General features: G+C 58.6%; 1 protein-coding gene across 1 annotated transcript; it reads left to right on the top strand.

Moving 5' to 3' along the window:
• Positions 1 to 10,875: 10,875 nt before the first annotated feature.
• Positions 10,876 to 61,723, top strand: CADM1 (cell adhesion molecule 1). The gene is made up of 19 exons (XM_086476764.1): positions 10,876 to 10,974; positions 11,645 to 11,722; positions 11,902 to 12,198; positions 12,305 to 12,446; positions 13,082 to 13,191; positions 13,334 to 13,467; positions 13,877 to 13,979; positions 14,213 to 14,525; positions 15,669 to 15,821; positions 19,420 to 19,557; positions 21,385 to 21,540; positions 29,312 to 29,411; positions 31,899 to 32,071; positions 36,092 to 36,163; positions 46,509 to 46,541; positions 52,148 to 52,201; positions 54,113 to 54,193; positions 60,608 to 60,739; positions 61,605 to 61,723. Exons 1-19 carry the CDS (start codon positions 10,876 to 10,878, stop codon positions 61,721 to 61,723), a joined length of 2,487 nt encoding a protein of 828 aa, XP_086332890.1.
• Positions 61,724 to 67,823: the final 6,100 nt, after the last annotated feature.

The following is a 67,823-nucleotide window of genomic DNA, read 5'->3' as shown; positions in this document are numbered from 1 at the left end:
AGCCTGCCTTCCTGGAAAACATTGCAGCCATCCGCAGCCCTGGCAGGCTTAAAAAAAAAAAAACCAAAAAACCACCAAACCCAAAACAAAAGCACCTTCAGCGCGGAAGCTGCCCAAGTGGCATTTCAGCAAAAAACCGTTTTGAGGTGTAAAAGCTGCTTTTAAAAGCCGGATCGAGCCAGGCTGTAATTTCAGCGACTTGCTAGAAAAACAGCCGCGACGGGTTGCGCTTAATGCCTGTAGCTCCAAAATACGGTGCAGCAGACAATGTGGTGACAGCAGCCTTGCTGAAAGGTCGGGGTTTCTGGATTTGAGGGAAGGACGTTCTTGACAGACCTCATTACAAGTTAGAGAGGTTTTAGAAAGTGTTTCTAAATGCAAGGGATTAAGGGGGGGGAATTGCTCTTGCTCCAGGGTGCAAGTGCAGCTCCTGAATAAAGCAGCCAAGTGCTGAAAGCTTAAACTGTCAGGACCGTGCCGCTGAGTTATTTATTGCAGAGTCCTTCCTCTGGAAAGGAGCCTTGGTTTTCAGTATTCTGCCCCCGTGGTGCCCGGTACGAGACGGCCAGCCTTGCAGTTCGGTGAAGGCTGGCCAAAGTAAGCAGACCTCTTCAAACTGCTAAGCCAACGTCCGGTAGGCTTTCGGCCGCTGTTGGCAGCGTCTGTAAAAGCTCCGGTGTCTCCTGGTGAGGCGTCGGCAGGATGGTTTGAGCGTGCTTAGCTTGGGCGATGGGAGCACGAGGACGAGCTGCGAGGCGAGGGGAAGGCGGGACACGGGCACGACCAGCAGGGTTGAAAAGCCCCTGGCTGGGGAGCAGCGACTCCCTCCAGCGGAGCGTCCCTCCCGTGCGCCCACGCTGGGCTCCCCGAGAGCGGATCCGCAGCACCGGGTGTCTCTGGGTGGGTGGCCCTGAGCGCGTCTCTGCATCCCGTCGCATCGAGGCGCTTTGTCGCTAATCGTCGCGGTCGCCTAGTCCTGGCCGAGGGGGGTGAACCCTACCGCGAAGCCAGGCGAGAAGCCGCGGGGTTTTTGAGGTTGCTTTGTAATCCTGGCCGCGCTGGCGCGGGGCAGGAGAGGCCGTGTCCTTCCAAGGACAGCGGAGGTGACGTTGGCCTTGTGCTAGTCCTGCGCACAGCTGGTCCGGCGACATCCGCGGCGGCGCACCGCGTGCGAGGCTAGCGAGGCGCCGGGCCTCTGGGAAGTTTTCTTTGCTTTCCAGTGCTTGGGTGGATTGCATTGGTTTAGTGGAATAGCCCTGACTTTGCGCTTGCAGTAATTAATTCCCTTTTCCGGGCTGGGGGGAAGGTTGGTTATAATTTCCTGCGTTCTTTTGTCAGAAGGCCAAAGGAGAAGCTCAGAATAGCCAACAGAGAGGAGCGCTGCCTACGTGCGTTGTAAATCCAGTCTCAAGCGGTTAGGAGGACAGATTTTTTTCAGCGGAGCGGTCTCTTCTGTATTTGCACGCAATTTTAAAACAAGGTGACCCGGAGGATTGGTGCTGGGATGCCGCTCCCGTTTCCGAGATCCCTGGCTGTAAATCTGTACCCCCCGCTCCTGTCTAAGGGCGATTTTGTGGGCTGGAAGACAGGGGTTTATCTGCCAGTCGTTCTCGTGCTGCAGGGCGGGCAGGGGGGGGCTTGTTGGGAAGGGGGTACAGATTATATACCGACCAAACGCCTTTCATCTCAGCAGCCTCGTCTCTGAGCTTAGCAACGTGGCACAGGAGCAGCGCAGAGAGCGCCTCGTCCTGCCGTGCTCCCTGCCCGCTCTGGGCTCGAGGACAGCCCTAGCCGGGCCTGCCGGCCCCGGGGCTTCCGCGAGCGCGGGAAACGCTGCGACCAGAAGCGGGGAAACGCGCTGGAGAAGGGCGAAAAAACGGGGGCAAGAATCGGTTTCTTGGAGGATGTTTTAACTGATTTTGGGTGGGGTTTTTTTTCCCCAAGATGGGCAGTGGCTCTCGCCGCTCTCGAGCCCTGTCCGATACCACGTTTGCTTCGTGGCCGTTGCTACCCGCAGCACGTGTGTTCCCATCAGGAGCGGTCGCCCAAGGACAGGCAGCGTGGCCGATGCGTAGGCAAAACGGCTGGGGGCCGTAATGGCTCGAGTCCTGGCACGCGGCCGGTTGTAACCCTGGCGGCTGTGATCTCCAGCGAGGGCTGCAGACCGCTTCCCGTAGCTGCCCTGAGCGGTCACCGGCGGACGGGCTTGTTCCTCGCAAGCGTCGCGGCAGCCCCGTGCCGGGAGCGGCTTCAGATCCTGCGGAAAAGGGACAGCCGCCGAGCGAGGGCGTTTAGAGCATCGCCGGATCGCTGCGGTCCTTCCCTTCTCCCCGCTGCGGGCGCAGCGGCGGGGCGAGTTGCCGAAGCCCCGCGCTGCCTGTTGCCTTGCCAACACCGTGCGAAGGAGAGGAGACGTCGGAGCGCGGAGACGGTTGCTGCTGCGGCAGAGCCGTAGAGCCAGGCAGAGCAGGGCAGCGGGGGGAGAGGAGGAGGAGGAGGAGGAGGAGGAGGAGCGGGAGAACCTCAGCCGCTTCGAAACGCTCCTTGACACCTCTGCAGAAGGGGAGCGTTGATAAATGCTTGCAGGAGCATTCAACATTCGCTCCTTGCTGCTTCTGAAATGGCACAACAGCATAATTTTTTAATGATGGGTAATGATGAAACGTCAGTTTCAAATCCCCTTTTTTTTTTTTTTTTTGCCTTTTCTTCTGTCTGGAGCTGCAAAGGCAGGCAGCTCGGCATAGTTTGCAGTCAGCTGGGTGCCCGCGATCCTTATTGATGGAGCCGGTACCTGCTGGTGTTTACCGTGTGAATATCAAGGAGGAGCAGTAAATTGGAAATTGCTTCTAATGGGCTCGGTTTGCACGTTCCAATGCTTCTCGGGAGAAAACAAGAAAAGTTGAGATTCTGGAACAGAACAGGCGCGGCAGCGTCCGGTCGCGGGCGTTGCTTGCGCTTGTCTGTCTTCGCAGTTCGCGTCCCTTTTGCGGCAGCTCCGTCGCCCCCTCGCCCAGGGAGCAGGCGCAGCAGCGTCGCTTCGTCTCGGGCTCCCTGCCCGCTGCAGCGGGAGCGCCGTGGGCGCCCGCCCGCCGCGTCGCTCCTCTCGCCCCAGCCGGGCGGCCCGGCGCGCGGCAGAGCCGTGGCGGTCGCGCCGTCCCGCCCGAGCAAAGGCCCTCGGCTGCGGGCTTGGGTCTTGCGTCGCGCTCCGCGTCGGCAGCCGTGTGGCTCGAGGGGACGGGGAGGCTGGAAGGTGCCGGAACAGAACGGGGCCCTGGTGAGCGAAAGCCTAACGTGCCGGTCGCTGCTGGCGCGCGCCGCGGCCCGGTCGGTGATTCCCGCCTGTTTTCATGCGCTTGCGGAGCCGTGCTGGCCGTGCGGGTGTAAATCCGGGCGGAAGGCTGTCGACGGGGCCGTCGGCTGGGGCCGTCTCGCGGTTTTGTAGGAGGTTGCCCGTCCTGCCCCCGCCTTTGGGGCTTCCCCGGGAGTCCCTTTCCCTGGCGCTGGTGCGCAGCAGCTGCACATCGCCCGTCCCGCCCGGCACGGGAACGTAGCAGAAAATTAACATTTCAGTCAAAAGATGGAAATATGAAATGTGAGGGCTTTTCTTGCTGCAGTTTTGCCTCGGAGCGTGCTGCTTCAAAGACAGCGGCGAATTGAAGTCACTAGCTGTAGCTGTCTCGTTCTTTCTTGAGGCAGTGTTTTGATAAATGTTGATGAGTTTAACTGTAAAACTAAATGACATTTATAGCACGATGTATGCTTTACCCATTGCTTAATTATATCTAATGGTGCTGCATGTAAAAGGCAGTTACCGTTTTACTTCTGTTTAAAACGACAATCTAAAACCTCAAGGCCTATGGGTTTTTGTACAAAGGTGGCGACTTAATTAAAAGCTAAATACGATCTGGTTTTAAAAGGCAGCGGCAACTTTAAGAAGCGTGTGGTAACATTCACGAGGTGCCTGGTAAGAGAGGAGCGCTTGGAGCCCGGAGGCGCTGGCCCCTGTGCCCGGGGGCGGATGGAGCCTCGGGGGCGGCGCGGGGCGCAGGCCTCCCCGGCTAACCCAGGGGAAGGCGGGCGAGGAACCGCGTCCAAAGGGGTTTCCTCGCTCATCGTTTTGCTGCGACTCCAGAGGCACGAGGGCGGTCAGCCAGCGCGGTTCCTCAAACCGTGGGTTTGTTTCCCGGTGCAGTACGCGGCGGCTTTTCCCTTCCTTCCCGCTTTGCCCGGCCGGCCGGCAGCCAGGCAGGGTCTCTGTTGGGAGCAAGGCTTGAAGACTGAGCGTGCGTCAAGCGAGCTGCCTCTCTGAACATCGACGCGGGACCAGAGCTGCGAGCCTTCCCCTCGGCTGGCAGAGCGCCGACAGCAGGCAGCAGCGCGCCCAGGAGCGTCTGCCCTTTCTCCTCTTCCTCGGGGCTTTAGTCAGAGCAAATCCCGTAGGCGAAGGGGAAAACAACACAACCCCCACAAAAAATGCTTTTTCTTTCCCTTAGCCTGGAAGAACTACCGGGCGGAGGCTGAAGGGGGGGGGACGGGGACGTGCAGCATCTGCAGCGAGCAGGTGAATGTTTAAAGACGTTAGCACTGGTCTTCTGCTAACATTTGTAAATCCGATGGGTGGCAGATTGAGGGCTGGTTCCGCATTTTTTTCTTCCTCTCCTTCCTGTAAAATAATAAAAATGGTAAAATAGCTCTCGGAACTGCCTTTATCGTGGGGATGAATCAGGACCGTTGGTGTTGCCAGAGACGTAAAACTTACAAATATGTTGCCCTTTAGGCTAGCATTCATCACCGCGTCTGAGCCGGGATCTAGGCTAAAGGCTGCTGTTGTAACGTACCTTGTTATCCTTTCTTGGAAGTACAGATTGGAAGGAGTTCTCGCTTGGATCGTAACGCTCCTGCTGCTGAGATTGTTTCCCCCCCCCGTTTTTTCTTTTTTTTGGGGGGGGGGAAGGTGTGTAACCCTCGCCGATGGCGTCTCTCCTTCTTGGACTAAAGTGGAAACTTTCTCGGCTCTTTTAAGGGAACACAGGGATATCGAGAACAGGCAAACGAAACCGGCGCCGCTCGCGCATCCTGCTGCTGGGGCCGGGGCTCTGCCCGTCGTTCCCCGCCGGTAGCGGCGGGCTGCGCAGCAGAAGCGCGAGAGCCGCGAGGGCCCGGGGGCGCCTGGTGTGCGGGAGAGCTCGGGCTGGTAGAAACGGCTGGGTGGAAGCGTAGACCTCGCTGCGCCCGCGAGCCGCTCGGCGAGCTGGCGGCGCCTGCGCATCCCGGTGCTCCTTGGACAGGCCCGTCGGAGAGCGGGTTAGGTTTCCAGAACTGCCCGTTTGGGAAGACGGAGCGTTTCGCCGTTACGTTTGGCTCTTGGCGCTGGCGCCGTTTCTGTCTTGGGCTGGGGGGTTTGGGGTTGTTGGGGCGCGGCGGCGTGTCGGCGAAGCCCCCAGGCAGCCGGAATCAGTCGCTTCCCTTGGAAACCCAGCTCTTGCTGTGAAGGATAGCAGCAGCGGCTTTTGCCTTACCACGGGGGGAAAAAATCCATTCCCCGCGTGAATTCCAGAGGCTGGCCGAGCAGGAGGCGCGTGGCTGCTGAACCGGCAGCGTTGCGCTGAGCCCCCTCAAAGGTCTGCTTTCCGTGCGGCGGGGGCATCTCCCCGCTGGGGACGTCAAGCCGGGCGCAGGGACCGCGAGGGCAGGGACGGGACGTCTCCAGGTTTGGGGGCAGCCAGGCAGAGGTTCTCGGAAGGGCCGGTCCCCCGGAGCCGTGCGGGGTCGGTGGGTTTCTGCCTGGGATCTGGCCCGAGAGCGAGGCGGCACCGTGCGCGTCCTCGGGTGTGACAGGGGACCCGACCCCCGGGGCCGTGACGTTTCTGCGTGCGCTCCCGTCCAAAAAGGTGAAGAGGGGGCGGCCGGCGCCTGTGAGCAAGGGGACTCGAAAAGCCGCCGTTTCGGTGGGAGTCGGGATCGGCTTTTCTCCCTCGCCTGCGAGCTGGGAATTAACTTCAAAGGGCGGAAGATAAACTCAGCTTAATCCCTGGCGGAGAGCTCATCCTTGCGCGGCCGGTGCTCGGCGGGTCTGTGCAGGGGAGGGCGGCTGGGACGTGGCAGCTCTCGGTTCTTCGGGCTGCTGAACGTTTCGCCCTCTCGCTTTGCGTAGCGGTAAACGCGTTGGATAAAAGTTCTGCGGGGGTTTTATTGAAGGCTTACAAAACGACTTCCGTGTGCAACGCAGGCAAGGAAATTTGTGGCAATTTCAAGCTGACTGCGTGCTGCCTCAGCCAAAGAATAGGAATTGGCCACCGTACCCCGGGAAAAATCCTGTATTCCAATTTATTATCTGTTATCCCGTTGTGCGTCCGGACTTCTTCTACAGCTTTGCACATTTGTTATTAATTTTGTCGGTTTTGCCTGTTGCAGTGGCGGAAGCAAAGATTTGGGAACGGCTTTAACTTACCTGTGCCGCGGTTAAGGGAGATCCTTTCTTTAGGAAAGAGATCGGGCTGATGTTGATCAAAACTCGTCTTGGGTGCTTTGTGGAAATAAAGATTTCTTGGGGTTCAAAGAGATTATTAAACTGCGCGCTGTGACAGATGCTGCTGACAGTTAAAAAAAAAAAAAAAAAAGGATGTTAAAAAATCTGCAAGAAATGGGTTACAGGGAGGGATATAAGACATATCTGCTCATTAGAGTAAAACGAAACCCATCATCTGACTTGAAAGAGTTTTCCTTGTTATCGGAAGATCCCAGCATTCTGACTAATCCGGATTGGCGTGTCTGGGGGCCGTGGGCGCTGCGCCTCGAGCTGGGGCTGCGGGAGCTGAGAACGGAGCGCGGCCCGAAACGGGCTTTCGTAGCATCTTCAGCGAACGCTCGGAGACCCCAGGGAGCGTCTCGGAGAGGAAGGACGGGGTGGTCCCTATCCCTGGCGACGCTCCCCGCGGGCGGCCGTGTGCCGAGGAAAGGGCCCCGCCGCCCCGGGTGGATGCCCCCGGCAGCGCAGGGAGAGGTGGAGAGGAGGGAGCGTATGGGTGGGCTTCCTCCGAAGGTGGGCTTGCCAGTTTGGAGTGTGACCGGTGCCGGGCTGCGTCCGAAGCACGCGGCTGCTGCCGGCCCCCCGCGGGACCAAAGCAGGGGTGACGGTGCGGGCGGCGAAGCTGCGAACACGTAAAGTCTCCCCGTCCGTGCCCGGGGTGCCAGCAGGGGCTGCCACGGTGGCAGCCCCGTGGCAGAGAGGGAAACGGCTGCAAGGCAGCAGGTGCCGTTAGGTGACGTTGTTCTGATAGCGCGGACGTGCCGAAGGCACCCGCGGTCTGTGGAAACTGCGGATTTCGTCGATGCTCCCTCCTCTCGCCTCCAGCAGCCCGCTGTACGTCGTCAGGCTGGGGCTCCCGGCGGAACAGGTCGTGACAGGGAGGGGAAATTCCACGTGTGTTTTAAGCTCCGAATTAATCAAGGTCTCCTTCCTCAGATCTAGGCTCTGCGTGTCCTTGGCGGCGATGTCGCTGGGAGATAAAAGGCAGATAAGGGATTCTGTATTAGGGCAACGTTAATAATAAATGAGTGTTGATCCTCGTTGAGTATTATTTAAACATACTGAGTGGAGGCAGCAGCCTGCTGGGACCGTCTCACGTTGTCAAACTGCTGCTCCCTCGGCTGGCGCCGCTTCCGAGCAGCGGTGGGGAGGCCGGCGCGTTGGGCTCGAGGTGGCGTCCTTGGCGGGCGAGGGCTGTGCAGCAGCGGCGGAGCCTGAGGAGGAGCACGGGCGAAAGGCGCCCGCCTCGCCTTTCTCCTGGGGCTGCGCGCCGCGTTGCCCTTCACCGCGCTTCGCTCGCTCCTCCACGCTCCTCCTCGCTTCTCCCTTTTCGTGCCCCCCTGGCGGCCCCCGTCAGAGTCTCTCGGGGGTGACTCGCTCAGCCCCTTCTGCGGAAAGATCCCCTGTGCGCAGCAGCCACGGAGCGCTGCTCGCACGGCTTGCCCTTTGGGTGAGGCTCTGATCGGCCTCTGACCTTAGGAGAGCAGGACAGTCTTTTAAGAAGTGGCCTTTTATTGCCTTGGCAGTGGGCCACCCGCTTCCAGGGTAGAAGCAAGAGGTCAGCTGCTGCTGCGTCTTGAAAGCTCTTCTTCTGGAAAGTCAGTTAAACCCTTTGAGCAGCCCTACGCAGGGAGAGAGGGAGAGAGAGAGAGAGATAAATAAAAGAAAAAGCTGCAGTAGCGACATCTTTTATTTAAGAGCTGTCCAATGGGTTAGGAAGGAGTTAGCTCTGAAGCAGGCGTGCAGCTTTCCCGCTTAGCCGTGGCAGCGAAACCTGTAAATTGGGCTTTCGGGCAACAGGAGCTCCGTTGCGGGGAGCGTTGACTGTAGGGCTCTTCCTTCAAAAGGGCCCAAACCCATTCACTTGAAATGCGGTCGCGTACAGGCGTGGAGCGGGACGCGGAGGCTTGCAGAGGAGCGGGCTTTGTTGCAGAGCGCAGCGCTAGCGCTGCAAGCCCTGCCAGCTGCTTCCCGGGAGCCGCGTTTGCCGTGTCCTCCCCCCACCACCACCCCCGGTCAGCGGCAGATAAGATCGGTATTGATCCTCTCGGCATCCGCCAGCGGCAGCCTTTGCCGGGGCAGGCGGTGTCTGGCCGAGGAGTTTTGTCTGTCAATATCTGGGTAATAGAAAGACAAGCGTGACATCTAATCCCAACGCAGGCGACAGATCATAAATCTGCGCCGGTGCGGTTACTGGCAACGGCGGGAGCGCGAGGGCAGGGGGGCGAAGCGGCCGCGCTGGGCGCTGGGCGCTGCTCTAGGCTGAGAAGCCTTTAGGCCAGAAGTGCCTCGGTTTTCCCCGTAGGAAAGAGGCTTTTATTCTCCAGATCAGAAGGAATACCGTGGTTCGGTCACTACACGGGGCGCGGGCTGCAGGGGAGCGTGATTCAGCAGAGGAGCTCCTTTCTGATGGGCTGGCAGTACCGGCGGCGCAGCAACATTTCGCTTCAGTTTTCCAGCTCCGTACCCGTTCGGTTACAGACCAGCGGAAAGAATTCCCCGGTGCCGTTTCATCACGCAGAAATTCGCAGATGTTTACGTACAGCCTCTGCTGTCAGTTTGGAGCTGTTGTCATCTTTGATTCTTGCTCTTTCAGGAAGAAAAGCCGTAAAGGTGGCTGTAGCCGGTTTTTTTTCCTCCACAGATTTAATAGCTGTGCACAACTCGCTTGAATCTGCAGTATATTTTTCTGAAGCGTGCGTTTCCCCGACGTAGACGTGCTCCCCGCAGTGAGTAATTTCCAGCACAATCTCGCACGTTCCCCCTGCGAGGCGGTGAGCGGTTCAGCAGGGCGGCGCGAGCGGCGGCTCGGCGAGAGCCGGGGAAAGGAGGCGCCTGCCTCGCCGGGCGCGTCGCCGCTGAAAGGTGCCGAAAGCGTTCACGCGTGCGTGCGCCTGCTAAAATATGTACCCCGAGACCGAGGGGAAGGCGGGTCGCCGCGCTCGCAGCCGTTGGGTAAAGGCTGCGACGGGAAGGCGAGGCGGCGGGCGCTGAGGGTGCTGAGCGGCGGCAGCGCTTTTGTCCCTGCGGGCAGGTCGGGGAGACTCGCAGGAGCCTCGGGGCCACCCGGTCCCGCTTACGGGAACCTGCTTTTAAGCTGGCACCTCCGTCTCTTTCTCCGTCTCCTCTTCTGAGCAGCGACAAGCCTAGTGTTCTAGGGTGCGTTCGGCGGTGCTGAGCCCGGCGTGCGGCGCCTTCCCGGGAGGGAGCCGTCGCTCTCGGCGCTCGGTAAACAGGGCTTTTCGCAGGCAAAACCCAGCGGCGGCGTCTGGAAGGTGGCAGGCCTGCGCAGCGGAACGAACTTGAAAATGAGACTTTTTTCCTCGGACTCTCTTTGTTGGCCACCGTTCCTTTTTCTGAAGGGCTTTTGCTGTGGTGGAAAGCAGAGTTGCGTCTTGGCCACGCCAGGTCCGTTGCTGGCCACAGGGAGGATGCTGAAGAGGGGACAAGAGCTACTTGAGTGCGGGAAAATCTCGGAGATGCTTGACTCAGGGTCGCAAAACCGGTAATTAAATCTTACTGGAAGAGAAAGTTGCCGTTGCAAACCGTTAGTTGCGAATCTTGGTGGAAAACGGAATTTTCCTCGGAGGGCGAGGCTCAAACTGAAGCAGTCGTTCAGCGGTGCCCGCGCGTGGCTCCAGCCTCCGTGGCCTCGGAGGGTTTCCGCCAGGGCTTGCGCCCAGGCTGCCTTTTCTCCTGCCTCCCCTTCGCCCTCAGGTTTCCACGAGTAAGCGTGGTTTTGCCGGTGGATGCCAACATTCCTATCTCCGTGTGCTGCGAACGCACGTCGAGGAACGCGGGCTGGGCTGTATTGCACGTTGCTTGAGCATTGCTGTCCAGAGCCGCTCCTTTCCCTCGCTGGCGCGGGGCCCGTGCGGCCGCGGCCGCCCGTGCTGCACGCCGTGCCGCGCGCCTGCCCGCGTCCCTCTGCGTTGCGGGCAGCCTGATTCTGAGATCGTTACCGTTCTTTCGCCCCTGGAAAGATGTCACGGAATTAACTCCGCAAAAAGCAATTGCCTTTTCTTGCCAGCACGATTAGCGTGGATTGTCCTTTCTTCTCCGAAGTTCAAGTGTGACGACTGTAGCTTTTTAAACCAGTCACTCAAGGCTTCGAGGCCAGATGCGCTGAGCTCCAGCAACGTCTTCCAGCGCTGCCTCATCACGTCTCCGCTCCCTCCTCAGAGGCGATCTGCAGCAAAATTATAGGGCGATTGGCTTTCCTCCTCCTTCCTGCTCCGAAAGGCCGGGGCAGCTGGTCGCGACAGCAGGTCTCCGTGGTTCCTGCCGTGCCCCCCCGGCAGGCGGGTCGTAGTGTTCGTTTTACGGGGCCGCTCTCGCCGTGATGGATGGGGCGGGCAGAGGAGCTGCTCAGCGCGGGGTTGGGGGGGGTGGGGGGGGCTGGCGGCAAGGAGACGGGGCTGCCGGAGCGGGGGGCGCTGCTCCGTGTTTGTAAAACCTGCTCGGCGCTTACCTCGACTGCGGCTGGTGTGGAACCAGCGCGTTCCTTTCAGATAGCTGGAGCTGATGGATGAGTTTTGACGTTCATATTAGGTTAATTCCGCGGTTTGGTCGTCGCGTCGTTTTTTCCTCGAGCCCACGAAGGAATGGTCTGTGTATCTCTCTGGGTTGTTTCCTTTGACTCCATTTATTTTAAGAGGATTTTTGTTTAAGTTTGTGGGCTCACGGAGTTCGGGTATCACGAAAACTGCTCTCGCTTGGAAAGCGTTGGCGCCGGTAGCCTGGCTCGGCGGTGCCGCTGCTCCCGACAGGGCACCCGCGGCTCGTGTTGGATGAGGAGCTGAAGAATCGTGCTCCCGAGCACGTGTTTTTAATCTTTCCCTCGTTTCTCCCCGACGCTCCGCTCTGTCCCGGTGTGCTCCAAGTGGAGAAAGAATTGATTTTAAATGCGACCGCTGCATATGAGCCAAGGTCCCTGGGCTGCGTCCAGCCGGGAGGAACTGGTTTGAAACACAATTTGCTCGCCTGCGTCTGTCTTTGCAGCCTTAAAAGCGCAGACTGCAGCGGTCCAAGGCGGAAAGACGCGTGCAGAAGTTGATTGTGTGGGTTCCAGCCAAAGCCGCTCCCCAAGCGCCTTGCCCTTGCTCCCCCTTGCAGTACGTGTGGCGTCCGACGTCGGTTTTTGCGTGGGACAGCGAGGGTCGGTCAGTCAGCGAGGCCAGAGAGTCGCTTCGGGTAACAAAGGAAAAAACCCGCGCGGCGGTTTTTTCCTTCCCCTGGTGTTGCAGGGATCTGGTTCAGCTGCTACGTTGCCCGTTAATACCGTGTCTTGGGTGGGTACGGCAGTTGCCCCTGAAGCCCACCCTCGGAGGCCGCCGTCTTTCGTGTTCCTCCTCATATTCCCTCCTCGACAGCGGTGCCTTACGCTCGAGGTCAAGGTGCTCAAGACTCCGAGTCGGGCCGCGGAGTCCGTCCGTTCTGTGCGTCGAACGCTGGCGGCAGGGTTTGTGCTCGGAGTCGGACTCGCCCAGAGGACGCCGTTGTCCAAGAGGAGGACGACGTGCGGCGGCTTTTATAGTCCGTTCTCGTGTAATAGACGAAAATCGATCCCGTTTAATTCCCTCGGGGCTTTTCCCCACTCGTGGCCTGGCCCCCGCAAGCGTCGCCGGGTGGCGATGCTGGTTTTCAGTGGTTTGCTTCTCTCCGCTCCGGTGACTCTGCGTTGATGCTGCCCGGTCTCGTCTTGCGAAGCGGGAGCAGATACGAACGCAGATACCCAGAAGCGGGAACGTGTACGGTCTGGTGCTTTCCGTTCAGCAAGCACATTTAGGGCAGCAGAGCAAGAGGAGCTTTGCAGACAACGGCCGGATTAGACGCCCTTTGATTCTGAATAAATACACAAGGTCCGTGGGGCTGGAGATGCTGGCTGCTTCAGAGCACGGATTCGGCGTGTCCTTGCGTGCACCCTGCCTGTCGTTAGCCCGGGGCCCTCGGGGCTGGGAAGAAAAGGCTTCTTGAGAGGGATCTTGGTGCCAGCCTGGCCCGAGACGCTGGACTTCTAAAGCCATCAGTCAGCGGGCTTAATGTAGCAGCATCCCGGCACGAGAAGCTTCAGTGGCTTGAACTTCAAATAATTTATTTCTAAATTACTTCTACTGTAGTTCTTATTAATTCAAATAGGCTTCTAAGCTGATGTAAAATTCAGTAAACGCAAGGAACAGTTTAATGAATTGAAAATAGGATTGAGTCTTTTAAAGTAAATGTAAAAAAATATGCTAGCAATAATTGCTTAGATGGAAATCGAATCTTAATAGCTTTGTTAATGATTTGTAGTGAATATTGCGTTCATGAGAACATATCAAGCTGATCCTTGTGCAAGAACCTTGTTTTGAATGGGTTTGATAAGATTATTCCCCAGGAGCAGTTAGCAACGTTCAGGACTTTCGCTCGCGCTGCTTTCGAGCTGCCTGAACGCCGTTTGCGCCGGAGCCTGGCCGCGGCCGCTAGGCACGTCGGCGAGGCCTGAGGCAGCGGGTCCCGTGCTCGGGGACGGCTGCAGGTTGTGGTCCTCTGGGGGGCCCTCCTGCCCGCCAGCACCTTTCGTCAGCTTTGGACCCGCCGGCCTGGGCCTGGAGTCTCACGCCGCGCGGACAGCGAGGCGACACGGCTGCACAGCCCCCCCACCCCCACCCCACTTTGCTCCGGTAGCTTAAATTACGCGGCGAACGAGCGTGTTGCAGCGGAGAGGCAAAATTTATACCACGAGGGCAGAGAGAAGTGCCCAGACTTCAGCTCGGTGCCATCAGGCGTGGAACGGCGTCAATTTATCAACCTCTTTCTTTCCAGGTGATGCAAACTTTGCGTCAAGCGTTTACTTCCAAGGCACGTCAAATAGTAAATGCAAGTGAGGAAGAAAGAAAGAAAAACGGGGGGAATGCAGGACGGGAGGAAAAGCTGGAGTGGGAAAAACATCCCCAAGGGTGACTGTTTGCAAACCTTATCAAAATCTTGCATTCTTGCCTTTTTTGTGGGTAGCTGGGGAGCGGGACTGTCCCCTGGCGGTCTCTGGGCAAAGGCGGCTGTTAACGAGCAGGGGACTTCCCCGGGCCACCAGCCCTCGGCCGGGCGCCCGCCTCCCCGCGCTTCGTTTGGCAAATTGGCCACCAACGGCTGGAAGTCCCTCCCGCGTTGCTCTGCCGCCCGCGCCGCAGCGCCTGGGCGGTTTGCAAGCAGGCCCGGGTCGTCACCGAAAGGGACGCCGATGAGTGCTCCCCTGGCTGGCGTCCCTCGGGTGGCGTGCCCCGGTCCTGCCTGGGCTCCGCGCCCCTCCGGCGCGCTTCCCGGGCCTGGTGCTTGTGGAAAACGGGAAGCGCAAAGCCCTTTCTTCAGATTCCCGTCCTCCGCGTTCTGCGACGGGCGGAGCAACTTCCCTGGCGTGCGCGTGATGCAGCGGTTCGATTCATTAGGAGGAGAGTTTTCGGGGTGGTGGCCTGTAAATGATTACAAGGCTCCCAAGCATAATTGCATCGAATTCTTTTTTTTCCCTGCCTCTGGGCATTAGTAGCGCCCACTGATTACACAGGGTGAGTAAAAACCGGTTCCCTGAAGCCTGTCTGTGCGGCCGCGCGGGGGTGCGTTCGCTGCGGTACTGGGGCGGGGGAGAGGGGTAAAAGGGCCCGTGTTCCCCGTAACCCCGTAACCGATGGCCCTCCGTTGCCGGCCCAGGCTTCCCCCTGCAGAAGGTACACGTTCTTCCTCGCTTCGGCCGCTCAGGTGAAGGTCCTGGGCGCCTTTTGCTGGGCGTGCAGCGGCGCTGGAGCTTTCCGTTCCCGGGTGAAACTTGCCGGCGCCGTTGCTGACGTTGCTGTTTCATCTCTGTGCTCTCTCGAAGGTGATGGTCAGAATTTGGTGACCGAAGACGTGACGGTGGTGGAGGGCGACGTCGCCACCATCAGCTGCCGCGTCAAGAACAGCGACGACTCGGTGATTCAGCTCCTGAATCCCAACAGGCAGACGATTTATTTCAGAGATTTCAGACGTAAGTTCCATCTTTCCTTGCTTGGTTACAGCCTTCCCGCTTGCGCCTCGCTTGCCCCCGGGAGGAGGCGTTTGCGGAGGTCTCTTCTTTTAACGTGATGCCAGACACTGGAAGTTTAGTCAATTCTTTAGAGGGTAGATGAGACAGGCAATCATAATCTTTCTCCTTAATGGAAACCGTGATGGTCCCCTTTAAAAGTCAGGCCGTCTTACTTTGCAATAGGAATTGATTGTAGTAATTCAGGGTGAATTGCAATCGAGTGCCAAATATTTAGCTGACACAAACAAATTGAACGGGGCAACGCCGAGGCAGCGCAGCGTTCTCCGAGGTGATCTGTTTGGTTCGCAGACTGAGGGTTTCAAGGCGGTCTGTGCTGCTTTCTCACCGAAACGAACGCTCCCGTCGCTGCCGTGTCCAGCGAGTGAGTCTGGCTGCGTCTGCTGTTGTGGCGATGCCCCGGAGCGCGGTCGCTGCAGCGGAACCCTTTAAATCGCCCGCCCTGGCGTCACTGCGGGGACGGGACGCAGCAGGCGCCGGCCTCGTGCTGACACAGCAGAACGCTGCGCCCGGCGCTGGGGAGGCGCCCGGCAAACCACGTTCTCCTCCGAGGCGTGGCGTGACCTGTACTGCACGTGCCGAGGCTGGCTCTTGCGCCGCTGTTTGAGGCCCTTCTGCTGGGCCGGTAGGATTTGAAAGGCTCGGTTTCCAAGTTCTTAAAAGAATTTGGGCGGCCGCTACTGGTCGGGAAACAAATTCTAAACGATGCTTTTCCCAACCCTTGTGTCTTTGACGCTGTCCCTGGCCCGCTGACTGCGTGTGGTCGGCAACAGGTCCGCGTAGAAGTGTATTTTCACAGTAAGCATCTTCCCTACGCGCCCGTGGTAATAAAACCACGTCCAAAGATTGGATGCTGTGCCCGGCGCTTGGCGCATGTTCGTTCTTCGTACTGACCCCAGAACAGAAACATTTTATAGGTCCGGACTTACGGGTAAGGGGGCAGGGCGGAAGCTGCAGTCGGGAACAACCCGTGGGGTGCTCGTGTAGATGCTGCTGCTCGTGTTAGAGACCTTTGACTTTGTTGTGTTGCGAGAGGGGGACGCTGCATCTCGCGAGGCGGTCACCGAGGGTGTGCTTGCTCCGCAGCGCTGAAGGACAGCAGGTTCCAGCTGGTGAACTTCTCCAACAGCGAGCTCCGCGTGTCCTTGACGAATGTCTCCGTTTCTGATGAAGGGAGGTACTTCTGCCAGCTCTACACGGATCCTCCCCAGGAGATTTATACCACGATCACGGTGCTCGGTAAGGACCGAACCGGCGCTTGCGGTGAGCTTGGTCGTCCCTGGGCGCGCAGGGTCAGCGGGCTGGTGCTCCGCGCGGCGTTCGGAGGGGTCCGGCCGCCCGGAGGGAGCCGCAGCTCTCCGGCGATAAACACGGCGAGGATTTGAGCGCTGGGCGCTCTCCCGCGGGAGACCAGCTCAGCTCCTCGGTGCGGCTCAGGGCTTGGACCCGCAGGCGCGAGGTGCTGAAGCGTTGCCAGCACAGACCGAGCTGCGGTCCCCTGTCACGCCCTTGCGTTGCCTTCCTGTCCTGTCCCCGCTTGCACCCCGAGCCTCCCTTTGTAGGTCACGCCGTATTTAGTGCTGGTTCGGGTCTCCCCCCTTTTGTTCGCAGGCAATTTTTGGCTTCAGAGAGCAAGCGAGGCGTAAGCGTGAGGCGGTCTCTGCTTCCAGGCCCCTCTTTTTCTCGGGCAGGTCGCTTGGAAAGGCCGCAAGCTTTCCCTGCCCCTCACGGAGTGGGGTTTAGTACCAGCCTTCATCGGCCCGACAGCCTGCGGGGAGGACTTGTTTGTGCTGTCACCGCTCTGTCAAGAGTAACCGCGTGAATCGTTTGGCTTTTCGGGCGAGCCGGGACCTGCGCAGGTCCCGGAAGGAACGTCTGTCCAGCCCGAGGCCTGGCAGAACGGCGGGAGCTGCGCGAGACGAGCCCTCCTCCGTCTCGCGTCTGTTCCCGTTAGGGCGCGAGAAGGCACGTTTCTGGGGGAGGGAGATAAGCTGCAGCGGTTGCGTCTCGTTGGGTGACGCGAGAAAGAAGTCAGCCAGGAAGCAGGAGCTGTAGAAAGCGTCTCAGTAACGGTCTGATACGCAGAGGGAAAATAAAGGAGCGCGAGGGCTTCGTAGCCGGGTTGAGGTTACGAGGTTTGTGTTCTCAGTACTCGGGCTACCCTGCGTCTTTCCTTCCAGAACTTGGGGCTTTGAGAGGTCACGTTTATAACGACCAACGACGGCATCTTCGCCCGTCCGTGACGCTCCTTGAGGGCAAGTATGGCGGGCAGCACCGCTGCTGAGCCGCCTGCCGCTGCGGAGGCCCCGAAGCTTCTGCACGTTCGTCGGTCGGCTCACGCGTCGCGAGTGAAATCTCGCGCTCAGCCCGTGGAAGGCGATAGCTCCCTCGTGGCGTTAGCGGGAGCTCGTTTCACGGGCGCGAGGGCGCGAGGCCTCCCCTTGGACGCCCGAAGCCGCCCTCCCCGGCGCGCCCGCGCGCGGCCCCTGCCTGGCGCCCGGCGGGGCTGCCGGGGCGCGCGCGGCCGCAGGACGGACGCCGCCCCCGATAACAGCCCCTCGGGCTCTTAGAGCTGCGCCTGCGGATCAGCGGCGGCTTTTAAGACTCTTAATAGGAGAAGCTGAATCACGGAGGGTGACTTAATGTAAGATCTCGCTCGCTGATTAGTTTAAGTCTTCCTTCTTTTATTTAATGAGATTTGGTTCTTAGGTCTTCATGCGTTGTTTAAATGATGTTTATAAGCAGTTCTACTGTAGCTGTTATGTTTATCAGCATCTTCAAAGTTTCAGCGCGCTTTCGGGATTCCTAGCTCTCTTCCAGCTCTTCTCCCTAATCGCACGCACGCAAACGCGGTCTGTTGGATTTCGTTTCACTGCTCACAATGCTAAGAAGGTGTTAGAAATAATAGCGCTTGCTTCATTCACCTGTAAGCCAGCACTGCGTGTCTTTCAAGGGGGAGACAAAATGCAGTTTTCGCTTGTTTTGGTTTGCTGTTGGGTTTTTTCCAAGCGTGAATCAGGCCTCAGAATTCAGGGGAAAAATCTGTTTTCCTGCCTCGTGCCTCAGTCCTTTTTGAGGCGGGATTGCAGCACGGGCGGTGCGTGCCCGCCTTGCCCCGGCGTCCGTAAAGCAGCGGCTCTTTTCGCTTCACCTCCTTCGCAGGCTCGGGCCACGCCGTCGTTCGCGGAGCAGGCGAGGGCGGTGGGCGTTTATGGTTCGAAGGCAAAGGAGGGGACCGTTTATCTTGGCTGGCCTTTGCACAGGGAGCCTCAGGTGCCCTGACGCCAAGCGTGGCATGCCCTTCGTGTCTTCCCGATTATTGACTCCCTAACTGGGAGGAAAGAAGAGCCGGGGCGGAGGAGCGGTTCTCCATGCTGGCACGTGGCCCGGCCTCCTAGGAACGCGCTCCCCACCGAAGACCTCGCGGTCGTCGCTCAGACCTCGATACCTGCCTCTCAAGTTCTGTCCCGAGAGCCGCCCCGCTGAGCTGCCGCTCGCGGTGCGCGCGCCCGAGAGCGGAGCAGGGTTTGGGGGCGCCCTCTGCGCAGCCGGAGCGGGGAGAGCGCCGCGCGCTCGCTGCGGCGGCATGCGCCCCCCCGCGCTCCCGTGTGCTTCGGTGCCTGCCGTGACGCGGCGCCTGGATCGATTCCTGCCTGATTGGCACGTGCGAAGATCTCAAGTGCGTAGCCCGTTCTGCTCTTCTTAGAGAAAAGCCACGAGTGACTAACGAGTCCATTTGATTCATCTGGATGGTATTTATACGTATTTGTTCCCCCTTAGCTCCAAAACACGTTAGTCACGTTTGAACTACGCGGTTGCTTAATCCTACCGATCAGAGCAAGGTTGCGTTGCCGTTGGAGGTTCTGGGGTTTCTCTGAAAGCGCGGCTCTGCGCTGCGCGGACTCTCTGCTCCTCCTTTTCTTTCCGGCGTTTGCCTCGCTGCCTACGGGCGCTGGCGTGGGGAAGAGATCCCTCCTTCCTGTGTCACGGTTCCTGAGGTAGTTGGTCGCGTCCCTGGGTTGCGCCGCGGTGGCGGTGATCCCCCTGAAGCTGGGGCCTGTTTCTCGGCATCACTGGGTTCTTTGGCGTTGAGCGTAGCAGCCTTCTGGCTTTGAGCTTTCTAAGAGCCGCGATCCGCGGAAGACACGCGCCCGGGCAGGAGGGCAAACTGCCCTCCGGAAGGAATCGCCGCTTGCTGCCGGCGCCGGCCCCGGGACGCAGAGCTGGCGCTCTCCCCTCGGGGTGGTCTCGGGTCTGGGTGGCGGGGCTGTGACGGGGAGGCCGTGCTGTTCCAAGGGTGACGGCATTCCGCCCCGGGCTTCTGCTCGGTGGCGTCTTAAACGAGCTTGATGTTCGCTGGCCTCCTTCCACTCCTGGCGGCTGAGGCTTGAAGCTGAACAGCAGGAGAGAAAAATTGCCTCGCGAGGTTCGAGGCCCGGTAAGTAATGCACTTCCAAATGTCAGCTTTCGTGTTTCCTCTCCTTGTCAGAAGGAGTCGGGAAACGTGCGCGGAGTCAAGCTGCAGTTTTAAATAGCAACGCGCACGGCCGAGTCGCGCGGGAGACGAAAGCTCTTCCCTGGAACGGTGCCCGCCTGGGAGGGAGGACAGAAAGTTACACATTTGATAAGCAGAGAGTTGCAAAACGACGCTGGTTATTAGTGGAAAGCGCTTGCGCTGCTTACCGTGACAGCGCCCCTCAAAGGGTCTGCTCAGTCGAGAGATCAAGTAAATGCCGGCGGCTCGTTTCCTCTAGTAGGTGTGGCGGGTTTTTGTCTTGTGTCAGTGGTCGAGAAACGCTGGTTTTCCATCAAGGATGTGTTGTGTTTTTCATTGCAGTCCCGCCACGCAACTTGGTAATTGATATCCAGAAAGAAATCGCCGTTGAGGGAGAAGAGATTGAGCTGAACTGCACTGCCATGGCCAGCAGACCAGCCACCACCATCAGATGGTTCAAAGGAAACAAGGAGCTAACCGGTAGATGTATCCTCTCAGCCACTTGCCTTTTTCAGGGCGCCGAAATGATTGCTGTAGTGCTGGGTATTTGTTCTCTGTTGCCAGTTTGGGGGGGGGGGACCAAAGAAAGGGGGGAGCGGGGGGAAGTAGAGCGAGGTGCTTGAAACGCCAGCTCAGGAACAAAGGGGTGCGTGGGCAGACAGACTGCTCTCTAACACAGAAGGGCAGCGCTCCCTTTGGTCCTCTGCCTGCCTCGAGCAGAGCGTTCCGGAGCCTTCCCGTAACGGCAGGTGACCTCGAGGCCAGCCCCGGAGCCGTGCGTGGCAGCGGCGGCTTGCGTCGCTTTCTGCCCTGCTTTAGGGACGAGCAGGGTCGGCCGCGCTCTGGGCTGCAAAGGTTTTCAGTTCACCTTCAAGTCGAGCCCTCTTGTTTATAGAGCGTTTATCCCTGTGTTCGCTTGAATATTCATACGAGATGGGTTTCTCCGGCTCCCAGAAGTCTGGTTGCTCCCGGTATTTGCACGTTCAAGTCGCTGACTCTGATTGCATGTGACGTGCTGTTAGTTCAAGTCTGCATGTAGATGCGAGCCTGGTTGACGGCACCTTTGTGCTTTAGCCAGTCTGGGGCACTGAAGGGCTCTCTGCAGAAGTCCAGGCTCATCACTTCAAGCCCACACCCACCCCCCCCCCCCCGAAAAGGGCAAGATAAAAATCCTCTCCTGGAGTCCAGCGCCTGCGAGCGTCCCCGCAGGCCACGTGCTGAGAGTGCGCGGACAGGGCTGGAGCGCGGACCTGCTGCCGCCCGACGCGGTGCCCCGCGGATCCCCGGCACCGTTGGCGTCGCCGTGGCGCCTCTCTGGGGTCCCTTCCCCGCGCCGGCGGGCAGCAGCGTGGTGGTGTTCGACCCTCGGTGCTCGCTCGGCCTGTCCCGCTTCTCCGCTGTGTTGGCAGCGGAGCCCCAGCTTCGCTTCCTCTTCGGAGACCGCTGGGCTGAGCAGCAGCGCCCTGCCGTACCGGCTCACCCTGCTCGTTCTGTGGCGGTTCCTCCTTAAACGCAAGCAGGGAAACCGAAGTTCTCGGTGGCGGGTTGTGAACGGCGGGGAAGCGCGGCTTTGCCCATCACACAGCCGTTCCTCTACGTGGCGAGGGGTGCCGCTTTCTGTGCCTGCCCTCTGTCTCGCTTGAATGCCTCGTACGGAAATACTTGGCGCTTGAAAGACCCGGCCGCCAAAGTTACTCTTGACGTTTTGACTGTGAATTCTTAAATAAAAAGCCCCGGAGAAGAGTGTTTGAAAGCGAAGGGGAGGCGCGTTGTCGGCGAGCGCTTGCCGAGGTCCCGGAAAAAAAAAAACCCCTTCTCCCGTCCCGCCTTTTCTTCCTCCTTGTTCCCGTGCCGCGCGTTACGGCGTCCCTCCGGCGGCCGGCCCTGAACTGTGCTTTGCTCCAGCCGCCGCTGCTGCGCTCCCCTTCCAGCGGAGCTCTGCTGAAATGCTTCAGCCTATCGATACTGCTTTTAATTAAGTTAATCTGCCTAATCACTTTTCTAGCTAATTGTTGATTCAGGAGTGGGAGGGGATTTGTAGCTCATTGATTTAAGAGCTGGGGGCTTTGGGGACGGCGCAAGGGGCTCGTTAATCATTGCGGTAACGTGGCGTGGGCTCGAGTTGGCAGCAACCTGACGGAGAGGCGCGTCCCCGCTCCCCGACGCCTCCGTGGCTGCGGGGGGGGGTGGTGGTTACCCGAAGGGGACGGGTCACCTGGGCGCGGGAGGGAGGGAGGTGACCTTGGGCGCGCAGCCGAGGCTCGCCCCCGCGCTCACCGCCTGCTCTCTCTGTCCTCGCCCCAGCAGGCAGGTCGGAGGTGGAGCAGTGGTCCGACATGTACACGGTGACCAGTCAGCTGGTGCTGAAGGTGGGCCGGGAGGACGATGGGGTCCCCGTCATCTGCTTGGTGGATCACCCTGCTGTCAAAGACTTGCAGACGCAGCGCTACCTGGAAGTCATGTGTGAGTAGCAGAGCTTCTAATTCTCTTCGTGCTTAACCTCGCTCACCTGAGAGGTCAGGAGCTGTTGGCTACGTGGTAAAATGACAGCGTCGATGGGGTTGGGATTAGGTAGAAATGGAGATCGAAACGTTGGGTGCCACTTCACGGGTTAAGCCACGGCTCCCCTGCGGCACGATAAACACCTTTGTTCTCTTAAGAAATAACTTTCCGTTCGTGGAATTTGCACCATCAAAGGTTCCTGGCTGGGCTTTGTGGTTGTCAGAACAGATTAAATCCGAGACTTTTTCTTTCAGCAGCCCACTTACCTCTTTGAAAAGGGCTCCTCTACTACCACATCAAAGCGACTGGCCACCGGTGCGCGTTTGCTGGCAAAAACCCGGTGCCGTGCAAGAGAAGCTCGGCACCGTGCGCCGTGCACCTACAGCGCCCGCTGGTTTTCTGAAGCAGAGCTACGTGAATTAGGGGGGATCTGTGGTGACGCCGCCGGCTAAGGCCGAGCTGGTTCCCGTGACGCTCCTGACGCGTTGGGTGTTAACAGCGCGTGGCACTTGGTTTAGGAGGGGCGCTGCTGCCAGCGGCGCTAACAGGGCTTATGGGCGGGTACCTGCGAATACCGGCGGGGCCGGTGGAGACGACGGCGTGGCTGCGTACCGCACCTCGGCGCGGACAACGGCTCCCGGAGCCGCGGCAGAGAGTCCTCGCAGCCAGGCCGGGGCGCCCCGGCAAACCGGGGTGCGGGGGTGATTCGCAGCGCCTGCTTTTTGTAGCTTCCCTTCAGCCGTCGAAAGGGGAAGAGGGAGTTTTGTGTTAATTTATTTCACCTGCTTCATTGTGTGGTTTCATGCCGAACGTCTTGGTTACAACTCTGCTATCTCTGCAACTGGCGGGAAGTAACGTTCCTGTAACGAGGAAAACAGAAATGATCAGATAGGACCGGAATTGGCAGATACTAGACTTCTTGCGGCTGTGCTGATGTGTAATGCATTTATGCAAACTTAATGTCCATTAGCATTTCTTGTAGAGCTCCATTAGCTTTAATAATACATTAGCACCTTTGTGAGGCTTGATCGAATACTTAACAGGAGAGAAAAAAGAAATAACCCCATCTCCCCTGTTAGGCAGAGGTACTGGAATCTCGCCGGGGGTTTCTTCCCCGTGGTTGGAAGGGCATCGGCTTCACGTTGAGGCTTCCTGTCGGAATTGCCTCCGAAACCCTGGTCGTTTGACGGGGCGGGAGAGGGCCGCTCTTTCTGCCGGAAACGTAACGTCCTTTCCGTTCTTCCTCGGCTGAATCCCTTACTGACTCCTTTCGTTTGCAGCCTTTTTCGGGGTTCCTTTACGGCAAAGCCCACGGAAACGGCGGGTCTTCGGACGTCCTGCGGGACGCCTGCGGCCTGCAGCTGGTGCGCTGGGGCTCCTGTTGCGTCCCTCGCGCAGGCTGCCGCCCGTAGCCCCCGCGGCAGCGTCCCCTGGCTTGCTCTGGAGCTGCGTGCGGGAACGGAGCTAGCGCAGAGCCGCCTCGGAAGGGCGCGGGGGTGAGCTGGAGGAGGGCTTTCGGACCGCTTTGGGGTCTGATGGTCGGGTCCGCGTTAAGCCCTGAGCTTGTTAAAAGCGGTTATGTGTGTAGACGGGGACTTGACCCGCGTCAGCCCAGCCGGTTCCTTCCGTGGGCAGCAGCAGATGGCTTGAGAGAAGAGTGCCAGCAGCAGAACATGTCGTGCGTCGTAACCTTGCGGCTCCCAGCAGTTAGCGGCTTCGGGACTTGGTGTGCTGCTGGAGGGCGTCCAGCCATTTGCATCTCAGACCGGCTGTCGGGCCTCCGCTTCGGGCAGAACAGGCGGTTGCGGAGCAAACTTTTGCCCTCGAGCTTTTCCTGCTTCCGGCTGGCGACTTGCTGGCCGGTGGGAGAGCGTGAGCAGGAGGAAGATCCCCCCGTCCTCACGATAAGAGCTCCTGTGGAGCGGGCTTTGACGAACGGCGCCGGGTGCTGACGGCCGCGACAACGCCTCCCCTGCGTGACGGGCAGCCGCGCCGGGGACCGCCCGGCGCCGGGCCGCGGGCGGCCGCGGTGCCGTGCGCGGCGCTGGTTGGGAGCTGGCCCCGCTTCTGGCTGGAGCGGCTTGCTGCCTGTGATTCACGGCCGTCAGGGAGGGGTGGAAGAAGGCTGGTGCGCCGAGTGTAATTTTAGAAAGGAAATGAAGCAACAAAACGCATTAAAATGTCATTAAGGAATTGAATGGGACCAGATATTCTCGGAGACGTTTAAGTTCAGGCTTCGTGGTGCTTTTCCTTATCGCGTGACGCGATGCTGGAAGAGAAAATGGCGAAGCCTTGATTTGGCTTTTTCTCTGGGCTGGTGTGTTTTGCTTTTCCGAGGTTTTAATTAATTGCACATTCATTGCTATAATATCGACACATGTACCTCTAAAATATGCACCGATGGAGTCTGTTACGGCCTCTGCTGTTACGATGGGAGAATTTTTTGTGCCCAATTATGTTGAAAATTGGCCGTGTACGTATGCCGTCGCATCTCCAGCAAGACTTATATTTCTACCGAGTACAAATATTAATTGCATAGTACGCAGCGGAGTGATTAACATCAACGTAATTTATCATCTGGAGATTTCTAAAAACGAATAAATGAGTTGTTTTGTTCAGTGAGGTGTTGACCTCTTCAGAAACTTTGATTTAAAGCTGCTTTTTTTTTTTTTTTCTCCTCTTAGTGAATATGAAAAACACCATAATCAGCCAAGTGTTCAGTTATTTGATTTTCTGGGGCATTAGCCGCTCTTGTTTGTGACATTTCCCAGTTGGGTGCTCGTTTGCAAGCTCGTTAATAGGGTTCTCTCGGAGGAGTGTTGTGGGGAGCGAGGAGCGCACAGTGCGGCCTGGACTCTGCCTTGCCCGTGCGCTCGCTCGCCGTTTTAGACGCGGGGTCGGTTGGTGCGACACGTTTCTGTTTTCTGGCTGCAAATCAGCAACGCAGGCCCTCGCGTGCCAGCGTGGGGCGATGCAGAAACTGCCAGAAGTCAGGTTTTCGGAGCAGCGATCCGGAGCAGACAGAGGGAGGGGTCCTGTGCTGACAACGTTCCGCGGTCCTGGGAAGCCCCTCTTGCTGCGTTGTGCGCTCTGTCGAGCGACTGAACCGTGGAGGGGAGAACCTCAGCGCGGTCGGACGGGGCCTGTTCCTGCTCCGCGGCGGAGCTCTGGGAGCCCCAGCCTGCTTGCGAGAGCTCGCCTGCCTTCCTCTTTTGGGTGTTTGTGTGGTTTCCCCCCCGCCCCCGAAACGGTGCGCGGGAAGAAGGCTTTCGGCTCTCTTCCAGCCTCAGCTGGGGGCACGTCGGCCGGGAGGCACTGACTGGTTTGTTGCTGGTGGTGGTTGGCGAGGGTTAGGGGGTCACCTGGGCTTCAGAGAAGAAGGCCTGTTTCCCAAAATGCTTTTATTGTGTCATTAACGACTGTTTCGGGGCGGGTTTTGTGTGTAGAACGGACAGATTGCTGCATTGTAGGAGCCGTATCGCTTGCACGGAGAGTGCTGGAGGGCCAGGAGCTGCTGCGGTGTGATGATTCAACTCTGGTGTGATTGGCAGGGCCCCAAAGAACACGTACCTCGAGTGCAATGCGGGTTTTCTGTGGCGGCTCCTAGTAGCTCTTGCGCACGGCGAAAATTACCGGATACGGCCACAGAGTTACGGTTATTGCACCGATTTTCCTCGTTATGCGTATTCTGATCGTGCTTCAGGGGAGAGGCACGAGGGCGAGACCATAACTGCCTTTCCCGTGCCGCCTTGCCTTTCCCAGGAAAACCAGCCCTTTGTTTCAGCACGTGGCCGCGCTCCCGGCTACCAGTCGCGCCTGCCGCGCGCCGGCATCTTCCCTGGCTGCAGAGCCCGAGGATTTACCCGCAGGGCGGGTGGGGAGAGAAGCCCCGGTGGCTGCACGCCTCCGGGAGCTGCAGAGGTTACTCCAGCCGTTGGGAAAGCGGCGCTTCGCGGGAGGCTGGGCGCCGGCCCACGGCTTGGTTTTGGGGTGCAGCCGGAGCACCGGGGTGCCCCGGGCGCCCGAGGAGGTGGTCAGGCTTGCCAGATCCCTCTGGGGATGGGCTTCGAGACGCCGCGCTTGCCTGCCTTTGGGCCCGGAGGTCGGCCTGAGGAGAGGAGCGGGGCAGCAATAACAGGCTTAGGCTTTTGTAAGGCGCCGGGCTCGCTGGGACGTTTTCCCTTGGCCGGTTAACGAGATCTGAGCATTATCAACGGAGCGCACGTTTAAACGGATTAAGAAATCGCTAAGCGGCAGGTCTCGAAGGAGAGCCCTTAGGGGGCGATCGGCAAACGGTGGTGTTTTCAGAGCGCACGCCCTGGCCTGGGTGCTCGGCCCAGCGCTGTCCAGGGCTCCCACGAAGCACCCGGAGTTCTTGCAGCAAACGTCCCCGTGCGTGGCCTTCGCGGGTGGCGCAGAAGCCGGGCGAGCGGCTAACGAGAGGAAGGATGGGGAGAGACGCGGAATAACTCGAGAGTTTCGGTACCTTCCGAACCGCGGAGCTTTAAAACTCCTGACAGGTCGGTGGGCGCGGCCTGGGACGGCCGGTGGGATCCAGGGGGGCACGCGCTGCCCTGCCTGGTCGGCTGGGCTTCGGCACGGCGGGTCGGCTGGAGGGGTCTTCAGCGCCCCCGCTGCTTGAGCAACGAGAGCCCGGGTTGTTCGGCGGGGAGGGGGGGGGGGGGAAGGAGCGCTCCTCGGCGCGGGGCAGGGCGAGGAGCGGGGCGTGCTGCCCCTGCGGGGGGAGGCTGCGGCGCCCGCGCGCCTGTTGGAGAAGAAATCTCATCAAACGCAGAATGGGTTTGTAATAAGTTTTTCAAATTGGTTGCTGCTACAGCGTAACCTTTAGACTACTGGTATTTAACCTTGTATATCACTCTTAGCTTTTGAATGAATTTAGCTTAATAAAGGTGCCTTATTAAATTACTAGGCTGGTTTTTTTAAGCCGCTGGAAATAGGCGTTCTAGGAAATAGCTTGGGGTTGTTAGATCTAATTGGCTGCCGGTGGAGTATGTAGCGGCTTAGATGCACGGATGCAAGCGTTTGTTTTGGTGTCGTAATCCGGCATGAATGTGATGCCGTGAAGTTCCGAGTCGAGGATGTCGGGCTGCTGGCGCGCACGCGCTCGGCAGGACGAGCTCTGCCGCTTCTCGCCCTGCGTCCGAGGTCGCCGTCCATCCGGGATAGCCGTGGCCCCAGGTTAGGCGGCCACGGGCCTGCCGCTGAAACGCGGGGGCTTTAATGAAGCGGTGAACAGGTGGCAAACTGCTAGCCCGGCTGCTGAAAGCCATCAGAACTTCACCAGCGTAGGCCGGTAAATGTCCCAGTCCCCTGTGGGGCCAGCGCTCGGGATCCCACGGTGCTGGGCGTTTTACAAAGCTTCGCTGACAGAGTCCGTAACATGAAGGAACTACACGGACTTTGAGCCGGGACGCGTAGCAGCAGCGGTAGAACCCGAGATTATCTCGAGGCACGTCCTTAGGAAAAAGGGGGAAAAGATGCCACCGCCCCCCCCAAATTCCTGGTTGAAGCAAGTGAAATTTTTTTTGTTTTACGCACCGCGAGCCGAATTAGAATGTGGGATCTGCGGAGCGCCCAGCCGTCCTTCTGAACCCTTCAGGCTCGTGAAGCGTTTCCGTAAGTGCCCGCTGTAATTGCCGGCGAGCCCTGCCTGGGAGAGACGTCGGCTGCGGTAACAGCATCGGGAGCGCTCCTGGCTGCGCGCGGGCGCCGGCGGAGCCCGGCTCTCCCTTGCAGGTGACGCCCCTACGGCGTCCGGATCGAAATGGTAGGGGCTGGCTTTGCTGCTGCCGTTTGATGAAGGCTCTGTGGGACTGGAGAGCTGAACTGGAAGGACTCGCCCTTCTGTAGCTGCGGGAGAGCTCACGCAGGCCGCGGTCGGCGCTCCGCTGAGCGAGCCTGCAGTGCGTTCCCCTGGATTTCCAGAAGGAACTGTCAGCTGGCAAACGGCTCGTTAAGAAACACTGAAACGCACCTAATGGCAACGGGACGGGAGCGACAGGAGAGGCAGGCTGCGGAAGACGCCGCGCAGAGCCTCCTCGGCACAGGCTGCTGCTGTAGTCCGCCCGTTCCCACCTCGGTCGGGCTGAAAAGGTTTCCCGCTCTTCCCACAGCAGCGAGTGTAATCGCAGCCGTGTTCCTGGCACGGGCTCTTAGGTACTGCTGCAAAGCAAATAATAAATAGCGAGCAGATGGCTGGGGGGGTGGGAATTGTGAATGAGAGCGCTGAGCGCGAGCGCGGCGTTTAAGATGCTGCCTGCGATTTACTTGCTGCGTAACGCTTGGTTTAACTCGTCCTCCCGCGTTGGTCCGCGCTCGTGGCGCGGGCCCGAGCTCGGGAGAGCGTTTCAGCCCTGCTGCTGCCCCCGCTGCGCCAGCTCGTGCCGCCTCCCTGCCCGGGGCCGCCTTGGCCGTACCCGCGCCTCGCCGCGCCGAGGGGAGGTTCGGCTCCGGGGCGCGCTCGGCGGCTCTTCCACCCGCCTGCGAAGGACCCTTTCTCTCCGCCGCTCGCGCCCGGCGCGGGCGAGGCGTGCGTTCGGGCCCGCCGGGGCCGGGACGCGGCACCCGGGGCGTGCGACAGCCCCGAGCGGCCGCTGCGGGTTCCAGCCCGCGGAGACGCCCCAGCTCCGTCGCTGCGCGGAGCATCTGTAATGGGGATTAGCTGATAAAATGTTTGTGGTGTAGTCATCTCAGGAGAGGATTTACCCGTGTAGCTTATTCCATTACTGAAAATTATGAGAGTTTAAATTGGTTAAATCCTGACACGGATTTTTTTTTTTTTTTTTTTTTTTTTTTTCCCCCCTAATCTCTATTATTCCATAGGCAGCATGTTAATGAGTTAAACACAGTTAATAAAATGCAGCAAGCCGATATTTTTGGTAGCAGTTACTCTCAAAGGAAACAGAAACGTTTAAATGGTTTCAACCTTTATGCATACTGATTTTTTTGCCTGCCTTTGTTCCTTACAGTTGAGTAAATTCTTGAAAAATATATATGGCTTCATGGCATTGGTGGCAGTGAATTGATTTCCTGCACTGATAACGTTTTACCTACGGCTTAGATGGCGGTTTTAAGTCTGCGTTTCGGTTGTAGGAGGTAATGAATTTTTTAATTGTGGACTCCAGGTTTGTGGCGTGGCTCTTTTTTTTTTTTTTTTTTTTTCTTTCCCCTGCAGGGTCTTACGAAAGCGTTCTGGAGTTGGCCTCCTAACCACGAATGCTTTAATTCTCTGTGTTTATTTTAGGATTGAGAAGAGCTTCACTTGGGCGAAATCAAACCTTCTGTTGTTTAAACAAAAGCAGCGGTGGCTGCGACTTCTCTTGGTGTTTCTAACGAGCCTCTCTCGTAAAGCCCAGCGTATTAATATGCGCGGACGGCGAGCGTTGTCACGCAGTAATATACGGCACGCGATAAAACCGCTCCGTTCCGAGCGCCGCAGATATCTCTGCTTTCCCCTCGGCGTCCGGGCAAACGAGTTCCTTTTAGCCCGAGCGAGCTCAGAGACGAACTCCGGTGCAGCCACGCGCCTTTTTCGGGGGAGTGCGGTGCCTCGGCCAGCTCCCCCTCCTCCCGGGCAGGGGCGGAGCAGGCGCCGAGCTCGCCCGGCGGCACGGAGCAGGGCCGAGAGGAGGAGGGCGGCGGCGGCGGCGGCGGGCGCAAACCGGGTCCGGCTTGACGCGGCCATTGACGAAACGATGTTTTTGTCCCGCAGATAAGCCTCAAGTGCGGGTGTCTCAGAATTACCCGGTGCAAGGCCTCACGAGAGAAGGGGAGCCGCTTGAACTGACGTGCACAGCTTTTGGAAAACCACAGTAAGTCGGACCCTTCCCCAGGACGGGGCAGGCGGTGACGGGGTCGTGCCTCGGTGGCGGCGGCGGGCGCTCGACGCGCCGTTCCCCGCGGCGCGGAGGGGAGAGCCGCCTCCTGCGCCCGAGCGTCTGCTGCGCCACTGAGGCGTCTGCTTGGACGTGCGTTTGTCCCTGCATAACGGACGGCTGAGGGGTTTCCGCTCGTGGGGAGCTCCCCCACGGCCAAGGGCGCAGCAGGCCCTCGGGGGCAGAAGGGGAAGGCCCCGCAACGGCACGCCTCTTCCCCCGGGGAATGGCTTGGGGGGGGGCCAGTTAGTCTGGAAAAACGAGGTCGGGGGCCCGCCTCTTGCATCCCCGTGAGGTGCCGGTACGCAGAAGTAGGACTGGCACCCGAGAACCGAGCGCTTGTAAGAGCGGAACGGATCCCCGAGGTAAGGCGGCCCGTCCTTCCGCTCGCGTTGACTAGCTGATGATTCTCCTCCCTGTCGGTGCCCTGCGTGGTTGTTACGAAATGCAAGTTTTGTTCTTCCTCCTCCTCTTGCCATGCCCTCGAGGCTTTCTTAGGTAGTGGGAGAAACTTATGCACCAGGAAAACCCCGGCAAGGGAGGGTAGATTTTCTTCCACACTTTCATTGTTGTTCTAATTTAAGTTTTGTCGACTTTATTTTTTTAAAAAATACTTTCTCTTCCGCTTGGATTTCTGGCTGTCAAGTATTTACTATCCTTCTTTATTTTCGTCATGTTCATAAGATTTCTGCAAACATCCCTGAAATCTGTCAGCGTCTCCTTGGTAGCGTGCCCAGAGCTGAGGAGTTGCTGCAGGTGTAGCGGGGCTGGAAGCCATCGAGTCTGACAGTTCTGCTGCCGTGGGCAGCGGCAGGCAGCGCCGGCGCTCGGCGGCGGGCGCCGCCAGCCTCCACGGCAGCGTGCCGCCCCTCCCAGATTATTTGGCGGATTCCCGCTGGCCGGTTCCCTCTGCTCGGCACGAGGCTGGGTCCGTCCCCGCCCGTTAGAGGCCGGCACGTCCCGTGCTGAGTGCCGTTTCAAGACCTGTCCCCTGCTCAGAGTCTGTCAAAGCCCCTTGACGTTCCTCCTCTCGTGGGGTCCATCCCGTTTGCTATCAGCTGGGAATTTAATGAGTAGGCTGCTTTACTGGGTTTGGTTTTTTTTTTTTCCTTCCAGGCTATGGATAAGACATACACATGTTAAATAAGACAGACACATCTCCCCGGCAGCTTGCCACTTAACGTTACGGCCATGCCAGTAATGTCCTAGGAATTGGCTTATGTAGGTCACTTCACCTGTGCCTCTCAAAGCGCAAGAAAATACACACTAAAATAACGGGCTGCGTTTAGCTCTGTGTTTTTGAGGCGCAGAGAGTGCATAAAATCCCTTTACAGAGGCTTTAGGGTGAGGAGGGTCTTTCTCCAGTGAAACGAAAGCATTTCTCTGCGAAATTTGGCGAGGGAAGCCCAGAGGAAAACACGGGGTGGGCTGTTGAGGCTTCAGGAGCTGGTCCCTCACGAGGGCAGCCTGCCGTGGGGACCCGAGGAACGGCCCGAGCTACGGGGTGCCTCCGGCAGCGCGAGCCCCCGGCCAGGCGTCCCGCTTGCAGACCTGGGAACCGGGGCAGGCCACCAGCTGCTGTACCGCCCGCAGCCCCCCTCTGGAGAGCTCGCTGTGGGCTCGCCCTGAGAGGGACTGGCTTTTGCTGGCTGGGGAGGGCTGTCTCAGGAGTAGCTGGCCTGTCCCCTTCCCGCTGCTTAAAGACTATAGTAATTGTAGATTTTTTTTTTTAAAATCAAATAGAGACACGCACACACAGCCCCCCGCCCCAGGCCCCACAGCACTGGCTGTCTCCGCTAGCTCTGACAAAACAGGGTGATCTCATTCCCGAAGTGGTGCAGACACGGTACTCGTGTGGGTTCCCTTAGCGAAGGGGGTGCAGGGGAGAGGCGGCCAGGCGGGACCGGGGGAGAGGAGGAAGGTGTTCCTCTCTTCCAGCGGCTGAGACGCCCTCGGGGAGCGGCACGGCCACCGCTGAGGGGACTAGGTCCGTCGCATCGCTCCCTGGAGGGGCTCAGACGTGACCGGAGCGTGCTCGTGCTGCCACACGCCGCCGTCCAGATCCGCGCTCAGAGCACCCTGCGGATGCGCATTTAGTCCAGAGCCTCAAAGGCTTCAGGTTTTCTGAATAAGCGAGCGATTAACCACTAATGAACTTTCTTCCTGCTTGCAGTAGTGTTTTCAGAAAATTTAAGGTCTGGATACAGTTTCCTGTTGGGTTAAAAAAAAAAAAAAAAAAAAAAAAAAGTAAATTGAGGAAGCCCGACAGCATCTGGGCTTGAGTAGTGCAAAAAAAAAGTATGTGTTATTTCTTTACAGTTTTTCTTGGTTTGGGCTTTCTGTCTGTGGATGAACTATTGAAGATGCCATCTTTACCATAGGAAAATAGTAATGTGACTGTTTCTTTTTCTCCCTCCTCTGTAGGCCTACGGACATGAGGTGGTTAAGAGTAGATGATGAGATGCCTCAACACGTTGTAGTGTCTGGTTCAAACCTTCTCATTAGTAACCTAAACAAAACAGATAATGGTACATACCGCTGTGAGGCTTCAAACGCGGTGGGGAAATCACATGCGGATTACATGCTGTTTGTATACGGTACGTGAGAAAAACCACCGTTCTTCTAGACTCATTTACACCTAATTGCCACATCCCGCGCTCTGAAAGCTTTGACGGAAGTTAACGTTTTGCTTAACGCAAGATTTGCAGAGAGCTCCCGACACGCCTGCCTGGTGCCGGGCTGGGGCAGGGGCTGCAAACCCTTTCCTTTCGCTTCTGTAACTCTCGGTGTGGGGCAGCGGGTGCAGAGCCTGCCCCAGCGTCCGGCCGGCTCCCTCCCGGCTCCGGGGCCGCGCTCGCGGGCTTGCCACGGCACTCGCGCGCTGGCCGGGGAGGCCCGACGAAGAGCCAGAGCAGGGGCGCGGGGGGAACTGCAAAGTTCTCTGGCCCGACAGTTCTCCCGGGACTTCTCTGATAATTCCTTTTCCTTTTTCTAATCCCTTCTCCAGTGTCTTCAGCAGGGGGCTGCGGGGCGGGGGGGCTGCCAGGTCTTTCCGTTAGCGAGTTAAAACTGCCAAAGAATCAGCCGGCGTCCCCAGAGGATTACAAGCCAGGAAATAAAGCGGAGGAACGAGACGCTTTGAGCCTATCTCGGCGGCTGAGCGGACGCTAAAACACGCCTCAGCACCTTTTTGAGGTGCCATGACGTACCCCCTCTAATTCTTCAGTTCCTCCGCGTTATTTTGCCGCTGCTTCGAACCTCCCGTCGCGGGGGCACGGCGCGTAGCGAAGGCTCAGCAGGCGCTCGAGGAGTGGTCCCCCAGTTGAACCGCGAGCCATCCCCTTGGGCTGCCTCTTTAGGCTTTCACCTGCTGAGAGTGGTTACCGTGCGGCTGGGCTAAGCTGGCGGCGGGTGTTGCCTGTTACTCGGACGGGGCAGTGATTTGCTTTGGTTCGAAGTTCGTTCCGTGCAGCTCGAAGCTCTGCGGTCCAAATTCTCTTGTACTTCTTCTGATCCAGAGCAGTAGTTGACATCGCCTGTCCCAGTGCCGCTTGCACGCGAGCCGTTTTTAAGCCCAGCCTTAGAGACCTGCCCAGAGATTGACGCTGACGCCAGGCCACAGCTTCGAGCTGAAACTGAGCTCGTCTGCCGCATCGTGTGCGGGTCCTTTTCCTAGTGCCTGTAGCTCAAGAGACTCCAGTCGACGAAAATGAAGACAGATGTGCGTTTCTGGTGGGATACGGTGTACGCTCATGGGATAAAAAATTACCTGGCTAACGTCGGTGTTGAAAGAAACAACTACTGCCGTGGAGAGTAAAGAGGCTGACGTAGGACCCAGGCAGTTCCCCGTGAGACTAGAGCTGTGGGAGGCTACTGCCCTAAAGCAGTTGTGGGTGAGGGGGTGTCGTTCCTCGTGTAGATTTTACGTACCTGTCTGGACCCAGCGAGAGCTAGGCGGACCCTCACCAGTGGGAGCGGCCTGGGGTTTGGAGCTCGTGGTAGCTCTCGCGCTTGTTCGTTACTCTGCGTTTTGGATGTGGGCGAGAGCTAGACCGCGCGGGACCTCCCCCGTGCTGCTCCCCCTCCGGATTAAATCCACGGGAGGAGACCCGAGACGGTGTTAATTTAAAGGAGATGCAGGCTCCCAGGGGATGTAGACCTGCGGACTCTGGGTCAGGCGTCCGGCGGGGGGGTTTGGCCGCGTCGGGGAGGGCTTCCTGTGGTCTGCCAGGAGCTTGCGGGCAGATAATGGCTTTACATCCCATCGCGCCCAGCTCCTGCACGTTGGGGAGCGTCCCGCGGGGGCCCAGCGCTCTGGACGGCGTACAGAATCCTTTCAGCCCTGAGTTGAGAAGGGAGAGGTCCAGAGCCGTTGGTGGGGAGGAAGCGGTTGGGCTGCAGCCATCATCTGAAGCCGCCTGGTACGGAACCCAGCTCGAGCTGTGGCTCAAGGGAGGTTCTGCTGCCTGCGTGGGGCGTCCTGGTCAACGGGAGGCAGGGACGTCTCCGGCCCGTGGCACCTCTCCCCGCTGCAAGGCAGCCAACGTGACAGCAGCACCGGAATCGGTGTCCTTGCCGGCAGGTCTCTGCAGGCTGTGGCGGGGAGGCTGGCGGGAGGACGGGCCTCGCCGCCGGTCCCCTGCCTCGCCGCAGCGGGGGCTGGCTCTCGCCGCCCCTCGGCACGGGGATCCCCCAGGTCCCCTTAGCTCGGGCGCCGGGGGGGACGGCGGGCACGGTGCCTCCGCGCCCGAGGTGCCGCCGGGGAGCGGGGACGGTCCGAGGCCTGGCCCGCCTCCGCGCGTTGGCGGGCTCTCCCTGCCCGAGGGGGCTGCTTTGGGGGTTTTACGTGCTGCCAGCAGCCGGGGCTGGCGAAAGAGCCGCTGCCGGGCCGTGCTCAGCACCCCGTGCTCTGCTTGCTGCGCCCCAGGTGTGAGGGCGTCTCACCGCCTCGGCACGCCCCGCGGACACGTTGGTTTTTAAAATCGGCCGGGCGCTTTTCCTCCCCGTGGGAGGGGGCGGACACGTTTGCCAGAAACTTCTAGCGCAGTTAGCACGCAGTTTTTTGGGGTGGTTTTTTTGTGGGGTTTTTTTTTTGGTTTTTTTTTTTGCTTTTGTTCGAGGAAGAGGCTGCCGCGTGGCATCGTCCCCGGGCAGCTTGGTGAGCGGCCAGGGACTTTCTTCCCCTGGTTGTGCCGCGCTTCAGCTGTTTCGGTCTCCGCTGCTGGCTCGGCAGACCGCCCGCGTTGCGAGCGAGCGAGCGAGCGAGCAGGGCCCTGCCGCCAGCGTAGGGACTGGGCTGCTCCCGCGCAGGGGCAGGGCAGTCACCGCTTGTCACGTCACCGTAAAGAAGCGCTCCACAGCGAAGCGAACTCCGAGGCGCAGTTTCTTAACTTTCGGGGAGTCGTACGGAATGTAACAAAGGTGCAGCGTGTAATTAAAGTTCAGATGCCTTAATTAGGGAATCTGAGAGAGCTCGCTTGGAGATAAAAGAGTAGCAGATGTGTTAGCGATGAAAAGTTGACATGCTATAGAGGAAACCTAAAATCAAAAGCCCATGAAATGTTTCATGCTCTATTATTGCCGAATGAATCCGTAGTTCAAAGTCTTCCCGGCTGCTTAGCGCATTCAGTTTGATCATCTGGGCATTGATACATATTTTTTCCTTTCACATCTTCTCATATCTACCTTCTCCTGCCCAATAATTTTGAGGAGGATGTGCCCCTGTACGTAAGATAAGTGCTGCGAGGAGCGGCAGCGTTTGAGTCTCGACAGGTCAAGTACGTCTGAGAAGCGGTTCTCGGGCACAAAGGGAAACGTCCCCGTATCCGCGTTTCCCGTTAGCCGTGCTCCAGTAGGAAAAACAGGAGCCTCCGACTGAAACGGTCAGGAAAACACTGGCTTTTTTTTTTTTTGGTTTCGAGACCTTGAAATTGATATTTAGTGACAACGTTCTCATTTTCTTCGTATTCACGACCGTCTCAGGAGTAGCTTTCAGCACCCTGCTGACGTGTGTCGGTAGAGGAAGAGCAGCGAAGTTCAGGGCCCCGCGAGGAGAGGGAGACGTGTTTGTGTGCGGTTGGGCTGGAGCCGGTGTAGCGCAGCAGGGCCCCCCCCCGCCCCCCAAACCTCCCGCCCCGAGGTACAGACGTGCACGTAGAAAACCAGCGAAGCCCCCACTGTGTCTCCCCTTGTACATGTAAACTGTTCTCTTCGTTGTGCAAAGCGTGCAGTTTATTTTTCTTATGCCTCTCCCATTCCATTTCTCTCTCTCTCTCATTGACTAATTTGTGCTGGGTTTTATTTGGTTTTTTTGAATTTTATTTTTTTTTTAATTTTTTTTTTTTAGCATTGTAGAAGGCAAAAAGGGGGGAGAGTTTCGGGGCCAGGCTCCGCAGCCGGAGCAGGTCGGCGCGGTGCGGGTCGAGCTGGGAGGCCGTGCCCGGCTGCGGAGGGTCTGGCCGCTGCCCTTACAGCTTTTAGAGGAGGAAGGGCGCCCCACGGCCGTGCTGCTTCTTAGCGTCCTTGTTTTTCTCTGATCACGATTGACCGCTGTTGTGTTCTGCTTGTTTTTTTCTTAATTTGCTTTTTTATTATTTTCCTTTTTATATTTTATCCAGATCCCCCCACAACTATCCCTCCTCCCACAACAACCACCACCACTACCACCACCATCCCTACCACCATCACAGGTACGGTACCTTCATAACCATTGGAAATGTCCTGAATGTTGATTGTCTTTTATGTATATAAGCGGAGCATGAAGCCTGGGGAAAAACAGCAAACGAATCGCTTGCATATTGTTTTTTTCCTTATTCCTCCAACACACCCGCGGAACAGCGCGAGGCCCGGCCCGGCAGTTCGGCGACTGGGACGGTCCTTGCTGCGGGTGTTTCTGAACGGCGGGAGCTGCCGTGGCAGACAGAGCTGTTACTCCGGTTGCTGGTGGATGATGCTGGGTACTGGCGAGCGAAGGGCGCCAGCGGCCGTAGAGCTCCTGTCGCGCGGGCGGTTCTGTCGGCCGCGGCCCCCTCTGTAGCAGTTTCTGAGCCATTTGCGCTTGGAAGCAGAAGGTTCGGTCTGCGGTCCTTTGATGGCCCTCACGTGCCTCGGGGGGCTTTCTCCCACGCCGGGGTGTTTGGTCTGTCTCTCTAGGCAGCCCCCCCCCCCCCCCCCCCACCCGTCGCTCACCCAGAGACGTGAGTTCCACCGGCCCTTTTTTTTTTTGCCGAGCCCGGCACCGTCCGTAGGACCCTTTTTGAGGGGCTGGCTCGTAGCGTTTGGCGCTTCCCCCTCTCCTGAGAGGAAAGGCGAGCACCACCAGCCCGCGGGTCACGAGGCACCTCCCTGGCTCGCACGCATCCCTCGTCCTTCCTCGCTAGACCCGGCTCTCTCCACTCACCAGAAAGGCCTTTCTGAGTTGTTTGTATTCATTTGCATTGTCATTTTTCTGATCTTTTCTGTTCCAACTGCTGCTTTTGGTTTTTGCTTTTGCTGCCTTTTATTTTACTTTTTTTTCTTTTTTTTTTTCTTTTTTTTTTTTTTTTTTTTTGAGGTAGAGGTGGCAAGCTGCAGGTGAGAACGGACCATTGGATAGCTAATGGCAAATGTTTATTGTTGCTGTAAACCATCCCCTGTGTAAATGCCTTCACGTTTTATTTGCTTTTACGACGTGGCTCAGCCGACTCTAACTGTCCTGCTCGGGGGCGTTCTGTGGCTTCTTTCCTTCTGAGGTTTTTGCAACCGAGTCGGGCTCCGCTGGCACGGACAAGCAGCCGACGCCTTTTCTTCCGACGTGCCTTAACGCGCACGGCGGGTGCGCCGTCCGCCGCCCACCGCCGCGTTGTCCGGACCCTGCCATTCTCCGCCTTCCTCTTTCCAGGTGCTTAGCGGTAAAACCGACCCCCGGGCTCCCAGGTGCGGCTGCTCGAGGCACGCTCCCGCCAGCGCTTTCCCATTTTGCGGTTCGGTCGCCTCGTTTCGACTCTGTTTTTAATTCCTTAACTTAACCAGCTTCCGTTTCAGAGTAGCCCTCAAATTTAGCCACGTCTCCTTAGGAGCCGTTTGCAGAGAGACTCGGTGTCGATGGACGCGGGGGTACGGTTTCCTTCTGTTTTAGGGCAAGCTGTTAATGCTTTCAGGGCGTTTTGGAAGGCTAGAGGGAAGACGCTGTCTTGACGCTCGATCGACCCCGTTAAGGTTGCGTTGGTGCCTGCAGCCGCTAACGACCGTCCTTTTCCCGGGAACCGGATTGTTGTCAGCCGCTGGCGTTCAGGATCGCCCTGGGACCGGCTCCCAAAGCGCGCGCTGTCCTCACCTGCCGTTTCAGGCTCCGAAGGAGTGCTTGTTCCTCCGAGACGGCGCGTTTGTTGTTTGCTCCGCCCCTGCGAGCGTTGCCAATTGTGACTTTTCAGTAGCCTCCGGGCTCCTAGGCTCTCCCCCGCAGCGGTTCTCTGGCCGTTTTCCCGTTCGGGATGAGAAGGGGAGGCGGGCGGTTCCTGAAGTCAGAAACGGCCGTCGCCGAGCCTCCTGTCCGGGCGGCCTCGGAGCGTGGCCGCGGCCCAGCTGCTGCTGCTGCGTTGGCCAGGTTTGGTGTTGGCCCCAGCAGGGCTTCGGCCTCGCTGAGGCGTCGGCGATGCCCGGGAGCTGCTCGGCGCCCTCGCGGCCTCCGCCGGGCGCTGCTTCCCGAGTCGGCGTCGCTAGCCGCGGGAAGGCGCTCCCGAAGCGCCCCTGCGGGTTTGCTGCCAACGGGGAGATGGAGGGACGGCGCTCCTCCGGGAAGGGGAGGCCCTTCTGGCCTGGCGTTGCCCCTCGGTGCCTTCCCGTGCCCTGAGGGTCAGTGCTGCCCCACGGGGAGGGCCGGCTGCACCGGCGAACGGTCAAGTCGCGCACCGAGACGCGCCGGTGGGCGGCTCGTCGTCCCCTCCGCGGGCGGAACGGTGGGCTGCTCTGCTGTCAGCCCAGCCCCGCTACCTTGGGAGCGCGTGGCTGCCCTGCGTTTTTCTCCCCCCTTTGTTGGCAAGGCTGGAGGATCTGAAGCTCCAGGCTTGCTGCCGTCCTGCTGGGTCTCCGTCGCCTCCTCGATGCCTTTCTGGATGGACTTTGAACTGCTGGGGAGGCGAGGGATATGTAATGAAAACGTAATAGCGTTGGCCGATTCCAGCAGTCACTGCTCACGCTATGTAGGAAGCAGATTAGTTGAAGCTGAAAAGAGGAATTTTTATATTCTTCCCTGACGCCGATCTGAGGCTGAGGCTTCTTGATGTGTGCCTTCACATCTTCTGCCCGCAAGATCAGTGTGCTCTTCCCACAAAGAACAGCTGAGGCTTCGCCTCCCTCCTTTGTGCGGGGACGTGCCTGCCTGTGTTTTCCAGCCAGCGCCAGGCGGTGTGAAGCTGCAGAAACTTTTGCTCTTCAGTAGTTAAGAGACTTCATAGCTGGAAAAAATTAGGTCGAATTAACATAATCTCTAGAATTACATAGCATAGTAGTGTTGAAACACTTTTTAAAGCCTCGAGAGACAATTGATACCTTAATTCCCGTCATCAGCAGAGCGCCGCAGTACTCTTCTAGTGCGACAGAAGTGCTTTGGTAGCAGACGGGGCGTTCCTTGTCTCCGCTGGCGGGCTGGGGGCGAGTCGCCTGCCAGCCAGCCCGCTTGAAAGCCCTTCCTTAGGATGAGGGAGGGCTTGAAATCTGTTTTATTTTGCCTTTCCCACCCCTACTTCTAGTGTGATACCGCCCCAGTCCACGTCCCCTGAAACCGTAGGGTGGTTCTGAAAAAGAAGTGTCTTGCTTTAATTTATTTTTTTTTTTCGGAAAGGGGGAGACAGACCCACGCTGAGGCAGTTTCTGTGCCCGAAGCTCACGTTTAGGGGCTGCCGTCGCCTCTAGCAGCTGCCCCTAGCAAATCCTGTTCTTGGAGGCAGTCCTTGCGAGCTGCCGGAGATAACTTGGTGCCTTTTCCCCCGCTAGGACTTGCCAACAGAGCGTCTCGGAGGGCTGCGCGTGCTGCCGCACCTGCGCGGTGGGTTACTCCTTGGTGCGGGTGCCGATGGCGCAGCCCCGCCCCGGGGAGTTTCGCTTTGAGCGGTGGTAGGCGCCGCTCGGCGGACACGAGCCGGAGCCGCAGGAGCAGCACGCGGGCGAGGGCGGGCGCTGCGGCGTGCAGGCGGGCGGTGGAGCGTGGTTGTTGCTCGCGGGGTGCAGCGTGCTCCCCTGCGGGCTCCCGAACCCACCCGAGTCCCTGCCTAGGGCGGAGGGCCCCTTTCACGGCCCCTCTTGCTCGGCACGTCCAAATCCTGAGTCGCTGCTGCTGCGGGCTTGACCTACCAAGGCACGCTGAGCCCATCAAGCGCCCTTGCGGCAGGGGGGTTTCGGGGAAGATCTCCGAAAAGCCGACCTGCTGCTTTGTTCCAGGAGAAGGAAAAGCTGCGCCGCGGGGAAATTTCCGAAACAGCACGACCCTTAAAGCTTTTCTCCTGCCGCCGTCGCTTCGCGTCAGTGTAGGCCCTTGCAAAGATTTCCTGCGTGGCGGCGTGATCTTTTCCGTGTATCCTCCAGCTGCATTGGTATTCCGGCCATCCGTTGGCGTTTCGGCTGTTATCGCTGGCGAGCCCTTTTTTTATCAGTCCAAGTTGTCCTTGTGGCTTGGTTCATTAAGATGTACAATACGATACAGCGGAGCAGACCGCATCATTTGAATTACCCCTAGAGCTGTTCCTTGAAATGCCGGTTTTGGACAGCTGTTGTTTCCTGGGAGATAAAGGTCCTTAATAACAGCAAAGCCCTCGTCTTTGGGCGCGGAGCGGAGCGCTTCGGCCCGCCTTTTCGAGCGTCAGCCTGCTGCCTTCTGGTCTCGCTTAGCACGTACACCTCCGCACCCCGGGATCTACCGTATTGTTTGTACGGGCAAATTTGCATTTATCGCGCTTTCCCTGCAGATGGATCACGCAGGTGTCTTGGCAACAGTTGCGGCGGAGGCCTGGGGGCGCGGCGCGCCGGTACGTCAGGCCGTGCGGCGGATGCTGCTGGTTCTGCAAAGCCCCCGCTGCCCGTCTTGCAGCGGCGTTCGTGCCGAGCTGGCAGATGCCGCTAGGGCCTCGCTGTGCTGCCATTCGAGACCCCGCTTCAAACCCCGCTGGTGCCTCAGAGCACGCCGTAGCGGCGCGGAGCGCGGTCGGGGGGCTGAAGCGCTGCAGGCAGTGGGTTTCGCTTAAGAATTCCCGGAGATGCCGAAGCCTCCGCGGTGAACTCGGCTGGAAAGCACCAAGCCCGCGCTGCGCCGAGACTCCGCGTTCCTTCTCGGGGCTGGGGATTTTTACAAGCGGGAGCAAGGAAGCTCCCTCTGCCTCGGAGGCGTTCGGAAGCGGGCGCGCTCCGAGGACAGGGGCCGTTAGCGGATGCTGAGCCTGAAGGTCACGCCTCGACCAGGGCCGCGTAGTAGCCGAGCTGTCCCTTCGCCCGCGCGCTGGCCGAGGGCCGAGGGCTTCGTCTCTGCTCGGCGGAGGCCCTGGGCGCCCCATTAAAACCCACGCTTTTGCGTCCCCTCGGCTGCCTCAGAAATAACAACGCGTGGACGCGGGAAGTCTTGGGGAAGAAGGAGCGCAGCAGGGTTTCAAAGCGTGAGCGCCTGCGCCAGAAACCTGCCTCCAAATGAGGAAAACGATGATTTTATCCTGGGGGTAGAAGTTTGTTCTTTTCTGATTGCAGCTGCTTGTGTGAAGACCTGCAGCTGCCCGTGCTTTATTCCAACAGAAAAGGCGGCGGGCGGGAAGAATGCGGTAACGGTCGTCCTCTGCTCGCAGCACCCGGCCGTAGGGCTGCGGGAGGCGAGGAGGCGGCGCGGGGGTCGCTCCGGAATCGCTGGCTCGGCGTCCCTCAGGCGGGGCTGCTTGTGCCAGTCGGCGCTGGCGGCGGCGGCGGTCGCGGGGAGTTTAACCGCGAGCGGGAGACGCGGTTGTCCCCGGTCGGGTCAGTCGGGGGGTGGTCGGCTCCAGCCCGCCCGTCTGGGCTCGTCGTGGCCTTCTCCCCCCCGGCCTGTCCGAGCGGCCCCGTGAAGGTGCCCACGCAGCAGGCGGGGAGGAGGCGGGCAGGTCGGCGAGAGCCGCCGGGCGCTCCTGGTCGGCTGCCAGCTTGCTGCCCGTCACAGTGCTGGATGCCACCGTGCAGGGGCTCAGCCCAGTGATTTGTTCCCCCAAATTATTTGTTATTTAGCTTTTGCTTTCCGATGAGGCTTCCGCATGTCCCTGGTAAAATGTCAAGTTAATTTGAAGACGGTACTGCAGTCTTCTGACATTTCCATCCAGGATGTGACCGCGTTAAAGGGGATAAAGGAAGAGAGAGAGAGAGTAGCTGCTGACAGGCCTGTTATAGAAAACGAAATGAAACAAAATTCAGTCTTTTGGTACCGCGTCCAGTCAGTAGCGGACACGGCGCTGTCACGTCTGGCCTTACCGGCGGTGACGCGGCGTAAGCGGCGCAGAAACCGTCGTTTTGCTGGGCAGGAAACGTGCGCGGGCGGGAGAGCGAGGGCAGAGGGAGCTGGGCAGGGGGCCCGTCCCCTCCCGGTAGCACGGGCCGGCGGCGGGTAGAGCGCCGAAGAGCTCCGGGCTTGCAGGGGGTTTGCAGGGTGCCTGGCGGTGGCGGCCTCTGCGCGAAACCGGGGCTTAAATAAACCCCGAATCCTCGCGGATCTTGGTGGAAAAAACATGAAAAGGCGTAGCCGGAGCCGCAGCGCTAATTTGGGAATGTTTTTGTTCTTGCCGCACACAGCTTCCATACAGATTGCGATTATTTCTGTGGAACATCTGGTCCGCAAATCGAACGGCCCCTGGGGCGCGGCGCGGCGCGGCACGGCGCGCCCGCGCACAAAAGCCTTCGGCGTGAGCCGGAGCCGCTCGGAGGGGATCGGCACGGAGGGTCGCGGCGCAGAGCGGGCCGCCGCCCCGCCCCAGGGGCGTTTGGCGAGGGAGAGGGTCGCCGCGCGCTTGCACCTTGCGGGGGTTGTTCGGGGACCCTGGGGCCGCGCTCCCGCGGGGTCGGGGAGCCCGGGGTGGGGGGTGGGGGGGGCTCTGCTGGTGTCCTGCAGCGGTGGGGGTTTCTGTAGGGCTTTTCGGTAGCCCCAAGGGCCTGAAACAAAGCCGGGGGCTGAGGCTGCCGCGGAGGCAGCGGCGGGAAGGAATTCGTGCCGGCCCCGGTCAGTGAACGTGAAGTAGCCTGGAAAATCAGGAAGAATAAGAGCTCCACAAGTCAGCGGTCAGGCTGGCTATTCTTTCCGCCTCAGAAAGCAATTTAAAAAGCAGTGTATTGAGTGGATATCTACACTTACTAATACCTCTTTAAAATTTAAAAAGAAAAGGAGCGGTGCGCTTTGCCGTTCCGTTGGCGACGTGCTGCTGTAATTCCCGTTACAATAGCCCTCTGTTTTTGAGCTCCAGTCGTGCATCGTGTGCTTCTGTGAGGCTGCGGCACTGCAGCTCGAGCGTTCGAGTTGGGGAATTTAATTTTGCTGCTGGGGTTTTAATATTCCTCCATCACGCTCGTTCTGTTTGAGGCTGTGGACTAATTACGGACGAGTTTAAAGGGCCCAGCCTGTCACGCTCTGCAAACAGTTGGAACTTGGAGGGGATCCATTTGAAAAAGCGAGGAGGCTTAGCGATGGAGCTCGTAACTCAGCTAAATGTTGCCCAGATGCCTCCGCGCGGTCGTTCCGTAAATCTGTGTGTATCCGTGTGCGCGCACGCCCGCGTAGCTACCTAATGAAGCGGCGAGTGCCTGAAACTTGGGTGTCGTCCGAGCTCGCCTGGCTGGCCGATAACGCCGTCTGTATCGCAAGGCGATGAGTGTTGGCGTCTTGGATGGAGCGCTGGCCGCTCGGTAAACTCGGGTTCTTCTGAGCCGTGCTGGAAAGAAATCGCGCCGCCGCGTTGTAGAGGCCGGTGGTTCCTTTCCTGGGTGCCTCCTTCAACGATAAACCTGCCCTCTGGTGAGCTGAGGCACACGTAGATTCCGCAAGACCCCGGCGTTGTTCGACTTCTCCCCATGCAGCACGTTTGCTTGTCTTACCGGTGAGGGTCGGGAAGAGAAGCCTTTGAAACGGGAAGCAGCGCGCCGAACCTCTTCGTGTGCTTTCCGCGTGCGCTGCTTTGCCACATCTTGTGGAACGGCCCTTTTTTTCGGCACCGGCTTCCGTGCGAAATGGCAAGCGTCGGCTCCGTGCAGTTGCGTGACTGCTCTTCACGCCTACGGCTCAGGGCGGGCCAGGACGATGCTCTTTCGGTGATGGCAAAGCCTTTCGTTGGCTTCGTGCAACCTTAGTTAAGCCGGAAGCGTATCGAGGGCTTTCTCGTTGGTCCGTGTTCGAGGAGAAGGGACGGTGTTTCCTCCCAGGCGTGGGGCAGAAGCCTCGCCTCTGGGGTGCGGTATGTCTGGCCTGGCCTACGGCCGTGGCTGTTCTTGCAAGTCAAGTAGAGGTCGAGGGCGCGTAGCTGGAACGCAGGGAAGCGCGTTTGGAGGCAGCCGGTCCATCTTCACGTTGCAGGTTGTCCCGGCGGCAGCAGCGTCGCGGGGCCGGGGCCGGGGCTGGGGCCGGGGCCGTTCCTCCCTGCCTGAGGCAGCACGGCGGCGGAGTCCGGTACGCGCGCGGTTTTACGTGCGTTCGCTCGTTTCACGGCGAAGCTGCGGTGACGATTTTTCTCTCCTCGGCCGTGGAACCGCTGTGGTAGCGTGCCTGTGTCCGGGGCATCCTTTGCTCGACTTTAACACGAGATTATTCCCCTGCGGAGCACTGCCTGTGTCCAACCCTTCGTCTCAAAGGAGCCCCTCGAGGGATTGAGAAGGACCTCCAGAACCCTCGCGCTAAACTTTAACCGGTCTGTGTTTCCTATTGCAACCATCCAAACCATTTGCTAATCATAACTTTGCCATTCCAGCTGCAGCCAACATGTTGTTTGACTTGGATCTTTGCTCGCACTTACAACCGCTTTGAGAACTTTATTTTTTGTAACCTGTCGGTCTCTGTCCCCAGCCGGGGAAGCGAGATGCACTGTCCAGTTTGCACTGTTCCTTGACTAATATCTCTTCCAGCACGTGAATTCGAGTTTGCTTTCAGCAGATTTCTCTATTTAGTGTCAAAGCTGACGTAACTTTTTTCGTTTCAGGAAGACAGTAAATTAAGACTATTTCTAGATGCCGTCTCAGGAATTAATACTCAAGTTTTACAGCCCTTTCTAAACGACAGCTTTCCCCCCCACACACCTTCACCGCCATTTTCCCCCTTCACCATTTTGCTTGGTTAAAAACGAGGCATCGTTGGGGGATCGCTGCCCGAAAACAAAGACCAGCCCCGCTCTTGTTCTCCCTTTTGCTTTGGAAGGCTTCCCTTGCAGCCTGCGCCAGAGCTCCCAGCAGGAGAACAAGCGCTAGCGTCTTTCAGCGCGCGTTAGATTCGATTGCCACGATGAGAACAGTGTGCGTTGGCAGTGGAAACAGGCTAATGACGGCTTGATAATCTGTTATGCAAATCTCGGTGCAGTTCGTTAAACTGTGCGGGGTTTATTTGTTTTGCTTTCATCGTTAAAGCATGTAGGCCTTGTATCTGTAAGTACTGTGTATTCCTTGTACGATCCTTGTCCTCGCTGGTGCCTCGGAAATTCAGACCTGGGCTGTCCTCGGCCGAACTGCCAAGGAACGGGTCCTCCTTTTCCCACTGCTGCCTCTGAACTACCCGTCCCCGGGTTCTCCGGACGGCACGTTGCCGGGGGGAAGCGCCCGTGTGAATTGTCTGTCGTTGCCGCGAAACTCAAGCTCCGGGCCGCGCCGCGCCGCAGAGGCCCGCGGCGGCGCGCTTCTCTGCGCTGGCCGTACGGCTGTGCTCGTTGAAACATTGCCTGCACCGAACCGAGGAGAGCTGTGCGGAGCCCCGGCTCGGCCGTGGGCCGGGGGGCGCCGGTGGGGGTTTGCAGAGTTACGCCACGTTGGGAGGAGGCAGCCCACCCCGGCGAGCCACCACCGCCGCCGCCGAATACGTAGGCCCAGGTGAAAAGCCAGCGCGCTTCACGAAGTAGTAAGCCCGTAGTTTGGGTAGGGCGAGCGACTACAATTTAGACCTGCGGGTGCGGAGGAAGTCACGCGTAGGACGCTGTCAGGAAAAGCCCTCAGATTCGGGTCGGTCTTCCCAGCTGCCTGTCGCAGGCTCCTGCGGAGGGACGAAGCCCCCCCCCCTCCGTGGGCAGGGCTGGCTGCACCACCCCCCAGACCCTTCCAGTGGTACGCAGGGAGGGAGGTCAGCCTCAGACTAGCGGCCGAAAGAACTCCCGTAGGTGCTCCTCGCCGACAACCGCTGCCCAGCGAGCTGTTGCCGCCGAGGCGCTGGTGGCGTCCAGCCGCGTTAGAACCACGTTTTGGGGGCTCAGAAATGGCGGGCGCCGCGGGGCAGAGGGCCGCTGCGCCTCCCGGAGCAGACGCGAGGTGGCCAGCCCTCTCCCCGCCTTCGGCTCTTGCCCCGCTGCAGCGCTCTGGGTTCAGAGGCGGTGCACGTGCACCGGCGCGCTCGGAGGTTCCCCGGGGTTGGGCGGAGGAGGAGAAGAGGTGGGAGCGGGCCTGGCCCCGGCCCCCAGCGCTTCGGTGGAGGCAATGTTTGAATGCGCAGAAGCTCTTTCCCGAGCGTCGGCTCTCGGTCCTGGTCTTGAGCTTCCGTTTTGGTCCGCACCAGCTGAAGCGTTGGTGTCGGTGCTCTCCCCCGTCTCCTGTTCCCCTGACTTTGCAACCACCAGTAATTGTTCGGGCAAGGTCCTGGAAAAAGAGAAAAATTTACTGTTTTCCTCAGGCTCATAGCTTTTGAACTGGAGGCATGTCTTCTAAACAGTGCAACTCACTTCAAATGCTTTTTGCCTTTCATTTGATTATTGCTTGTCACGCAATGTTCTTTGAAAGCTTGCTCATATATTATCTGTTCCATTTTTTCCATTTTCCCTTTTTTTGCATGCTGTTCCTCCTGTTTCTTCCCTTCCTCCAATCCTCTGTTCCCGTGTGTAGACACAACGGCGACGACAGAACCGGCAGTTCACGGTTGGTATCACATTCCTGTTTATCTTATTTCTCAGCGCTGCTGAGTGGCAAGACAAGCCTGGGAAGGGGAGGCGAAAGAGGGAAACGTAGTCTTCAAGGGAAAACCACGTTTCAGGTGGACTGATCTCATAAATGTAACATGGGTTTCAAGGCTGGAAAGTCGGTCTGCTCTTGTCATTTCTGTTGTGAGCTTTGCGGCCAGCTGCTCCAGTGCCAGGCAAGCACCGATCCCCCGGGCCCCACGGAGGCGGCGCACGTGTACGAGCGGCGCCGAGGAAGCGAGCGGTTCCCCGCTGCTCTGCGTCGCTGGGGTGGTCGCTTCACGCGCGAGGAAGAAATCCGGCCGTTGGAACTGGGAATTTGAATTCCGCTTTTTGAGAGGCGCTTGAAACCTTGAGCGTCTTCCCCTGAGCTCGTGAGACAGGGCGTCCGGCGGGCCCGCCGGCGCGGGGCAGCGCCGGCTCTCCTGTGGGTGCTCCGCGGAGCGGCGCTCGCCTCGGAGGTCAGCGGCGGGGTTTGCCTCCTGGCACCGCAGAAGGAGAGCTGGGAAACAAACGGCAGCGCTTCCCTGGCGGCATAGCAGTCTAGCAAAGTAACCTCCTCATCTGCTCAAGGCAGGCTGGCTAACAGCTTGACAGCTTCCCGAGCTTCCTACATTTTCCAGGCGAGCCTAAATAGTCGCTTCAGACTGGAAGTTGAGCATACCGTGTTTTGGCACGAGCTCGCTTTTCAGCTAAAGAACCAGAACCTCTGACAGTTTTAATTAGGGCTAATCCATATTTGAGCTCGCTATTTTGGTTCCTTTTAAACGCTGAGAAATTGGCTGTTTCCTTTATTGACAGAAATCCCTAATGCAGAACCACCTCTTCTTCCCTGCCTGCTCCCAACGAGGCGGATCTGGGGCGATGAGATGGAGAGGGAGGTCGGAGCACAGCGAGGGTTCAGTCGCGATGCCCGTAGCGAGTGGGGAGGGACGTGCCGTCCTCGTCCCGAATAACGTGCCCCTTTGGACGCGGCCTCCCGCTCGCTGTAAGAGTCGGAAGCCTTCGGCACGCTTCTGTTCTCTGGACGCTGCCGAGCTCCCTGCGCGTGCTCGTGAAAGGCAGGCGAAGGCAACGGTGAGCCGCCCCGTCGTTAGGCCGCGGGGAGAGCCTCGCGGCGCTGGCTCTGAAGGCGTAGCGCAGTTCAGCTCCCCCGCAGGGCTCTTCGGGGCGGGGAAGGGTCCGACTGCTCCTTTGAAGTACCGGCCTGGCGTTTCGCTCTCCTAGAAGCGTCCGAGAGCGGTTGGGAACGTCGGGAGAGACCCGGGGCTGAGCGCGAAAGGCAGCCAGGCTCCGTCCCCCTCTCTGGCCCCGGGGTTCTGGTCGTAGCGGGTGCTGCTTTGCCCCGTGCAGGTGATGGAGAAGGGGACGCGCCGCCGAGCGGCCCTCGCCCCTTCCTTTAGTGCAGTTCCCGGTGGCTTTCGTCGCTTTTCTTGTACCGGGGAAGGCCGCCAAGAGCCTGTTTTTTAACTCAAGGACGACCTGGGAATAATTCCACCGCTGGGGGGGGGGGGGGAGGACGGCTGCTGCGAGGAGACTGACAGCTGAAATGACAAGCCGTCCCGGTCCAACGAGCTGCCGCAAACTTTCCTGCCTTAAAACCCAGCCGGTGTGCCCTGAGCTCCCCTGCGCCTGCCCTCGCGGGGTGCTTTTCCCCTGAAGACTCGGGGAGTTCTTTCCAAGCTTGTGTTGCTGGAGTGTGTATGGAGTATACCAGGTGTTTCTGTATGTTGGCCATTTGTTCTTACCGATGTCCAATGGGAGTGAGCATGTCTGTGAATGACTAGAAATGCATGGGCATGAACTACAGCCAAATGGATTTTCTCCAAAAACGATTTTAAATGAATTGGGGGAAGGAAAAAAAAAAAAAAACAACCAAGCAAACCAAAAAAAAAAAAAACCAAAAAAACCCACAAAACAAAAACCAGGGGAAAAAAAAAAGAAAAAAAAAGGGAAACCAAAAAAGAGATTGATAGCAAAGCAAACGAAATGCAAGGCTAGTGTGGAACCAGCACAATACTTCAATCGGGGAAAGGCTTTTTGAGTCATGTAATTTTTTGGAGTGTATCCTAGAGGACTGGGGGGAAAGGAGTCCTGTATGTGTGTGCATGTACAAGCGGTAGCGAAGCCCCTGCCATTCCTGCTCCCTTCTGGAATGGAGTTGACGGCAGCGATGCATGAGTGACTTAAAAGCACGAACGTTGTTAACTCTTTTGTTGAAAAATGAGAGCTTAACTGTAAATTTTCTGATGCACTTTCTCCTTTCTCTGCACTGTTCATTGCCAGAACTCCAATAACAGCATGGTCATGGCCGGCAGGAAGGCTTGGGCTTCTGCTGCACCGCACTAAGCCGGGTTTGCCGAGCTTAAGCCCTCCTTCCCTCTCACTTTGCCCTTCGCGGTGCCAGCGGGGCTGACACCGCGGTTCCCTGCCCATTTGCAGCCGCAATGCGGGCAGAGCCCGGCGGAGCCGGGGCGGTAACGTCTCTGAGAGCCTGCTGCAGCTGGAAAGAAAGCGCTTTTCCTGCCGTGCCCTTTCTTTTCTTCCCTCCTGCCCCCCCCCCCCCCCACCTCCAAATCGACGTGCGAGTTTTTGACTGCCCGGCCGCCGCTCCTCCTCGGCCGTTGCGGGGGCCGAGCCCTTCGGCCGAGATGCCCGGCTGGCCCTTTGCCCCCCCCCCCCCCCGCCCTGGGCGAGCGGCCCCACGTATGTCAGCAGCCGTGACCTTATACCTGCCGCTCTTTTGCTACAGCAAAAGCGACGACCGACTTTTGCCGCTTTTTTTCCCCCAAATTTGGACCCCGCCCTGCCGTAAGCCAGGAGCTCCCGAGCGATTGTTTTTCCAGGCGCTGCGCCGGGCGCGCGCGCGCGCGCGCTGCCTGGCCGTCTGCGGGCGGCCCCGTACGTGCGATGGCGCGCTCGGCGGCGGGGCAGCTCCGAGCTGCTGTTCGGCTCCCCCGCCGAGGCAGGAGCAAGGCGCTGCCGCCTCGGCGCAGGCAGGATTTCTGCCCGTCCTCGTGAAAAGGTAGGGCGGAAAAAATCTCTTCTGAAGCTGGCAAAGCAGGAAGCCCGGAGAGAAGGTTAAAATAACGAGAGCGTCCCAGTCGTGAACGAAGAGAGACAAGAAAATACCTTGCCCATTAATGTAGCAGGTAAATTATTTTATACGCTGGAAATCCGTTCTTCCCCGAAGGCCCACGTGAGTTTTTCATTACGGCCTTAGCAAGGTTTTGTGCCGGAACTTTCAACACGGCTGCGTTAAGCTCTTGCTCCCTTTTCCGATAGCGCTCAGCCTCTGGAAGGGAGTTTTACTTGTCCGGAGCCCGAAGCCCAGCTGTGCCGCAGCACCGGCCGGCTCGCGGGTCCCACCAAGTGCGAGGGAGAGGCCGCGGTGCCTTCTGCACCGTCGGCGATACCGCGCTGCCTGTCCAGCCGCCCTTGTCCCTTTGGAAGTGCCATACGTGACCGCGCCACTAAGAGTAAAGACGTTCCTCGATCCCTTTCGCGGGCCCGGTCCTTGGGGCACGCGAGTGGAACGCCACGAAGCAGGCGCCCTGCCCGTGTCGAGGTTTCCGCGCAGAAAGCGCAGCAGACAGCAGAACCCCGCCGCGGGCTGGCGGCAGCCCGATCCGAAAGAGAACCTGCCCTTCCCCGGAGGGGCGGCGGGGGCTCGGGCAGCGGCGCCAGGCCCTGCCCGGCGGGCAGGCGGCCGGCGGTAGCCAGCGGGCCGGCTGCGCCCTCGCCGGGTTGGTTTATTGGTGGACAGGGCAAGGGCAGCGAGCGAGGGGTTCGTTTTTGTTTACTTGAGCAGGGGTCGCAGCAGACTCCGGGCGCGCTCTGATCAGAAGGGAAGAGCGGGAGCCCTCTTTGGATCTGAAAGTTTAACGAGGGAAAGGAAGAAGTGATTTACCACGTATGTAAAATGCCTCACAGCCGGCTTTAAGGCCGTTCGGTGGCATTTCGAAGTATACCAGGTGCAGGTGGAAGCTGCGTTGTTGAAGTGTTAATTTTCCTTTTGGAAAGGATTTTTTCTTTTTTTTTTCTGCTTCATAAAAGATGCAGCGTTGCCCTTTTCCGCTCTTGCGAATCCGTAGTTCCTTCGCAGCGGAAGGGAAGACTCTGCAGGAGCAATTTTGGAGAGAGGAGCGTTGACTGGCTCCTCTCCCGAGCCCAGGTTTGCACGTCCAGTGCCCCTGTGAGTCAGCGCTGAGTCTGTTTTGATGTTGAAGGGCAGTGAAAGAGGAGGGCTCCCTGCCGTCCGAGAGCGGCGCACGAACAAGGTGCTCGCCGTCAGGCCTAAAGGCTTCCCCCTTCGGAGGGTCATTCCAGCTGTAGCTCCCAGGTGACGCCACGTATTTGAAACCAGTCACGGAAAATGAGTTTCAGTTTTAGTGAGCGAGAGATACACATACACATACACATATATATATATACACACACGTATAGAGAGAGAGAGAGAGATACGTCTTGCGTGCTGCTCTCCCATGGGGGCCGTGGACTGTCCCGCGTTAGCAGCTTTGCTATGGAAAGGCAAGGCAGCCTTTTCGGCGGTCGGCGAGCCCGCCGTGCCAGGTGCCCAAATGCTTGGGGGGGGGAGGGCTGGGGTTTCCCTTCCCGGGAAAAAAACGCTCCGGTTTTCCTTCGGTGATGCATTTGCTGTAGCAGCCGGCAGCGACTTAGGGCAAGCGCCAGCCTCGAATCCTACGGCTGTGCCGCCCCCCATCTAAACAGCTCTCCGTGCCCTCCAGCCCCCCGCTGTGCCCTCTAACCCACCCGTGCTGAGAAGGTCACTCAGGTGCCTGCTCTGCCCCCACCCCCCCCACCCCGTGGACCCCCCCAGCGTCTCCTCCAGCCCCCCAGCGAAACAGCAGGTGACGGCTCCGCGGCCAGCGTGAGCTGCCTTTTGTGGTCACGAGAGCGTGTCTCGCCTAACTGCTTTATCAGCTTTGGGGATAGATGCTTTTTCCAGAAACGCACCAGATTTGGGAAAATTAGAAAAATAGCTGTTGTCAGATGTTTTTGCAGAGGATGCAGCCTTCAGTCTGCACGTACAGACGCCGTGCGGCTTTGAGACGCCGTCCGCAGTACTCGCTAATTGAGAGGTTGCCGGACGCGTCAACGTTGCCAAAAACCGATTGAATTTTGTGGCAAATTGGGAGGCAATTTTGCATCGCTCGATCTATACAGAGCCGAAATCGAACTGGTCTAAATTGGGAAATTGCCCCCCCCCCCTCCCCCCCCGTGATGACCAAAAGACCGAGTTTGGGGCTCTTTGCATGCTGTTATGAATGAGTGGGTTTGATTCCATGTTCCGTGTGCCAACAGTGTAGACCGAGGAATGTTTCTGTCTGTAATAACGGAAATTATTGCAATTGTGTCACACGACTTACTCTGCCCAAACCGGCAGAAGGTGGCAAGTGAATGACGCATTATTTCCCCCCCCAACCCCCACCCCACCCCCCCCCCCCCCAACCCCCAAGAAATTCATCCTCAGTTCTTAAGTGTGCTGTTTTTTTTTGTCGCTCGAGAAACGCAGAGAAAAATGAGTTTGTTTTTACTTGTAAGGCTTTACTCAGTTGCCCAATTCGGCAGAGGAGCTGGACTATGGGGATCTCTCAGGTAAGGGCTAGTACGTAGGTAAACCGCTGCTCTTCTACGCTAGATACTGGTTCCACTCTGATTTCTGCATCTTGGCCATGTTGCATTGTATAGTCGCTGTGGTGTAGCCATTCCTCCCACGCACGCTCTCGCAGCTTGGATGTACGCTGTTTTCTGTTGGGATTTCCCTCCCTTTTTTTTGGTTTTGGCACCCATTTCTGTGTGGCACCCTTGCAACCGGGGCGGGAGGCGTGCAGGGCGGCGAGACTTGCCATTTCAGGTTCCCTCCCAGCTGCCGTGCCGCCTTTTTTTTTTTTTGAACGCTGGAGACCGGTTGAGTTGGCACCTCACGCTTGTCAAACGCTCGGCTCTGCCGTACGGCGTGAAACCGTCTTTAAGAGGCGCGGCCGGCGCTGAGTCTCGGCTGCTTGGCGGTGTCCGCAGTACGGCCGTCGGATGGGGGCGAAAAGGAGGTAGTGGCTTTATCAGCGGAGGCAAAGCCAGGTAAATGGTTTGGACCTCTTTTTGTCCACGCTGGACTGAAAGTTGCGTGAAGACGCCCTTATCGCCGGTCCTTGCGAGTTGGCGCTCCCCCCAGCTTACGGAAGAAAAGCACCGTCAGCGGGTGCCGTCGGCACGCTTAAAACCAGGGTGGGACCAGCGGCATGAACCCAGTCTTAAACCTCTGATCTCCCTGTTTTGCCAGAGTCTTCCCAAGCGTTCCTAGAAATTCTCCCCGGTTTTTTGCTCCCGCTTCCCAGAGTGTCTCCGCCGGCTCCTTTGCCCCGCGGGCGGGCCCCGAGGCCGAGGGCCGCACCGCCCGGGAAAGCGGCCCCCTCCCGGGAAGAGCCTGGCCCCGAGGGTCACGGCGTTCCCTTTGGGGGTCCGAGCGCGGAGCAAAAGCGAACGCCGAAAAGGCAAGCCCCCCGAGGGATGTGCAAAGTGCTTTCCCGCTGTCCGATCCAACCGGCAGCGTCTCCTCCTGTAAGCCACTATAGGTATGCTTTGGCCAAGAGGTTAGAAATGATTGATTAATTCCGTGTGTCTGCTAACCCCTGAGCGGTACTAATACCTGTTGTTGCAGGCCTGGGCCACCCCTCCTCGGTAAGAAGCACTAGGTGTCCGATAGCTATCGCTGTCGGGCTGGGAACGTAACTGTTTTCCTCTGATCAGCTGCATTACTTTTTTCTTAAAAAATTTGTGTTTTTTAAAGACCGATACGCCTTTTGAGGAAGGAAGAGAAGAACGGGGGAACAATTCCACAAAGGAATTCCTCAAAATGGGTGTCCGCTAGCAGCCCTGCCCGGGCGCCGCTGTCCCCACGCGAGCTCGGTGCTTCCCTGTTTCCGAATCCGGAGCACGAGTCGGGGCGTCCCCAAGGCCTCGCGGAAAGCGGCGCGAGCCCGGCTGCTGCCGGCAGCGAGCAGAGGAGCGAGCGCCCTTGGTGCGTGGCCCTGTGCCCGTTGTGGAGCGTCCTTTTTGAGCACTGATTTTTTTTTTTATTTATTTTTTTTTTTCCCCCGCCCCTAAGAATTTCAAAATTTGCTGGGGGCTCGCTCTGTTGCTTACGGACGCCCGAAAAGTAATCGTACCGAGTCCCGTCCGTCACTAGAGAAAGAGCCCCCAGGCCACCCTGCGGACAGATCTCTGCCCTCCATCCCGTCGCCCGTGCCCAGCCTCCCGGGAAACTGAGCTCAGATCCCGTTTGCGGGCTGGGCTGGGGGCGCGTTGGGGCTCCCAGACGGGCGGCGCAGGTGAGTGCCGGAGCTGAGATCGCTGCCCTCCGCTCCGGCGGGACGGGGCGCCGGGAGCCCTCGGGCCCGACCCCCCCGGTCCCCGAGCGCGTGGGGGCGCAGGGGTGCGTGCGGGCCGGCGCCGCGCCGAGCGCGGGGGTGCTGCCGCGGTGTTTGCTCAGTGTGCTGTTCCTTTCAGGTGCTCCCGTCCCGGTAAATGCTTCAACGGAGGCTCTGCCAACTGAGCACTTAAGTAACGCGTCCCTTGCCTTCCGCCCAGGTAGCAGTTCCCAGAGCTTCCCCTGGTCGAGCTGTGTCTGTCCGTGCCACTCGCGAACCTCCTCTCGTTCCCGGCGCGCGGGGTACGGGGCGGGGGGGGTCTCGGCTCCACGGGGCTGCTGCGGCGGATCCCGGCGGTGCCGGGGCCGGCGGCCGTACGGCCCTGCGGGCGCAGGCACACGCGCCGACGCGCTGGCGGGCGGGGAGAGACGCAGGGGCACGCTGCTGCGCGCGCGGTGGGAGCCGTGCGCTCGCCCTGCCGCAGCGCCCCTGTGTCCCCCGTCCCCGCGGGCGCGGGGCGGCCTCGCTGCTCTGCCCGAGGGCGTTGGAACCGCTCGGGCAAAGCAGGGAACGTGCAGCCTCTGCAGCAGGTTTGATTAACTGATCAAGACCTGATTAGCACCTCCGTTCAGGGGGGATGCTGATGAGTCAATGGCTATCGATTGTGAGCGGGGCTCCCATTTTCTAGCGGAGAGGAGGCTGGAGAAACATCGAGCACCTGCCATAGCCGTTAAATTTATTAAAACAAAGCGCGTTATTTCGTACGAAGCGATCTCGAGGTGGGTCGCTGAAGGGGAGCTTATTGATTGAGGAAGGATTAACTCCTCGAATTTCTCTTGGCTTAAATTAGACCAAATTCAATTACAATACAACAAACAGGTTAATGCTGCTCCTTAACGGCCCGTCAACGAGTTAGAGGAGGGGGAGCGCGCCTCGTGCCGCGCGGTGGCGCTGGGTGACGTTGCCGCTCATCCTGTCGTGCACGGGCCGTGGTTTCTGCCCCCTCCGCATCGCGGATAAGTCTTTCAGAACTAACGACAGCCTGGGCTTCCCCCGGCCCTGCCCACCGGCACCCCCCAGCGACCCCAGCTCCTGCTGCTGCTCCATCGTTTCGAAAACCTCGTTCTGCAGAAGAACTAACCACTGCCGCGGTGGGGGTCCGTTAGCGCCGGGTGCTAGCTCTTAGGTTTCCTGCCTCGGGGCGAAGAGGGAGCGGTTGGCTTACCCGTGGTTCAGAAGCACGCGGGTGACGTCGGGCCCTTAGCGCCTGCGTCGTGCCCAGCAGCGCCGTGCGGGAGCTTTGGTCACGTAGGCCTGCTAAAATTATGTCATAAGCTAAGCTCTACCGAGAGGGAGAAAGGGTCGCTGCGTTAGGAGCTCCCCGGAGCGATTGATTGAGGTTTTCCCTTACCTCGATGCAGATGTCGCATGTACGTCTGGGAAGCCCGGTAGCTGTCGGCGGCTTACCCATGCACACGGGCAACTTCAGCCCGCCTGGCCCTACGTCGGTAGCTTGGAATTAATTTTCACCCAGAAAGAGAAGGTAAATTTTTGCAGGAGCGCAGCAGTAAATCCAAATACGCCCAAATTAACAGCTCTACTATGTTTTCCCCAAGGCCTGCTGCTTTTGCGGCCCAAACGCGCGTAGAACAGGTTCAGGGCCGTTCAGAGGCACCCCGAACTGTCACCAGGCGTTGGCCCACGAAACGCGAGGCGCGAGGGCGGGCAGGCGAGGAGCGTGGACGGGAGCCCGGGGCACCCACGCGGCTGGGTTGGGCGCTGGAAAGCCTGGGCGGGAAGCGGTGCTGGAGCTCGCACGGGAAGGCGGCGAGAGGCCCTTTGCGGTAGCGATAACGCCAGGACTAGCGCTGGCGGTGAGGGCAGGGCTGGGCGCCGCGCTCAGCCCCGGGGCCAGGCGGCTCCGACGCAGGAGGTCGCTGGGAAGGAGCCGCTGCCTCCGGGCGCGTGAGGATGCTCGTGCGTGCGGGGGGCTCCCGTGGCAAGGGCGATCCCAAGCCTGGCCGGTGGAGCTTTGCAGGGGCCGGTTCTGGAGCCTCGGTCAGCGCCAGGGTCAAAAATGAAGCGGTTTGGCCCTGATGGGTCTGAAGCTTTTAGAGCGGGTATAGGCGAGGTGGAAAGTACTGGCTAGTGCAGCCAGCCGGGGCCAGCCCAGTCTTTCGCTTAGTCTTGAGATGCTGCCGCTTAGGAAGAGAGCGGAAGCTGGAATAGGCGTAGGTACGTATACACATATATATATATATATGTACATATACATATGTGTATATATATATATATATATATATTATTTTAAAGCCTCATTAAAACAGATTTGAGTGGGGCCTTTTTATTGAATAGCCGGGAGGAGAAAAGTCTTCCATCAGCTGGACCTCGCTGTTAAGCGCTGACCCACACTTGTTAGGGTAGCGCTGTTAGGATTTTTTTCCTGCTCTCGAGAGAGAGGCCACAGAAAGCTAGCGCGGAACAGCGAGGTCTGCAAAAACGTTAGAAAGCTGGAGGGCGTTAACAAATCTAGTTTTTAAAAAGCGTCTCCCCCTCCAAAAACGCCCGTAGCTGACGCCTGCAGGTTGAAAACGCGGGGGTTCGTTGCCGGTGCTTAGTGGAGGGTAACCAGCCAGACGGCTGCTGCCTGTGGCTCCCGGCTCTCGGAATAAGCCCCCTTAGTGCGGCGGCGAGTAGGAGCCGTCAGCAGCGCCTTTCTTTCCTCTCTGCGTCCCGCTTCGCGACTCGCACGTTTTGTTTAAAGGAAAACTGCAGGGTTTGCGCTCAAGCGGCATCATCTCTTTTTTGCTGAATTTTCGCTGAAAATAGTAGGCAAAAACGGAGCTAAAGCTGCCCGTGTCTGTCCCTGGCCGCCCCTTGGAGTGGGACCAGGGTGCGCTCCGCTGCTGGCCGCGGATCCGCATCTCGCGCAGACGAGTTCAGCGACCGGGCTGGCTTTTTGAGAGGAAAATTGGTGGATTTTCTTTTTCTTTTTTTTCCCTCCCTGCACGTCTTCGGTGGTGGCGAGTGGATTGCGCCGTTACCGCTGCCGTTTTCCTTTAAGGTGCTTTGGTAGCGAGCAAAGCGCCAGCCCACAAAACGAGGCGCGGCTGCGGTGCGCGGTAGCCCCCCGAGTAGCCCCCCGAGTAGCCCCCTTGGGTGCGCATGTTGGTCACAACATGCAGCCGCCGCCCGCGCCTTCCCTTGCTCTTCCCTCCCTCCTTCCAGTCCCACCCGCCAATAGACCACAAGCAAACCAGGAACGAAACCGTAATAGAAAAATTCTGACGATTGGATTTGAGGGCCAGCATGCTCCAATATATTTTAACATCTTAATGGGAAGGCTCTGCGTGTATACATTTACCACTCTCTGACAAGAGGGAATTAAATGTCAGAAGGATTTGTAGCATCTATAATTGAATTGGTGCTGAGAAAAGCAAATCTTCGGGAAGAATAACATATTAGGATTAGCAAATAATGTGGCATTTTGTCAGCTCCTGCCATCTCCTCGGTTCCCTCTTCAGTAATAAAGTTGTGATTTCTGTTTTAATCATAGATAGGGGGCGGGAATGGCTTTCGTGAATCGGAGGCAGCGTTTTAAAGCAGATTCCGGGTTTTGAGGTCAGGTCTCCTTCTGGGCGCACAAGGTTGGGGAATTACTCCTCGCTCCGTAGCCCTGACGGGAGAGGAAGGGGCCGCTCTCGTGCTGGCGGCGCACAGAGGGATTTGCTGGGGGAGGTGCCCAGAACGGGCCGAGATGGGTCTGGCGGCCGTCGGCCGGGCTGGCGCTGGGTGGGCGCGCTGGAGCACGCGGAGCTTGAGGAGAGCTCTGGAAGGTGGGGGGGAGAGGAGGTGCTGAGCGAGCAGTACCTAGCGAAGGGAGCGGCGCGGCGCTGGAGTGGCTCGCGCAGGGAGGATCCGCCCCCGGAGAGGTTTACGCGCGAGTCGGAGTAAGAAAGCGTGGCAGCGCTGTAGGCATCGCTCCTTGGCCGCGGGGATCGTGGCCCCCGGCCTCTCAAGGCGCCTGGTTTTCGCTTTCCTGTTTAAAAAGGAAGAGGAGGTACGCGGGAGGCCCGAACGGTGTTCAGAAACTTGGATTTCTCGTAGGAGTTGCGAGTAGCTTCTCTTTGGAGAGCAAGTGGACGCACCGCGGAAAAGACCCGAGGCGGATTTTCTTTCGGTGAGCGTGTTTAACGCCGCCGAGTGCGGCCGCTGGACCTGCAGGCAGACCTTCCACCGGCGGGGCCCCAGGGCGGGCAGGCTCTGGCTCCCCGCTGGCCGCACGTGCCGCAGCGCCGCCCTGGCCTTGGCGTGGTTTGCCGGGCCTTGCGCAAAAAGTCCCCCCTCAGGGGAACCCCGTCTCCCCGCTCTCGGCCGGATTGCAAGCCGAGGGGACGCCACGACAGCTTTGGCGCGGCGTCCCGTAAGCGGGGCCGGCGTGACGGCACGCGGGCTGCTGCCGCCGCCGGGACGAGCGCGCCAAGGCGAGCTTCGTCTTTCCGGAACTTTGATTTATGGTGATTAAGAAAAAACGCCTCTTGATGCAAAAGCCTGCTCGCAGCACGTTACGGAGCCGTAACTCAGCGTGTTTATTCCCCTCAGCTGTTCCAGATGTCAACAAGACATCCATCCTCCCCGTCCGGGGTGCTGCTGCCTCCTCCTCGGCGCAGCCGGGCGGAACTGGGTGCTAAGTTTCTATCAGAAAAAAAAAAAAACAGAATTAAAGGGCCAAAAAAAAAAAAAAAACGGAGCAGAACCTGCGTAAAGCGGCTGCTCCGGCGCATGAGCCGGGTTCGGTTGCGTTACGGCGAGTGAGTCCTTCAGGCCCGGCCGAGCCGAGCTCGAAGCCGCGGTGGGCAGGCTGGAGGAGGGCGGCAGCTGCCGGGAACGCCCGCCCAGGGTGGCTGGTTTGGGGGGGGACGTGGTTCGGCCCCGGGTTTGAAGGTGCTGGCCGGGACTCGCCGGCTGCGGCCGCCGGCCCCGACCCGGCTCAGCCCGGCGGCCCCCGCCTGGCCCAGGGCTCCTGCCTGCAGAAGTTGCTCGAAGGGGTTTTTTTTTTCCTTAAATGGTTTTAATTAAAAGGCGCTTTACGGTGCTCTCGGTCCCGAGTTATTTACTTGGGTCCCTCAGTCCTTAATCTTGGAGCAGAATTGGAAATATCGATGGAAAGCGTAAATCCCGGGCTGCTGCTGGAAAGCTTTGTATCGGGTTGCAGCTCCAAAGAGCACCATTACCTTTAGCTGTCACGGATCTGTACGCTTGATCGATAAACTTCAAATATTATTAGAGGTGGAGGCTTCAGAGATTTGCTCTGTTCTTTGGAGGGAGACGGAGATAAATCTTTCTTAAAAATTGACTTGCATTTGCACTCTCAGTCTTCCTGGTAAAATGCATTTCTCTTAGGTGTCTGGGCAGCCGCATGCAGGACAGATTTATGGGCCATGTGCTTCTTGTAGTGAAAGATTTAAATGGTAAATCCTTCACATATGACTTCACAAATCATGTAAAGTTAAAAGATTTTTACCGTTTCTGTTGCTGCTGTGCTTAAATTGTAAGGTATGGCCAGTAAATCATTTTAATGGAGGTGTCGCGCTTGACTCAATGAAAAAAAAAAAAAAAAAAAGAGAGACAGTGGTTTAGCTTCTATTCCAAAATGTTAATGTATTAATCAACGGGAGAATAATTGTTTTTTACTACGTTATAAATCTCGGTTGCCATTAGGATTGCAGCGAGGGCTGATGTAGCCGCGTTCTTAAATTAAAATTGTTTACACTGCTATACATTCATTTTACATGGCCATAGCTCATTCCGGGTTCGTTTCGGAGTTGTTCCTCCGCCAAATAAGTCATTCCTCTCCCGGGTGACGGCGTCCCAAGGGAGAGGCGCTTATCAAGGAAAACTAATTGCACGGCGAGGAGTTAAAGCAGTGAAATAAAGCAGTTGGAGGCACTGTACAGTTACTGCTCGCTCTCTGCTTCTGAAGAGGGTTTTGCAGCTCGGGTCAGGAGTTTTGGGTCTTGGGGCCTCGCGGGCTGCACCGGACGGCAGAGGTGGCGGCCGGCGACGCAGCCTTGTCGGGCTGGGGGGGAGAGGATGGGCGCGAACGCGTTGACCGGGCTGGGCTGGTTGGGTTTTGGCCGAGGAGTGGAAATGTTCTCACCGGGCCGCGCGTTGATGACGGTTCTCCAGAGCTGACGGTTAACGTTCCCGCGTTGTACTGCTATTCCCTGTGCCCCCATCCCCCAGGGAGGGTGAAGGTTGGGGGCGCATTCGAGGGAGATCTCCCCAAAATAGGCACCCACCACCGACTCCACCTCTCCTCTCCTCTCCTCTCCTCTCCTCTCCTCTCCCCTCCCCTCCCCTCCCCTCCCCTCCCAGCTGTCTGCCCCGTGCGTAGTCGTAGTGCTGCTGCTTGTAGCGGAAAACACCTTGCCAGCCGAGCCGCCAGATCAGTTCGGCCCTGGACGAAGTTCCTCTGCCCGAACTCATCTGCCTGGATAGCTCCGCGCTTTACCCCTTTTCCTTCTGAGAGCGCAAGGGTGGCTTTTCCCGATCCTGAGAGCAGCTGCAGCCAGACCCTTCGGCGCGCATCGTAACGAGTCCCGAATTCTTATTCCTCTTCTGATCTCAACAGATTCTCGTGCAGGTGAGGAAGGGGCGATTCGGAGCGTGGACCATGCGGTGGTCGGCGGCGTCGTGGCCGTGGTCGTGTTTGCCATGCTTTGCCTGCTCATCATTTTAGGGCGATATTTTGCCAGACATAAAGGTAAGACAAAGACCGAAACTGGAACGTGAGCGGACGTGGCACGCGCCTCCCCGTGCTCGCGGCGTTGTCCTCTCCGATGCGAGGGACCCCTCTGCTGCTGCGGAAGAAGGTCTCCTGAAAGCCCTTTGAAATGGGAGGAGGAGGAGGAGGAGGAGGAGGGCTGGAGCAGCCCGCTAGGGCGGGAGGCCGGCGCCTTGCCCCAGGCTGCCCAGGCTTGCGGCGTCGGTGCCGCGGGGGCTTTGGAAGGCCCTCGGCGAAACCCAGTTGGCCTCAGCTGACCCGGCTGTGCCGCGCCGCGCCGCCTCGGCTTGGTGCGACACGGTCCCTGTGGGGAACTCGTTGCAACTTGCCGAGCAAAGCTGAAGCCCCCCCTGCACGGAATTGTGACCGCTCCCCCCGTAGGCGTTTGTACAGAAGGGTTTAGCGTTGGCGGGGGGCTCCGCAGCGGAGGGGGAGAGGCTGGTGACAGCCACAGCCACGATGGAGTAAATGATGTGGGTGGAGAAGAGAGGAGGAAGGGAGAAAACACCTAAAGCCCCATAGGGGGGAGAGGGAGCAGAGACGAAAGGTTTGTCTCCTTTAAGGGAAGCGCGATTTTACCGATGTTTGTGTGCTTCCGAGCGGGGGAGATGGCCGAGACCCAGTTTCTTCTCGGGGTGAGACACTGCGGAGAGCGGCAGCCGTCGCGTTCTGGGGAGCGGGGCGGCAGCAGCCGCCTGGCGTTATTTTTTGCCCGCCCCAGCCTGCTCTTTTCACGTGTGACGTCTTTTCTTTCCCTTTCTGCTCGCGGCTTCGCCGCCGCCGCCGCTGTCGGCACCCCGCCGAGCCCTCCGGCGAGTCGCGCAACCTCCCGCTTCCCTTCCAGGTACGTACTTCACTCACGAAGCCAAAGGAGCAGATGATGCGGCCGACGCAGACACAGCCATCATCAATGCAGAAGGAGGACAAAACAACTCCGAAGAGAAGAAAGAGTACTTCATCTAGAGCAGCCTTGGTTCCTATGAGGTGTCCAACCGTGGACGGTTACTACTGGCCCTATTTAAACGCTACAGAGACAGTGATATTAGAGGTTGCAAGCAGCTTGTGTCTTTTTTTTTTTTTTTTTTTTTTTTTAAAGGAAAAAAAAAAAAAAAAAAAAGCAGATGGGAGGAGAGTCGTGAGGCCGGGAGGGTCCGGGATTTGCTGTGTAAAAAATATTCCTCGTAAAGTACACTCTGCTGTTCGACACCTCAGTTGTTTGGGTTTTCTTTTTTTGGCCAAGTCCAGCTTGGATTTAGTTTAGTGAAGTCATTTGCAGAAGATTCTGTGCCTTGTTTAATTTCTGTTCGTTGGGGTCGGGGGGAGGCTGGGAAGAAGAGGGGCTTCTGTGCGTTAGTTCCCTTCGGGTTTCTGTGGCTCTTCGTTTCCCCTTTCCTGTTCTGTTTCTGGAGTTGCCTGCTGGGACCCCGTGGAGTAGGTGGCTTTCTTCGGAGGCGTTTCTCTTTCTTTTTCTCTTCGCCGTTTTCCGTTCAGCACTCGAGCTCATCGGAGGAGAACCAGCGCATTTTAGATTCCGTAGTTTGCCGTTCGGTGTGCCCACGTCCCATTCCCTCTGCCCTCGGAAAGGCTTGGATATAAACAGACGGCGAGACCCCGCTCGTGGCTGCCCGTGCTTCAGGTGCTTTCGCTGGCGGCGACTAGGAAATAGGCTGGAGCTCGGCAAAGGCGCTGCCGGGGAGCGGGGGCTCTCCTCCCGGCGGGGCCCGCCGTCGCGCCGTGCCTGCCCAGGCACCGCTCCCGGCCGGGCGCGGGAGGGACGCCCGCTCCCCCCTCGGCCGCAGCCCTGCCGGGGCGCGGGGGGCCGCGGGCGGCCGGCGTCGGCCGTGCCCTCCCCTCCCCTCCCCTTCCCCGGGCGGGACGCCTCGCCGGGGCGCCGAGGCCCGGGGAGGAGCCGGCCGAGCCCGACTGCCTTTTTTCCGCCCGCTCGGTGGGAACGCGCGTTCCGACGGCAGCGCTAACGGACTTACAAAGCCATAGGTGACGAGGAGAACCTAGGTCGCTTAGGATCGCGAGCGGCAGGTAGCAGACCGCAGTGAGAAGACGGTATTGAAATTAATGTGTGCTGGCTTTTGGTTTTTTTTTTTTTGGTGAGTAATCTTGGATTTCGAGCGATCCTTTTTTTTTGTTTGTTTTACCGTGTTTCTGTGGAAAATGTTACGCTGATTTATTTAAGGGAAGCATTAATCTTTAGCGTCAGGTTTCGGGGGTTTTTTTAGGGGTTTCGGGGGAGCGTTTTCGTGCGGTTTTGGGGTGTTTTTTTTTTTTTTCTCCATTGCTGGTTTTGGCAGAGCCGTTACAGTGCGGGAGCCCTGCGGGGAGGGGATGGCCTGGCGGCCGAGAGCGAGCCCGTTCGCCGGCAGGGTTCTGCCTTTGCCCTTTTCACGAGAAGAACCTCGCGGAAATGCCCTTTATTTTCCGAGCAACTCTTGTCGAGCGCAGCTCTTTTCTGAGCCTTCAGCACCATTGCCAACCCACATCACGGTGAGAAGCAGTCAGCATGTTGGAGTCCGGGGGGGGCTTTTTTACCCGTCATCGGTCGCGGGATCGGCATCCTGGTTTTGAGCAGCCCATCTTTGTTTTGGAAGTGTACCGTAGTGCAGTGTTACCGATGTAACTTTGACTTACGATGTTGACATGTCTCAGGTTCATGTGTTTTGATTGGTGTTTTCCGTCTCAGGTAGATTGCGAAATTTCAGCCCCACGCATTGGAAAAAAAAAAAAAAAAAAAATTAAAAAAAATCAAATAAAAACAGGATGAAAAACAGGAAATTACGAATTTTAGTTGTATATTGGTTTATGTATTTTTTCTTCAGTATGCAGTGCACTGTTTGAAATGTATTGTTGAGTATTCCTTTGTACAGCTTTAGACCATTAGGATTTTGAAGCGTGAAGAAAGGACAACCTTGTTTAAAGGAGTATTACAAATGAAGGACGCGGAACTGATGATAAACAACCTTGTTCTTTATTCACCCGGCCTTTTTAATTTTTCCCCTTAGGCCAGTTCTGTTTTAAGGTGTCCATGGAAGATGTTACAGTGTAAGAAAACACATATCCATCTGCTCCCATTCACATTTTGTATTGGTTCATGTATACCATTTTTACAAAGGAAAAGAAGTACTATAAAATATCTGTCTTCTTAATAAAAAAAAATTAATGTTACAAAACGCCACCTCCTCTTGCGCTCTTTATCCCCTGCCGTCACGGAGACGATCAGCCGGGCGACGCGGTGCCCGGAGGAGGGGACGGTGCCGAGCAGGCGCCGCCGCGGCGCTGCCCGGCGCCCCTGCCCGCTCTGCCGGGCGCCCGTGGCGGCGGGCGCTCGGCTCCGACCCGGAGGGCGCGGGCAGAGCCTTCCTCCCCGCCGAAGTCGGGCGAGGATGGCAACGGGCCGCGCCAAAGAGCGCCCGGCGGTGGGAAGGTCAGCGCCCGCCGCGCGCGGCGCGGGAGGTAAAGCCGACGTGCGCCTTCTCGAGGGGGGTGCGGAGGGGCTGCCTTGCGCAGGGGGGGGCCCTGCCGGGCGGCAGCCGGCTCTGCCGCAGCTCGTGGGTCTTCTCTTGGAGCGGCGAGATGCCGGCACGGCTTCCCGTTCCGCCGCGCTGCCGGCGCCGTAGCCTTACATCTCCCGTGAGGGGTTTTGGCTCAGGTTAATTCATCTCCAGGCTTCGCCTTGCCGCGAGCGGCTGGGAGCCCGGCCCGCGGTCGGCAGCGCCGCGGCGGCATCCCCTAACGCTGTCTGTCCCGCGTTGCTGTGCACCTCAGGAGAAAACTGACCTGCAGCTGGTGCTCCCGTCTCCCCGAGGTGCGGCGGGGGCGCCCGTAATATTTACATCCCGTACTGGCAGGTGAGCGTTGAAAGGCGGGACCCCCTTCACCCCCTTCCTGTCTCCGGTTCAGGTCTGGCGGTTGCCAGATTTTCCTGCGCCTCCCTTAGAAACACTCGGGGTTTTCCGAACCGCGATCCGATGTCTGTCGGCCTCGCAGCGCCCAGCCCCGAGGAAGAGCGCTGCCACACGGGAGCCCCTTCGCCGCCGCCCGGGCCCGGCGCGGCTATCGACGAACCCAGCGTTCCTTCCTCCTCCTCCTCGGTCTCCCTCAGCCGCCTCTCCTGAAAGCGGGTTGTGAGGCAGCTGCGGCGCTGAGATTAGACGCATCAATCTTTCGTGGTTCGGACGAGGGAGGAGGAGGAGGAGGAGGAGGAGGAGAAAAACAAGGGCTTTCCGCTGAGGAGATGCTACCGAGGGAATCGCTGCCGTCGTCGTGACTGCGCGTGAACAAGCTGCACGGCGCTGCGAGGCGCGGTACGTACGTGGGGTCGTGCGCCGAAGGCGGCGGCGGCGCCGCGCTGCTCGAAGGCCGGTGTCCAGCTCCCTCCGGCACTTGCTGCATTCAGTGTAGTTATGTGGGAAACAACGTTTTTCCGAGAATTATGACACGGAGGAAAAACCGAGGGCAAACCAGCAAAAGCAGCTATTCCTTTTCTTGTATGAAAGGGATGCAACCACGGTTAATGCTGGTAATTAACACGGCCACTTGGTAGCTGCTGCAGCGCCCGAGAGCCTCGGGAAGCACAGGTCCCCGATGGTGGCTCGCGAGGCTTTTTTCCCGCTTCGAGCCAGAGCTGGCTGCGTCACGCGCTTGTGGTGTCGGCGGCCAGGTCACGGCGTCGGGGACGCAGCTGAATTCCCTTCCCTCCTGGTCCTCGTTCCCCTTTCCCCGAACCTTCCTGGCAGCGGCGCTCCGGAGTGGCGCAGCCCCGACAGAGGTGTTGTTTGGGTTATCCTTTAGGCGCATTCGGTAACGGCACCGGATGGATTTTGCCCGGAAATGGCAGCAGTCAGGGACGGAGGCGACGCGCATCCAGACCCTGCGGCGGGCGAGCGCTCTGAGAGCGCCGCAGCCGGAGTTGTGCCGCAGCCGGAGTTATTCTGCCCTCGGTCTGTCCTGAGATGCCCTGAGTCTCCCTCTCGGTACGCTGCGGCGGGGAGAGGTTCTCCGTCATTCCTATCGGGAGGCGGCGTTGCTGGGGTCGGCGCTCCTGCCCCGGGGCTTTGAGCCGGGCTTAGCGCTGGGGTCTGGCTCCGAACACAACCCTGCTGCGGCTGCTGCTCGGTTGCGGTCGTTTTCAATAATTCAGCAGGCTCGGAGGCGATGTGCCGAGCCGAGCCAAGCCTGCGAGAGCAGAGCAGGGCTGCGGCAGGCGCTGGGGAGGGGACAGAGAGCCTTTGGTGGCGGCCGCCTCGCGTTTCCAGAGTGCGGAAACGATAAAAGTGCGATTGAACATCAGCGGCCGGTTTAGAATCTGGTTCACCGCTCGGTGAAACTGCTGCCAGCCGCAGCTTTGGTGGGAACAAATCAGCCGCGTGCCGGAGGGTCATGGTTTATTTATGGCCATGTGTGGCTCGCTCATCCCGGCGCCGGCTCGGGCCGTCCCTGGTTGTCTGTGGGCTTGCCAGCGCCTCCGTGCTGCGAAGGCAACGCGCTTGCTTTGCTCTCGGGCTGTTTGCCTTCTGTGAGCGCCGAGCGGGGCCTCTGCCAAGGCTTTGGATCCCCGTCCTCGAACGCCCCAGCCGTTTCCCCGGTCGTCCGCATTAAACCACCGCTGCCTTTAATCTCGGCGGTTTCCTGCCGCAGTATCCATCTGTTTGGGAAAGAAACCCAAACTGGGAGCGCTGCTTGCAAAGACCGCAGATTTACTTAGCTGCAGCTTCAAAAGGTTCTTGGTGCTGCCTCCCGCGGGAGTGAGGAGGTCTGCGGGGACAACCGGAGCTTGACCCTTCCTCTCGGGCAGCTCAGCCGGCGTCCCGCACCTGACCGGACCGTTGACACCGCAACCGGTTGCTTGTCCGGCCGCGGAGAACTACACTGGCCCAGAAACCTCCTCGGGGCCGTTTGCTGGGGCGCAGGAAGGTTTTCCCCGTGTCCCCGATCGCCCACCCGAGGTCCTTCCTTCGCCACACAGAGCTCACCAGCCGAACGGGCCGTGCCGTTGAGCAGCCAAGCAGGTCTCGGAGGTTCTCGGGCACTGAAAAACCAGTCGGTCATTTGTCCTGCCCGCCAGTGGTCCGCATCTGTCTGGTTTTTAAAGGTTCCTCAGTAGCACTTTTCTTTCCATTTCCTAGTTGCACCGAAACGCCGCGGTTCTCTGCTCTTCTGGCCCTGCGTGGGCCGTGCAAAGAGAGGGAAGGGACCTGTAAATGCACCCTTTGGGATCAGTTTCTGGATGAAACGCTTCGCGTTACCTTCTCAGCCGTCAAGATACAGAAACATTGCGAGGGAAGGCTGCAAAGAGCAACATTAACAAACGGGACTCAGTGATCCTACTGTCCCCAGTGACCGAGGGCAGAATCATGCTCCCTTGGGACGCGAGCCTGCAGCTCTGGAGCCTGCCTCATTAAAAACACCCCAGGACACTTCTAGGTTTTTAAGGAATGGAAGCAAAAGGTTCATTGCTTAAAATAAGAGCGCCGTGTTTGCCCTGAACTTAACGTTTTCACAAGTCACGCGAGTCGTTTGGTCCTAATTGCACAATTATTTTAGCAGGTAAGTAGTACCTTTCTTACTTCTCTTTTTTTTTTTTTTTTAAACCAAATACAGGGAGGAGTTATTTTCACCTGGTAGCTGAGTCTGAATTGCATAATCACCGTCTTTTCTGCCGGGCTGGTGCTGCCCGAAGTCCAGGCTTTGAACGCTTACCCCGCGTCAAGTAATTAGTGCCAAGCGCCACTCTGGCTGCCCCCAGGTGGGACGTACCTGGATTCGGGGCTCAGCCCTTGGCATTCGCTGTCGAAGGCGGCAAGCGGGGGGCTGGGGCGCGGCGCGGCCGGCGGCATCGATCCGCGCTGGCCCGTCACTTCTCATCAGGGGGCCCTGACAAGGGGCTAATAGCTTTTTCTGAAGATCCAATCCCATTTTCTCGGCGGCAGCGGCTGGTGGCGTGCCGCGTGGGATAAAGCCTGCTCCACGCGGCATCGATCGGCGGGGACCTGGCCCTCCCCGTCCTCCCCCTCCCGGGGCTGGGGCTGGGGCCTGCCCGGGGGTCGGGGGG

This window comes from Leptosomus discolor, chromosome 22 (assembly GCF_034619465.1).
Source record: "Leptosomus discolor isolate bLepDis1 chromosome 22, bLepDis1.hap2, whole genome shotgun sequence".
Taxonomy (NCBI): domain Eukaryota; kingdom Metazoa; phylum Chordata; class Aves; order Leptosomiformes; family Leptosomidae; genus Leptosomus; species Leptosomus discolor.
Note: the sequence above shows the minus strand (reverse complement) of the source record. Positions and strands in the feature narration are given on the sequence as shown.

Excerpts from the sequence above, each read along its gene's own strand:
- CADM1 (XM_086476764.1), top strand. The coding sequence starts at position 10,876 with ATGGGGCGGGCAGAGGAGCTGCTCAGCGCGGGGTTGGGGGGGGTGGGG. Across the intron at positions 15,822-19,419 it reads TACCACGATCACGGTGCTCG|TCCCGCCACGCAACTTGGTA; the intron begins GTAAGGACCGAA and ends TTTTCATTGCAG. Across the intron at positions 32,072-36,091 it reads TTACATGCTGTTTGTATACG|ATCCCCCCACAACTATCCCT; the intron begins GTACGTGAGAAA and ends TATTTTATCCAG.